The sequence below is a fragment of the Apium graveolens genome, chromosome 7, assembly GCF_009905375.1.
Source record: "Apium graveolens cultivar Ventura chromosome 7, ASM990537v1, whole genome shotgun sequence".
NCBI classification, from domain to species: Eukaryota; Viridiplantae; Streptophyta; class Magnoliopsida; order Apiales; family Apiaceae; genus Apium; species Apium graveolens.
Genome location: NC_133653.1, coordinates 79268553 through 79340641, shown reverse-complemented (window position 1 = coordinate 79340641; position 72089 = coordinate 79268553). Strand labels below are relative to the sequence as shown.

The 72089-nt window shown below is 36.5% G+C and overlaps 2 protein-coding genes and 1 non-coding gene across 4 annotated transcripts; 1 reads left to right on the top strand and 2 right to left on the bottom strand.

Moving 5' to 3' along the window:
* Positions 1-12370: 12370 nt before the first annotated feature.
* On the bottom strand, positions 12371-13125 carry LOC141673777 (secreted RxLR effector protein 161-like). The gene is made up of 2 exons (XM_074480518.1): positions 13122-13125; positions 12371-13023 (listed from the first exon to the last, which is right to left on the bottom strand). The coding sequence occupies exons 1-2, from the start codon at positions 13123-13125 to the stop codon at positions 12371-12373; spliced, it is 657 nt and encodes a 218-aa protein (XP_074336619.1).
* Positions 13126-17316: 4191 nt separating this feature from the next.
* LOC141672272 (protein ALTERED PHOSPHATE STARVATION RESPONSE 1) lies at positions 17317-26423 on the bottom strand. 2 transcript variants are annotated; one of them, XM_074478834.1, is made up of 7 exons: positions 26297-26423; positions 25646-25721; positions 24483-25535; positions 23220-23404; positions 21616-21839; positions 20763-21093; positions 17317-17983 (listed from the first exon to the last, which is right to left on the bottom strand). In XM_074478834.1, the coding sequence occupies exons 3-7, from the start codon at positions 25327-25329 to the stop codon at positions 17573-17575; spliced, it is 1998 nt and encodes a 665-aa protein (XP_074334935.1). In that variant the 5' UTR covers positions 25330-25535; positions 25646-25721; positions 26297-26423; the 3' UTR covers positions 17317-17572. The 2 variants fall into 2 exon arrangements, with proteins under 2 accessions (XP_074334935.1, XP_074334934.1); XM_074478833.1 differs by lacking the exon at positions 26297-26423 and having other exon boundaries at positions 25646-26238.
* A 43512-nt stretch (positions 26424-69935) lies between these two features.
* Positions 69936-70042, top strand: LOC141675899 (small nucleolar RNA R71). Its single transcript, XR_012556526.1, has one exon. It is a non-coding gene; the product is annotated as a small nucleolar RNA R71 (small nucleolar RNA).
* The last annotated feature ends 2047 nt before the right edge of the window (positions 70043-72089 follow it).

The following is a 72089-nucleotide window of genomic DNA, read 5'->3' as shown; positions in this document are numbered from 1 at the left end:
CCGGATCTAGAGGAAGCTGGGGCTCGGACCATCATAGGGTTCCGGTTCTCCTTGACCCTGCTCAACTGCAGCCTTTGCAGCAAGGAACTCCTGGATAAAGCTCTCCCAGGAAGCAAATGGGTCAGTTTTGATATGACGCTCGGCAACCACCCAGGACCTGCGCACCTCGGGAACCCCGGCCTGAGCAACCTCGAAGTCATAAACATCGCTGGCCTTGAACTCAGCAATGATGGACTCCTTGTTCAGATTCTCTTTAGCAGCAAGCTCGGCCTTGAGCCTCTCAACTTCCTGGGCCAGCCCCTCGGCCCGGGTCTCCGAATTCTTCAATTTCTCGTTCAACCCGGCCTCCACAACCTGGAACCCCTCCCGGGCCTCCTCCAGCTCACCCCTCAGGGAATCAGAAAGCATCTTCTCAGCCTTAGTCCGATTGTTAGCCTCCTTGAGCTCAGTGAAGGCAACATCGGAGCAGATGGACATCGCACTCCCAAGCTGAGAAACAAAAAAAAAGAAGAAGAATATTATTACAAGAGAAAACTGGATTGGGGGGCATAATCCGGAACTACGGGCTTAAAAATTCAGAAGTTACCTGCCCCCATTGTCGTGTGACCCTCTTCAAGGCAGCAGCCATATTGTAGCCCTCAACCTCCTCCCAATCTTCCTCTGAGGGGATACTGGACATGAACCCAGCCAGATCGATAAGGCTCTTTGTCCCTATCCGGATAGGGGCCCCATCCGGTCCCTTCCCTTCCGAATCACATATGACCCGGTCAGCAACAACAGCCTTTCCGCGAGGAGGCTTTCCCGGGACGGACTTCCTCTTCTTGGAAGGAGGCTCCTCGTCAGATATGTCCTGGACGTCCGGGTCCTTGCCCAAGGGCGCATTGCCCGGATCTTGAACATTCTGGGGTGCCGAAGACTCGGCTCCACCCTCTGCGTCAGCAGACCCGGATCCAGTCCCAGGAGCCCCTTTTGTTGTCTTATATGCCAGTCCTAATGAGTTAAAAGCTGTTGCATAAGCTGAAGAAGACATTATGGCCCGGGAAGCAGGGTTGTAATGCGGCAAACCTGAAAAATGGAAAAGGAAAACTATAAGCACAGGATTGATAAAAATGCAAGTACTCCCAAATCCGGGAGTAAAATACTGCAGCATGCCCGGATCATGGGAAGACGATTTATGCGAACAGGCGAAAAGTAAAAAACAAAATATACGAGGATCCGGATCATAAGGGAAATCAGAGAGACCCGGATCAAATAACAAACAGTTCCCTAAAACAAGCAAAAAGAAAGAGGAACGTGATCCGGATTCCCGAGTATGGTCAAGAACCCGGATCACTGACAGAACAGATTAAAGAAAAACTTACAGCCAAGTTGGAACAGGAGTTTATGGTTCATAAACGTATCCCGGGTTGGCTGGAACCCGAGACTACCACAAAATTTTCTAATTTGGTCTACAGCCTCCCCCTCTAAGATCTCTGGGTTGAACTTCGTCTTAACCTCCCCAGTTGTGAAATAAGGAAGATACTCCAAATCGTACCCCTTCAACATCAATATCTCCCCATTCCAATGTTTCAAAGAAGTCTGGTGCATAACCGGTTTGGACCTACCCGGACCAAATCCACACTCTGCTGCCCGGAATCTCAGCTCGTAAAAAGGTTTCTGGCTTGACCTAGAAAGATAAAATATCTGGTGGAACAACTTGAAGGTAGGCATGAGCCCGGCCTTGTTACAGCAAGCTATGAACCAAGTCATAGACTTTATTCCATTTGGAGTTATCTGCATGGGGGATATCCTATAGACATACTTACATAGGTGCTTGAGAAAAATATGGCAGCGTGGACTCCACCCGGACCTTAAATGCTCCAGCCAGACCGGGACGTAACCATCCGCAGGATGATGAAAGATCCTCTCATACGGCTCGGGCCACCTCCAAGCGATATCAGGAGTCAACTGAAAAGCAGCCCGAATTGCCTTGTCCATATCACCCGGTTCAGCTTCAGCATAAAAATCCTTCAGCTGGTAATGATCCCGGCTGATCCCAAATGAGGCAAAAGCTGCCTCCAGGGCGCCCTGATCATAAAGGCCCGGGTGGCCATCCTCGTGCCTCTCGTATCTAACTCGGGTATAGTATATGATGTCTTCAAACCCGGGTGGCTTTCTAACAAAGTGATATTTAATATCGGACCAGCGGCCATCCGGGGTGAAAATAACAGAGTTTTCTGGAAGCCTCTTGAACCGGAAGCTCGTAATTGTTCCCACGGACCCGGACCCCTTTCTAACCATCTCGCCCCGGATCTGTTCTCTACTAGACGAATCCGGATCACTCTCCTCGTCAGAAAAGTTGGGATAGCAGTTGTATACTTTCCTAGCTCGCTCTTTGATCTGGACCATATACCTATTAAAATGAAGGTCAGTTAGTCTGGGCCCTATAGATTTTATTTTCTTCCTAAGTGGTCCGGATCAGGTACGTTATTTTATCATAACCTAATGATCCGGACCAGCAATGCAAGTCCAACCCGGAAAAACATCAACGATCCGGATCATGCTGACTACAATCCACAAAAGCAAACCACCATGGACCCGGATCTTGATGGCGAATACCCAGATCCGGATCCATACCAACAAAAAACTTAAGTCATATAATTCTACCCAAAAACCTACCCTCGACCCGGATCCAAACAAAAACCCTAACCCACAAACAGTCATTTTGAGAATCAAATAGCAAAACACAAACACTTTTCATATACATACATATACTTTCCTCCAAGAACACGAAGAACGGCCCCAAAATACCCAGAAAAATCAAACGAAAAAACCTTACAAATCGACAAAAATTGAGCCTAAAACACAGAAATACATACAGATTTACAAACACAAACGAAAATATACAAGCTCCCTACAAAAACGAACCAAAAACGCATAAATACACCAATCAATTCGAAGCATGCGAAAACTATAAGGGAAATATGAAAAATTGAAATTAAAGAACAATGAGAGGGCAGTAGCGGCTTACAGATTTGTCGAGCGAAAGAGCAAGTAGAGGCGGAAAGGCAGCGGAAAAACCAGGCAACAAACACCCCAAAGCTTCAAAGATCTCCAAGCGAATTGAAAAAGAAAGAATGTTGTGACTGTTGGTTTTCTTTTTTGAGGAAAAAATAAAGAAGAAGTGGAAGAAGTGAGAAGCCTTTTATAAGCCAAAGGAGAATAAACAGCCCCTGCCACGTGGCAGGGTATGGTTGGCTGGCAAATCAGTTACAAAACCAAAAAGCAAAAAACCCCTTGGTTTGCCCATGTATTTATATTTTATATACATGAATATTAAAGCACATTTAAACCCCTCAATGATAGTGGGGCGGGTTTCTAGGGAGTAACTGCCCAAAATTCAAATTCGAAGGGGGGGAAATGAGCAAAACCGTTTTCAAATTACATACTTTTCAAATTCCACAGCCCAGGACCCGGATCAATAGCAATAATCCGGATCATTGTCAACCAGATGCATTTTTGAAGCAACCATTCTGCCAGATCCGGATTGGGGGGCAACCAAGAGCATAAATTTTTATGAATTATTCTACTTAATCTGGATTGGTATCCATTAATCCAGATCCGGATTGGGGGGCAACCAGGAGCATAAATTTTTATGAATTATTCTACTTAATCTGGATTGGTATCCATTAATCCAGATCCGGATTGGGGGGCAACCAGGAGCATAAATTTTTATGAATTATTCTACTTAATCCGGATTGGTATCCATTACACCAGATCCGGATTGGGGGCAACCAGGAGCATAAATTTTTCTTAAGCAACTATTCTAACTTAATCTGGATTGATATCCATTACAACAGATCCGGATTGGAGGGCAACCAGGAGCATAAATTTTTCTCCAAGGCAACTACGTAATTCTAATCTACTCCCTCATCCAGAAAATCTGCATAAGGGAGTGGGGGGCAAATGATAGGGTATAAGAGACCCGACTAGGATTCAACTTGGATCTAATGGATACCAGGCTCGATCGATGGACCGAGACCCCCCTCTCCCAGAGCAATCAAATGGAGAGGCCAGACTCAGGCCCATCCCATGACCCGGATCCGTATCCAACCCGGAGCCCAGGCCCGGGCCTATCCTACTCCCCAGGTCCGGATCCGCCTGCATACCCGGATCCGGATCAGGGCCAAAACCACAGCGAGGGAGGTCCCAGCAAGCACATGCACATCCCACAACCCGCCAAGCAAGGGTACGTGGGCACGTGACTATGACAGCTATCAACAACCAACACACCAGACAAGCACGACGCGTGTCAGAGGCCGTTAGGACACTCTGGAGGTGGTCCTCCCCTGGACACGTGTAAGCAATCCACCCAAGCCAGGCGTCCTCTGGTCCCAAGATCCAACGGCCCAGATTTAGAGGTAACTACCCCTAAACCCTACCTTGGGGCTATATATACCCCCAAGGCTGAAGGGTTTGGGGGTTAAAAAATAATTTATCTTGCACTCACACACTCACACACTCAAAAACATATAGCAGCCATCACATAAAAACACACAGACACAGCAGCCTCTAAAATATATAAACATATATCCCTTCATCTTCTCCAAGGCCTGTTCTCATTCTCACACCGGAGGCGCCGTGGGAGCCAAACCCCCCTTCCGGTGTTGTTTTGCAGGCGCCCAACCTGCAGCTACACCTCTGTCACGTACAGAAGGTCCAGGAACGCCGACGGACGGAGCCGCCCGCTCACCGGAGTTATCACCTGCCACCTGAAAAGAAATTGTTAGAAAGTATTGCAACTTAAGAAGCTACTTAAGATGAATCAATTTCTGAGAAAAACATGAAGTATCCATACATAAACAAGTGGAAGCAAAAGATTAGAAATCTAGATGATTATACATGTAGCTCCAAGTTGATACAACTGTGTGATGCAGAATTGACACTTCACGCTAATATCAATTGGCCAAACAATTGATATATCATATATACTTATCAAAAACCTTCAGACCTAATTTAACTATTACACATCCAGGGGCCGAGTTTATAGTGGGCTGGTGGCGTCATTTAACCCTACTATATAAAATTTCTAAATTCTTCATTAGCTTTATACTGTATTGTGACCAAATAGAATACGCATAGAATGCAGAATTGTCCATGTAAACCTGATCTATTGATTTCAATCTTTGGAATAAATAATTCTTGTGTTCATAATGCGTGTACGCTTCTATATCAACTAAAATCTGTAAACCAGCAAGAAATATATACACATATAGTATAACTGTGTCTTAAAAGGAACTATATTGATATTTTAGAGGTAAATGAATACTGGTGAGGCAAAAAATTGTGTTGCTTCTGTTCTTTAGTCTTAGTCTAAAACCTAAAAGTTCAACAGACTGAACAAAGGAACGCGACGCAAGGGTGATTTTTGAATAATCTATTTTTCTTCTGTTTTTACATTGCAAATTTTTTTATTTTACAGCTAAAATACAATTTCTCATATGTTCCAGACTTTGTAATATACTTGTATTTACTTTCTTGCAAGTTCAAATGTACTGATTTGCAGGTAACATTTATACTATTTAGCAAAATAGCATCCTCTTTTACTTGTTTCCTTGTTCCGAATCATGGCTATATAAAGTTTTGGGTTCCGCTGAATGTTGATTTAGGCTCTGCCACTGCCCAGACTTCTTCATTCAGATAAACAACAATCTAATTAATATCAAATTTTATCAATAAGTTATAAGACTACTACTATGTAGAATACTTGCAATATTTTTCAAGTGGCTAAAATCTTGACGTTTAAGGGCTGCAGTTATGACATAAAAGACTATATTCCTGCAAGGATCCAAAGTAAGAGGTCAAACCAAATTTAACCCTATTCCGGTCATTATAGTTTAGTATTAGTATGGATTAAAAACAGTAAGATTAAATCATAATTTAATACTTTAATCATAAATACCTTTTAAAACATAGTTTAATCCATCTACAGTGGATGTATCTGCAGAATCAGCTATCTTGTTAAGCTTCTTTTGCAATACGCGTTCCTTGTCCAATATTCCAACCTTGATCAAGCATAGCCAATTAGAAAAGGCACACATATAAGAACGAATGATGCAAATTCTCAAATTTTAACTATAATTACTGAGAATCTATAATATTAGATTAAATTTGAACCAAACCTGAACCATGAGCACGCTCCCTGGTCCTCCACCCCCACTAACAAATTTGGCAATTGCACCAAGTGCTGCTAAAGCCAAGATGATCAAAGGTGCTTTAGACTTTTTCGGGTTTTGGACTTTGCTGCCTTCTTTAGAGCAATTGCAGTCAGTACAAGAATCCGGAGTCAGAGTTTCATTCTTGTCCTCTTTATGGCAATTACAAATACAAGTAGGAGTTGTGGACATTTTCGGGTTGTGGATTTTGCTGCCTTCTTTAGAGCAATTGCAATTATTGCAAGAATCCGGAGTAAGAGTTTTATTTTCGTCCTCATTATGGCAATTACAGATACAAGTAGGAGTTGGGGGGCTTGAATATGGCTCATAATCAAAATCAGATAAATACGGAGATCTGTGTGAAGACCATCTATATGATGGAGATGAATAGGAAGAAGATTTATACGAAGACGATCCTCCTGAAGAAGACCGCGAAGACGATTCCCCTGAAGATGAAGATGAGGACCTGGACGACGATGACGATGACCCGCCCATTCTACCATATGAAGCTGCAAATGCAGAACTTTGACTACACAAAGCCATCGCCATAGTCATTACAGCAATGACTCCAGATAGTAAAAACCATTTCAAGAACCTAGACAGCATAAGTTGCATATTGACAACATAATTATCTCCGAAAACCTTGAAAATCGATGAACCACTAATACTAGCGCTTACATTCGAGATTTGCATATGACGATAATCTTCTAGTAAATCACCAGAAAAATAAGAGGAAATAGTACTAGTAGACAGTAGTATCATTTTTGCATGGAGAAGTAATTGCATGGCATTTGTGAACAGCACTTGTAGCAGACACTCTTAGCTTTGAAGAAATGTGATTAAAATCAAATGGAAAAGTAACATTAGTAGGGGAGAATACATGTCTCGGAAACAGCGCCGGCACAGAGGGTGAAGCAGCAGAAACCTTGTGCTGCAGATTGAACCTCATGATAGCATGTGATGAGGAGTTGAGATGTGAAATTGTAGCGGCCATGTTCAAAGACCAAACTAGTACTAGTAGTAGTGTATGAAATGACTTCGCTTAGGGTTTACAATATTGTTTATACACATGTTCACCTAATATTGGGGTTTTAATGTGTAAAGGCATTGTGGTAAAAATGGGAATGGGTGAAGATAGCTCCACCTGCAGATTTAACATTAATTAAAAATCGGGATTAATGGAAAATCAGAGTAAAAATCAGATATATTATAATATTAAATTATATTTAGTATATATTATTATCATTATATTATTTATTTATTAACATATATATATTTATTATATCATAATTTCTATACTTATTCATATTTAAATTAATTTATTATTTTAATTTTAATAAATAATTATATATACTCCAATAAAGAAAAATTCGTAAAAATTAATCGGATTTCAAAAATCGAATTGGTCAGATATTTTATAAGAAATTAATTGGGAATTAATCGGTTGAATCATGAATTTATCGGGATTTTTTAAAAAACTGGATAATGGCTGTAACCTAATCCTAATCAATATGATTTCAAAAATAGAATCGAAAAATCATTATACAAAATTGGGGTTATAATCAATGAAATTACCCCAACAAATCTGGGGTAACTAATAAAGAAACTATTAAAAATTAAATATTTTTATTTATCAATTTTTTTTCTCTTTAGTGTTATTAAAGAGATCAATTGATTGTTTATCATAAATAATTTCTTTTTATAAACTTCCTGTGGAACTTGAAATGAAACTGAATAAACAACATAGAAAAGTCTCATTTCTATCCGTTTCTCCATATATGACACAATTTAAATTAAAATGTAAAAAATATACTCCCTAGTATCCGTTGAGTGGGGCATTTTAAAACTACTTTAAAATATAGTTTAATAAATCATTTTAATTTTTTAATGTTTAAAGTTAAATAAAAGAAGAAATTACAAAAATGATTATGAAAGTATATCTTATGATCACCTTAAATAAATGTGTATCCGGTATTGAAAAAAATAGAAAAAATTGAGACTTAGTAAATATTAGAAAAAATTGAGACTTAGTAAATATGGATAACTTGGGGAATTCTACCTACACTAGTGTAATTAAATTAAATGAGAATGTATAATCCTAAAATCATTGTTTGTCATTTTTGTTGTATATGCTTTATGTGTAAATTTTTATTAATTCTTTAATGTGTTTGTTTTGTATGATTTATGTATAGATTTTTCTTAGATATAGAAATCAGTTAAAACTAAAACGGATCACAGATTATGAAATCTTTATTGTTAGTATCCTCAAATATCTTTGGAGTTTTAACAAAACATATATAAAATATATATATATACATATACTATCCTTCGTACTAAAAATATAAATTATAATTGATACATCAAATATAGGAACATCAAAATTTATATAAACACATGGAGTCAAAACATGGTGAGCTATGCCTGAATTGAATTAGTCATGATTTATTTATTCATTTTCCAAACTCACATGTCATGTAAAATATCAATATCAATATAACATGCTAACTATCTATCTATATTACATTAAAAGTTTGGTACTAACTGAAATTATTTAATTACCCTTACTTAATTATTCTAATCTTATTTATTGGGTCAATCAATTCTAATTCTAATTGATATTAAAGTCAACTTCCTCTATTATTTTACTAATTTCAATTCTATTTTATAACGAACTCTATATCATTATAATTTATATTAAATTCAACATCTTCTACCAATTTGTATTTTAATTCATATCGAGTTCTATATTATTCTAATTTGTTACTTCGGGATGAATTAAATTTAAGTAAGCTAAATAAAATTATTAAGATTTAGTTGATATATCATGTGACTCGGGCTAAGATAAAATAATAATACTATCAATCCTCCTAAAAAAATTATACTGATGAACTTGGATAAACAAAATAATATATGTTATTTATCTAGGATAAAAAATACATTATACAATTGATTCAGACTAATACAAAACGAAAATAAAAATAAAATTCGACCAACAAAAATAAAATCATATATACTAATTATTCATTCTAACACCAAATTATCTTATTGATCCAGACTTAAAAAAATTAAAATTAAACTAAAAATAATTAGTGTGATTTGATCGGTGTATTGGACATCGGATTAAAATAAAATAATGTAAATCATTGATCCGAGATAAATCAAATTTATATTAGACTTAGTAAAATTCGTATCCTATTGATGTGATCTAAAAAATCAAATTTTAATTAAAACATAAATATTCTTTTTTTTAAAACATACATAAAATTATCAATAAAATTATATTGTACAATCAGTAATATTGTCTTTTTAAATATTTTTATAGAGTTATAGTTAATCGATTAATTAATCACCATGCTAAAATAAATCATTTAAAAGTTGAGTAATTGGCAGTTTGTAACCCACTTTTATTTTCATTTTTGCGATTTGGGTCTACATTATTTTCTCTGTCAACATGCACCCCATAAAAATTAATTTCGCTTCTATTTGCACCCCAATGATGACTTTCCATCCAAGATAACCGTTAACTTTAACGGAAGCGGGGGTATTTCAGTAAATTACTAATTAAAATAGACGAAAATAAGAGTAATTGACACTTTGTAACCCATTTCTTTCGAAGTTTTTTCAATTCGGGTCTATATTATGTTTCCTTGCAAGTTGCACCTTTAACTTTGAATTTCGCTTTGTTTTACATCCCTGGACCATTTTAATTTTTATATTAGGGGTAAAATCGGAATTTTTTGGTCTACAAGAACAAATCGCCGGATCCTTTAATTTCTCAATCCAAACCTACAAATAAATACATGAATCCATTACAAATAACAAGTAAAAACTACCTGTAATATCAAATTTTATGAAAAATGCCCGGAAATCAAACCACCAATTCGAAATATGAATCCTATTATCGAGTTTAATTTTTATTTTAGCGGATATGAATCGGCATATTAAATATTCGATCTTGGATTCGATCTGATAAAAAAAATCTAATTATAAATGAGGCGAATATTTAATAGGCCGGTCCATATTCGCTAAATAAAAAATTAAACTCGATTCTAGGATTCTTATTTCGAATTGGGGGTTTGATTTTCGGGCATTTTTCTTGAAATTTGATATTACAAATATCTTTTGCTTGTTATTTGCAAATGGGGCTGAGCATTCGGTCGGTTTGGTCCAAAACCACACCGTACCGAATAGACCGAAAAATTGAATTATCATTTCTTTTCTTGGATCGAACCAAACTGAAATTTTATTATGGACCGGACCGGACCAACCAAACCCAAATAATTCGATTCGGCCCGGTTTTGGATCAAACGGACCGAGTTTTTTTAAAAAAAGAAAATTTTATTAAAAATTTCAAACCAAAAAATATGAAATCTAAAATATAATTAAAGTAAGGTGATATGTAGAGTTCTAAGAGTGTACGAGTATAATTACAAATTAAAAACTATGATTATAATTTTTAGATATATGTAAATATATAATATAAAATTATAGTATTTATGATTTGGACTATTCGGTCTATTCGGTCCGGACCGAAATATTTTTTAAAAGAATCGGTCCAAACCGAATTTTATTTCGGTCTATTTGGTCCGGACCGAATAGAACGAATTTCTGAAAAATCAGGACCGAACTGAATTAGTACGGTTCGGTTCGGTTTTTCGGTTCGATTTGCTCAGCCCTATTTACAATCGATTCATGTATTTATTTGTTGGTTTGGACTGGGAAATCTAAGGATCCGGCGATTTGTTCTTGGAAACCAGAAAGTTTTGATTTTAACCCTGATATAAAAGTTAAAAATGGTCCGGGGTGCAAAACAAAGCGAAATTCAAAGTTAAAGGTGCAACTTGCAAGGAAACATTATATAGACCCGAATTGAAAAAACGCCCAAAGAAATGGGTTACAAAGTGCAAAATACTCTTATTTTCTTCTGGTTTAATTAGTAATTTACTGAAATGCCCCCGATTCCGTTAAAGTTAACGGTCAACATGGATGGAAAGTCGTCAATGGGGTGCAAATAGAAGCGAAATTAATTTTATGGGGTGTAAGTTGACAGGAAAAATAATGTAGACCCAAATCGCAAAAATGAAAATAAAAGTAGGTTACAAACTGCCAATTACTCTTTAAAGTTTTAAATGAACAAAATTAAAAATTGAATTCAAAATACCTTTTTTAGAAAAATTATATAATATTAAAAAAAAATTGTGATCCGTGCATCGCACTGGTTTTAAGTTAGTATTTCTAATTTTCAATAAGCTATATATCAAGAACATTTTGTAAAGTATCATGCTAACTATAATAGTTCGGGGTATAAATGTGTAAGTGCTTTCAATATAAAACTACATTCTAATTATATCTAAATATAAAACTGCATTAGTGTCTAAGAAACGGAGCTACACTTACACTTCTAATTGTAATGCAGTTGGCCAAAATAACGAAGTATCAAAATGCATAAAAAAACTGCTAGTTGTTGTAAAATACTAAGTATATTATAACAATAGCTGGATTAAATGAAAGGGTTGAAGAGCTAATAAAAGAAGAATGCAAGCACATGAGAGGAATGTTGCTGCTCGGAGGTGTGTTTTTATTCATCACAAACAAAGCTATTTATAGCCAAAACAAGAGACAAGGAAATTAAATGTAATGTGAAGATTTTCAAGTCTAAGTCTAACCTTACTATTTAATCTTTGACAATAACAATCAATTTACAACACTCCCCTCTGATTGTTATTTTGGAATGGATCATAGACTGCCTCGTTAAAATCTTGTCAAAGAAAAACCCAATGGGATAAAAACTTTGGCGAAGGAAAAAGAGTACAATCTCCCCTTGGAAGAACTAATCATTCTCCAAAATTTTGTTGTAACAAATCCTTGAATCGACGCATTCCAATGTTATGTCGTAACTTTCCAAATGTTGAATTCGGTAATGATTTCGTGAATAAATCAGCAAGGTTGTCACATGATCGAATTTGTTGTATATCAATTTCACCATTCTTTTGAATCTCATGAGTGTAGAAGAATTTTGGTGAAATGTGCTTCGTCCTGTCTCCTTTGATATATCCTTTCTTGAGTTGATCAATGCATGCGGTGTTATCCTCAAACATAATGGTAGGACTTCTAGTGATGTCTGATAATCCACATGATTCCTGAATATTCTTGATGATAGATCGCAACCAAACACATTATCTACTGGCTTCATGAATTGCAATGAGTTCTGAGTGATTTGTTGAGGTTGCCACTGTAGTTTGCTTCGTAGATTTCCAGGAAATAGCTGTACCGTAATATGTAAACACATATCCAGTTTGTGATTTACCAAAATGAGGATCTGACAAATATCCAGCGTCTGCATATCCAATTAACTGAGATGTCGAGTTTTTCGAGAAGAATAATCCAAAGTCTGTTGTTCCACGAAGATAACGGAATATATGTTTGATCCCATTCCAATGTCTGTCCATCGGAGCAGAGCTAAATCTAGCCAATAAATTCACAGCAAATGCAATATCTGGCCTTGTATTATTTGCAAGATACATAAGCGCACCAATCGCGCCTAGATATGGAATTTCAGGACCAAGAACATCTTCATCATCTTCTCGTGGTCGAAATGGATCTTTATCAGGCTCTAAAGATCTAACCACCATTGGAGTAATCAATGGATGAGATTTTTCCATGTAAAATCTGTTCAAAACCTTTTCTGTATATGTGGTTTGGTGGAGGAAAATTCCTGTTGACAAGTGCTCGACTTGTATCCCAAGACAATATTTTGTCTTTCCAAGATCTTTCATTTCAAACTCTATCTTTAGGTATATGACAGCATCATTAACCTCTGTAGATGTTCCTACAAGATTTAAATCATCCACATATACAACAATAATCACAAAACCAGATTGTGATTTTTTGATAAAAACACATGGAGAAATTTGGTTACTAATATACCCATTCTTTTGCAAATAACGACTTAGTCTGTTATACCACATACGACCAGATTGTTTCAGTCCATACAATGATCGTTGAAGTTTAATGGAGTACATATGACGAGGTTTCTTGAAATCATCCATTTTTAACCCTTCTGGGATTTTCATAAAAATTTCACTATCGAGTGAACCATATAGGTATGCAGTAACGAAGTCCATAAGACGTGTTTCTAAATTTTCTTTAGATGCCATACCTAATATAAAACGAAAAGTAATTCCATCCATCACTGGCGAGTATGTCTCTTGATAATCAATGCCATGTCTTTGAGAAAACCCTTGTGCTACAAGTCGGGCTTTATATCTCATAATTTCATTCTTTTCATTTCATTTTCTTATGAATACCCATTTATTCCCAACAGGGTTTACACCAATTGGTGTTTGGACAACAGGTCCAAATACTTCTCTTTTATGCAATGAATTTAATTCTGCTTGGATTGCGTCTTTCCATTTTGGCCAGTCTTTTCTTTGACGGCATTCATCCACACTTTGTGGTTCAGGATCAGAATTTATGTCTACATCCAATGCTGCGGAATACACAAATACATCATCAATTATGGCTTTACTTCGATCCCATAATTTCATATCATGCACATAATTTATTGAAATTTCATGATTGTTTAATCCCGTATTTTCAGAGGATGGAATCTCTTCAGGAGATAATACCACTTCAGGGGTATTTGCTTCTTCTGGAGCATGTGCCACTTCCGGGACAATTTTCTTTATTTTTCTTTTTCGTGGTGTAACATCTTTTGCACCGACCGGTCTACCACGCTTTAGGCGGGGCTTTGACTCTGTAACCAATTCTTTAGTATCAGATTTTTGAATTGGTATATCTATTCTGGCTGGAGTATTTACTGCAGGTATATGAGATTTAGTTATATTTCTAGAATCGTTAAATGCGTCAGGCATTTGGTTTGCAATATTTTGCATATGGATAATTCTTTTAACTTCAAGTTCGCATTGACCGGTACGTGGATCTAGAAAATATAGTCCTGTTGCATTCCATGATAGGTCAGGATTAACTTTATTCGAATATTTATCTCCCCCTAAGGGAGGAAACATAGACTCGTCAAAATGACAATTTGCATATCTTGCGGTAAATAAATCTCCAGTTAGAGGTTCCAGATATCTAATTATAGATGTGGAATCAAAACCAACGTAGATACCTATTCTTCTTTGAGCTCTCATCTTCGATCTTTGTGGTGGAGTAATCGGTACATATACAACACATCCAAAAATTTTGAAGTGAGAAATATTAGGAACTTGACCAAGTACCAGTTGTAGCGGAGAATGTTGGTTGTAGGAAGTTGGTCTAATCCTAATAATATTAGCAGCATGAAGTATTGTGTGACCCCAAATAGATGTAGGTAATTTTGCTTTCAACAACAGCGGTCTTGCAATAAGTTGGAGTCTTTTGATAAAAGACTCGGCTAACCCATTTTGTGTATGTACATGAGGAACTGGGTGTTCAACTGAGATTCCTACAGACATGCAATAGTCAACAAAAGTTGCAGATGTGAATTCGCCGACATTATCTAAACGAATTGACTTGATGAAATGATCTGGGAATTGAGCTCGTAATTTGATTATTTGGGCAAGTAATTTTGCAAAAGCATCATTACGAGTTGAGAGAAGACAAACATGAGACCATCTAGTTGAGGCATCAATTAATACCATGAAGTACCTAAATGGGCCAGATGATGGGTGTATAGGTCCACATATGTCGCCTTGAATCATTTCTAGAAAAGTTAGGCTTTCAAGCTGAACTTTAGTAGGGGATGGTCGAGTGATCAATTTTCCTAAAGAACATGCTGAACATGGGAGGTCATTGTTGGAAAGAACTTTAAAATCTTTAAGAGGATGGCCAGTAGAATTCTCTATAATACGACGCATCATAGAGACGCCAGGATGACCTAATCTTTCATGCCAAAGAGTAAAAGATTTTGGATCTATGAGTTTGGAAGCAATGACATTGTGTGACTCAATAGTTCTAATTTTCATCAGGTATAATCCTGAGGAAAGTGAGTGAAACTTTTCTAAGATTTTCTTGTTGCTAGGATTAGCGGAAGTAATAAGAAGATATTCTCTATCAGCCTCAGAGATAGTTTCGATGTGAAAATCATTGAGTCGAATATCTTTAAAACTAAGAAGATTTCTAGTAGACTTACTAGAATATAATGCATTTGAAATGTGTATGTGGGTACCATTAGGTAGGACGAAACTAGCTTTTCCAAAACCTTCGATTATATTAGATACGCCGGAAATCGTTCCGACTTAAGCTTTGGTTTTGGTTATTTGGGTAAAATACTTTTGGTTCTGTAGAATCGTATGAGTTGTACCACAATCAGCAATCCATATATCTTCAGAATCCATTCTGTATATAATTAAGAAACATAATTTATTTGATAAGAACATAACACACTACATAGTTCAAACAAAATAAAGCACACAATACACACTACTAATCTTCAGCCTCCCATATGGGAGTTTCGTTAGGTTCATTTGGACCATTAATGCTTATTCCTCCAATTGTGATTCTCGAGAAATCATCTATGTTATTGTTGGCAAAATTTGTTTCTACCATTTTCTCTTTTGATTTTTAAGAAGATTGGTATAACTTAACAAGATGATCTGGGGTATGACAATTACGTGTCCAGTGTCCATTCATGCCGCACTTATAGCAAACATTTTCAGTTTTTCCTCCTCTTGATGCCTTTCTTTTACTCTATGATTCAGATTGCCACTTCCGGTGACCAGAGTTATTATATGGACGAAAATGCCCGTGGCTCTGACCTCGTCCACGGTACCGCCCTTGGCCCCGTCCACTCTATACCCTCTTCCACGTACATTCTGCTGGAATGACATGTTATTTACTTCAGGTAATGGGGCAGATCCTGTTGGACGGGATTGATGATTCTTAATCACCAATTCATGATTCTGTTCAGCAACGAGGAGAGTTGATAGAAGATCCCCGAATTTAGTGAATTTGCGCTCCCAGTACATCTCTGCTAAGTTGATATTGTTGGGGTGAAAAGTTGATAGTGTTTTATCGATTTTTCTTTTTTCCGTAACTTTCTCACCGCACATAATAAGCCTAGAACTTATTTTGAACAAAGCAGAGCTATATGCTCGGACACTCTTAATATCCTGAAGTCTTAAATTAGCCCAATCATTTTCAGTTGCAGGTAGATAAACTAGTTTCTAGTGATCGAACCTATCCTTTAGATTTTCCCATAAAATAAAAGGATCCTCGACTTCTAAGTACTCAGATTTTAAATCTTCATGCATGTGGTGTCGGAGAAAAATTATGGAGGTAAAGTTTTCTTCAGCCGTGGATTTATTTTCTGCCTTTATTGTATCGCTTAATTTCTTTGAACCCAAGTGCAACTTTACATATTGTACCCATGATAAATAATTATCGCCAGAAATGTCCAAGGAAACGAACGATAATCTTGTAATATTTGTCATACTAAATCTGAATTAACACGAAAATTATTAAATTTTAATTCATCAATGTAAATATTACATAAAATCCTACTTAATCGGGTACGTTAACAAGTATGCAATAATCAATGTATATATCATTATTATCATTGATAATATAAACAAATCTATATATAAAATGACAAATGGATTTTCACCCGCCATACGGACGTCTGCGTATGCAGGTTATCTCCGACCAATAATAAATTAAAGTGGACAATCCTGCATAAGTTAGTTATGAGCAAAATTATTATCCGATAATTATGCAATTTATAAAATAAGGTTCCCACTATATTTCGGTATTACCCAAAATTAAATGGTACCGTAAAAATTTTTAATAGGCGGTGTTCCGGCCATATATATTTAAATTATTAGTAGAGGGTATAACCACGTCTACTTCGGTCACATATATATATAAATTATATGTAGAGGGTGTAACCACATCTACTCATATATATGTATATTTAAATTAAAATTATACTTTCTCAATTTCGGCAGGACTTCATGCTGATAACGTATTGTAAAATACTAACTATATTATAATAATAACTGGATTAAATGAAAGGGTTGAAAAGCTGATAAAAGAAGAATGCAAGCAGATGAGAGGAATGTTGCTGTTCGGAGGTGTGTATTTATTCATCACAAACAAAGCTATTTATAGCCAAAACAAGAGATAAGGAATTAATGTGAAGATTTCCAAGTCTAAACCTAGCCTTACTATTTAATCTTTGAAAAAAATAATCAATTTACAACACTAGTAGATATATAGGATTTCTAAATTAATCTTCAAGGTAGTAACTTCTTGAATAATATAATAGTATATACACGCCAACTGCATTAAAAGGCCCTCACAATGAGAGATGAAAAATCACACTGGGCTAGACAAATCCGTCAGGTTGACTAGTGGCACAGTGAGTACCCTCGAATGCTCTAGGGTGTGGCACTACGAATAACCTCAAATGCCTGACTATAGGCGCTAGCAAACCCCATCAGTGCCCGAAATACATTAGGAAGGCTAGTTTTGAGGTTATTTAGGGTCATCACTCTAGTAACTTCAACCGAGTTGAGATACTTGGCCTTTTCATCATCCACCAACTTCTTCAAAGCTTCCACTTTTGCCCGCTTAACAACTAATGGATGCTTAGGGCTCAAACCGGAGTGTGAGTTTTCGATATTAAAGCTCCCCTCAAACTTTATCTCCATTTCAACCATTGAATTTAGCTCCCTTTGCAATTTTTTCTGGAGTTTATCAGATCTTCTGAGTAAGCTAAGTTCTTCTTCCTGCTGCAAGACTATGGAGTGAATGGCTGACAAAAAACTCTTGATGGCTTCTTCCGCTGCCTAAAAATAGTGACAACTAAAAGCTTAATAGAAAGTTGACAGGTATATATGACACAACTGTCCATTAGAGAAGTAGGAGAAGGATTTACACAGGTAAAAAAAAGATTATAATCATTCAAGAAGTTTAACAGAAAAAAGAACCAAATATATCCAATTAATGTCTATCATATCACAATTATAAATTAAGCATTTGTTATCATTTATCACCCAATAGGACAATTTAATAATTGCATACTGCAGCAATGTGAAGTCGAGAACAAAAGTAGCTCATCTTATATCAGCAAACAAAAATAGATTGTAGGTTAGGCTAGAAAAGATGAGATTATCATAAAATATTAGTATATATAATAATTGTTTTCCAAGCTTCATGAACAGAGAAATCATTGCTTTATCAAAGGAGATTAGGCTGTCACTTGCCCAAATAATTGTTAAGTCTCGCCATTTGGGTAATAAAGTAGCTTGCACCAGTCGGTCACTTTCACAGTCATCAGCATGTAATATATCCTCTATAAACTGGACTTGGCTGAATTTCCCCCTATATAAAACTGGAGCGTATATTTTGGTAAATTTAAAACTCTAATAGTGCATCTGATTGTCGATCCTTCATCCAGAAAAAAGATAACCAATTTTTCAGGATATTTCATTTAGGGATGATAATGGGTCGGATCGGATCGGGTATCGTAAGATCCAAATCCGATCCGTTATATTTCGGTTCGGTTCGGGTTCGGGTGCGGATATTGAAAATAAAGATCTAGATCCGATCATTCGGGTTTCGGGTCGGTTTCGGGTTTAATTCAGATATTTTAAAAGTAATTAATTAAAAATAAATAAAATTATATTATTGTACAAATATGTTATATAACACATTTTCATTGAGGGTAAGAATACAAAAGTAGTACTTTATCTATTATTAATAAAGGGGTGAGGTCTTATTTTCCTAAACCTAGGTTAAAGCTTCGATTCAATTATGCGTGTTCGTTTGTTTAACTAAAAAATAGTACTCTACATATTTATGTATTTCAATATTAGCGTCAAATATAATAAATTTGATTATCAACAATTATCCAACATATCGCTTATAAACATTAAATTTATTTGTTGATGTATATAAACCATGTATTATTGTTATAAAATTATATAAGATATGAATATGTTATTGGATTTTTTTTGGGTTTCGGGTTCGGATCGGGTTTGGAACAGATTTCGGGTTAGGTATCGGGTTAGGTATAGTTCGGTACAACGAAGATCCAAATCTAGATCCAAACTCTTTCGGGTCTAAAAATATGATCCAGATCCGGATCCAAATCCAAAAAATCGGGTTCGGGTATATCCAAACGGATTGGAACGGGTCGGGTATCCGCTGGGTCGGGTAAAATTGTCATCCCTAATTTCATTGGCATTGAAAAATTATCTACGTTCCTACAAGTTACTATATGATCTAACATTTCTTATCAGGGTGGACTGTCGATTCTACTCCAATTTATTTATCAACCAATAACCAATTCCAGTATTTTCATAATATATTCCAACCTCCCAATTTACCCAAACCTCTTCTTGACTCTCTCATCCTTCTCTAGAAACCTCACTTCTTCACAACCTCCTAAATAATCCAACAATGTAAGAGCAAGTCCAATGCAATGCTATAACTGATGCCATTTCCATAATTTGAAACCAAATGGTAAAAATTTCAACTCCAAAGGAGTTCTATCCTTGGATGCAAATATGCATATATGCATCCTTGGTTCTAAATTTGAAACCAAGGATGCATTTATGCATCTAGCCACATCATCAAACTACTACAAATGAGATGAATGTTGTTGTGCTTTAAATGAAACTTAGGGGAAAGTGACAATTTAGGTAAATTAGGAAAGATTTGGTTTCAAAATGCCTCTACCATTGGAGTTGAAGTTTTATTTTAGCATAAAAAGACACTTTTTGGTGCCAAATTATAGCAATAACTATACCTATTTTGCATCTTGCATTGGACTTGCTCTAATGGAATGGACAGAAAAAGAAAATAAGAGTGATAGAAGAGAGGCTCCATTCTGGAAATCTTAACTTCGGGTATCATAGCTCGATCTCTATTACCTTGTCAAAGTCAAACCAAAGATTTACACTTAAGCTGTACCGAGTATCAAGTACTGAGTTTTAAGTACTTCAAAATCTCACAGAATAATTGTATACTAACAACCTCAAATACGAGTAAACGACTACAACTTGTCTCCTTGGAATTCAGATTTTTCATATAAACCCAATCTAGGTTGTACAAATTACAAAATATCATTGCCAATTAATCTATTCAAAAAACCTCCAGCAAAACTAATAGTAGATTAATTCTACCCCTAACCCTCCCCGAACAGCAGAACCTCCTACTTAGAAAGTAAAACTCTATTCCCCTGACTATCAACAGTCCATATGCATATCATTGGGAAGTCCTGTGTGTTCCATAAAATTCTATTTCGTATGTAACTGCAAAATATATGTCAGCTAAACTAGATAAGGCTGTATGTATATTCCTGTTGACGAAGAGACATTAAATACAATTCGGGATCTACATTGGTACAGAAAATCCCAAATCTTACCAAAGACTCATAGTTGGCCGTCAGGAAGACAGGAACTATTAAAATTAATGACCGAGTACATTAGGAAATCACAAAGAACCTTGTCAGGTAAGTAATGCATAGATTAGAAGTTAATTACCTTGTCAGGTAATTTGTACCGCATGGATTAGAAGTTATATAGCTTAACAATAGTACCTCATGGATTAGCAGTTAAGTACCTTGTCAGGTAATTTGTCAAGGGCAAGATGCCAGTCCTCACAAAGTGTGTGAACTGCAGACGGGCCACAGGACAGATCAGAATTATCCACAAGGCAGTCTGTGAGCTTGATCCACCTGGACAGAGTTCTGACATATTCTCTTTGAAATTTGATGAGTTTGCAAAAGCTGTCGTACCATGAAGTGACCTCAGATTTTAGCTGAGCTGCCGCCTGCTTATGGTAATCAGTAGTTGGATCAACACATTGGTGATTTGTGAGGTGATTCACCTGCTGAGAAATATGGGTCTGAACTTGATGACAATCAAACATTTTCTTCCACATAAGCATCAACCTAAAATTCATTTTATCATCAGACTAAATTGAATAAATTATGTTAGCACAGAAAGAGATAGGACTTTTGCAAAATGTAATGCTTTTGAAGAAAATATTAAAAATGCAGATAATTAAACCATTAATCAGCATGTGAGGAATCTATAAACTCATCCTTATGGATATCAATAGTAGACCAGCAGCTCAGATTTGAAAACTGAAGTTTCAAGTCAACGAAAGTGGTCTGCAAAGTTTAGAGTGAAAAGGTCCCTCTTCTAAAATTACAGACATGGCTTCCAATTTGTTTTATTGAAAAATAAATATTGAAGTTCCAAGGTATTGAGGATCATCTTACCGACAGAATAAATAATTACAAATGTCTAGGAAGTGTTTGGAAAACCACAAGACACCATTTTATAATATGTTACTTATTTTAATAGTGCCCTAGCAGAAATCAATAATCTAAGAGATTGTTCTGGTAGCTAGGCTCAGTGCAATATAGAAAAAACATGAATTGGTTTTAATTTGTAAAAAAAAGAATTACCCAGAAGTTAATGCAGACAGCTGTGGATGAAGCTCCTCAGTTATCAGAACCAGAATGGTTGAGCAAGTCCGGCTGATTGACTGCTGTAGACGTATAATTTCAGACTGTAAGCTCTCAACACTTGCTCGAGCTTTCTCAGTTTTTGTCCATTCCTGATCTTCAATTTGTTGTTTTTGTAATTGCAAGGACTTCTTCTCATGCTCTAGTTTGGCCATCTCTTCCTCCTATTATGTGATATAAGAAACATGTATTACAATTGTATAAGAAAACAAATACTACAAAGAAAAATACCAAACTGCATTGCAAAGTGGTTGTAAATGTGTAATTATCCATGTTAAAAGCTAAACTGATTTTGTGGCAGACAAGCTAAAGGACAAAACATAATTAATGTTACAAACAAAGACACCAAACTGTAGCAAAAGTGGTTGGAATAATTAATCTTATTGCTAATCTGATCTTGCGTAGCTCCAACCACATTGGAGACAGCACTGAATCGACAAAGGAAGACTTTGCAATTGGAGGGTTTTATTATGCAAATTTGTTTTCTTTCTGCAGTATGTTGACATGAACATGATTCAGTTTTTATATCAGCAATAAGTTTGTTGTCCATACTTAAGTTTATCTGCTACCCTGCAGGTAACTGAAGGTTATGCTATAGCAAGGGATTGGTGCCAAAAACTACTCGAAGTTAAAGAGGATTTGACATCGATGAGCTTCACGTACGTCCTCAACTGAGACCAAGCATTTGAAGTGATAAGATGAAATCTACATAAACCCCAAAATTTCTACTTCCTAGGCATTGTAATATTACAAACACTCTAGGCTACATTTTAACAGGCAATTTATCTTAAACATGAGGCAGAAGACTTCTGTAAAGGCCTCTACAAACTCTCCCACCAAATAGGGTTGACTAATATATTAGGTAATCAATGTCCCAAGTAACAACTATTAGTTAGACAGAGTTAAAAAGTTAATAGGGACAAAATGCCTCTTCTAAGAAGTGAAAGATAAAAGGGCCTTTTAGCACAATTCAACGAAAACATGCCCAAGAAAACACACCTGGAATAAAAGTCGCCTCTAGCGCATGAAAATGCAAGAAAAAATATACAAAAGGTAAGAAAAACATAGTTAACGCTTGGTAATGAGATACATGCGTTTCAAAGATCAAGCAAGAAATAAACTAGTTATTAACGTGCTAAGAAGGGCCAATATATGTGCTATATTGGCTTTAACTTTTCATATATTGTGCAGCAGAGAGCCAACACCCAAGTAATGGTAAAGGGTAACGAATATAGTGTTCTGCATGTCACTAGTTCATCTATGTATTAGTGATGTGATACATAATTGGAACTCTAGAATTATGTCCAAACAAATCGACAGAAACGTGATTTGCTCCATGATTCTAGATGTTTTCCATTCATCTTATACAACCATTTTCATTTTTCAAGATCATCTAGCAGCCTCTATTTTAAAGTCATGAATAAAGCAGCATTCATATTTTTACTAGTAAAACAAACTTAAATGGCAGTACACTCTAGGACCAAGACTGAGAATTGAAATTTTAATATACCGAGTCTCCGGATAACCATGACATCGTAACTGACCTTTACTTCCTTGTAGAGCTTATGCTCCTCATCGTACAGCTTTCTTAGGGTAATGCAATGAGCTCCAGGCTTGCAGGCTTCACTGGGATTAGAGAAATCTATAATATCTCTTGTATGATTAAGTGATTTGGATGACCAGCTCCATGTCAATGCACTGAAGACTTTTACAGAATTTGACCTCTTCCCTGTTGGAGAAACCATCAGTATATGAATGAAACTTTAAAATTCAGTAATTGGTCTACGCCAAATTCAGTGAAAACATATGCAATAGTATGATTTAACCTCCAGTATAGGATAATAACAACATCAATAGCCCTTTTCATCTCAACAGAGAGACAGTGTTCATAATTTAATTTAAAATGCATCTGTCAAAGGGGAAAACTTTAGGATGTAAATATACTATCATTAGCACGGCCCTTCAGGATTCCAGGTTGCTTCTTAGGAATGTAAGTGGTCGTTTGATTGACATTCAATTACCCAGAACTTCAAATACCTAGGAAGTGTCATTTGGCATACTAGTTTGGTTAACAAAAACAAAGGAAGTTAAACTTTCTGGGAAGCTTGAATTCCCATCAAATATAGCAAGTTACTCACCAACCTCCCCCTTAGTAACTTGCACTTCGCATAGTCAGTGGCTGCCCATGTCATAACCAAACAAAAATTTCTACTTCTTAGGCATTGTAATTTTCATAGGAACTGCAACTTCCATAGTAAATAACTTCCTATTGCAAACCAAACAAGCACAAAATATTTATACATGTGAAAAGACTTTGAAGTTTTAAAAATGGCAACAGAGTATAAATACAACCATCCACGACGAAGGTAGTATGCTGCATTTAGAAACCAAAGAGGCAAACTGTAATTTTTCTTTTGTTTTTACTCATCCTTAAAGTAATTATCTAGATAGTGGGAACATGGCTAATTATTTTTCTGATCGGTAAGTCAAAATCCGTAGCCATAGTATCTTTTAGCTACTTTCTCTGACTTGCACTTGAACAGATCCACAGTACCATGATATGTAATGAAATGGGAAACCTATACTAGCATCAAAATAACACAATACTAATAGGATGCAATACAATGGTAAGGAACCCAAGACCGCTGCATCTGCACAGATACTGATGTGTTTTTTTCATATACCCCGATGAGAAATACACTTCATGTTTTATTGATTAATTTAAGAGTGTGCACTATTTAAAGAAGATGGAGAAACATCAAAGAAACAAAGAAAAACTCATATTAATAACTGAATCATGTACTTACTCTTGTTTTCCTTGTTCTTCTGCCAAAGAACAGAGTCCACCACCGTAATGTCCATAAGAACACCTATATTTTTCCCGCCAGCGGCCGCTTTCAGAAAGCATTCATCTAGCTCCCTGACAATACTTGCCAAGGTTCTCTTACTCATTGATACCACCATGGCCATATCTGCGGTGTCTTTAGTATGCCAGCTCATCATAGATGAATTATCATCGATAAATTCATCCCGGTGTGGCTTCTCAGAAATAAGATTTACAAGATTGGGACCTCCAGTTTCCTCTTCCAAAGTTTCCTCTTCGAATTCTGTATTGGCCTCAGCCCAGTTTTCCTCTTCTACCTGATCCCCTATTTCACTGTGTTCCATAGCCTCAGCCCAACTTTCTTCTTCAATCTGATCAACTGTTTCACTCTTCTCCTTATAATGCGGGCTAGAATTACCAAAAGGATCCCAGAAATCCCATGATGAACTTGGAAACGGAGGTGGCGGAGGTGTACAACTATTATCTTCATCATATTCTATACTTTCTTCTTGGGAAGCATCCAAAATCTGGTCATTATTAACCTTCCTCAAATCAGGGCTGAAAGTTGGTGGAGGTGGAGGTGAAGGAGGCAACGGAGGAGGAGGTGAAGACAGCGATGCAGCCCCAAATGAGTTCTCATCAAGTTCCAGTGAGTCAGATTCTGTGAACTGGCGAAGGGTTGCACCAGTATTTTTCAGTGCGGTCAGATACTCTAACTGGGCCTCAGCAAATATTCCTCTAAATCTTACCACCTGCTTTATTAATCTTTTCCTCTCTTTGCAGATCCTAACCCTTTCATCTTTATCAATACGCGATGCAGTACAGCCCATTTATTACTTCACTAGTGAAAACTGTATGTTTGTTTTCTGATTCACAGCTTCTTGTATACCTGCTCCGTTCACCTAACCTATAGGACTTCCAGTAACACAAAATTTGAAACCACAACCTCTTTCTAGTCTACTTCACTAAGTTCAGAACTCACAAAATATCAACTGAAAACAAATCTTAACACCCTCACCAACTCAAATTATAAAATCTGCAGAACATATATGAATTAAGTAGCTATTAAATCACATCCTCAAATAAATTTTCAAAACTCCATATCGATTCAAATTTACTTCAATTGCGAGAAATACAAAACAATACCTGCAAGTTCTTGAAACCCGAATTTTAGACTTGCTCAGAATCAAAAGCATGCACTGCACACCTGCATTCTTCAGAGCTGCTTAAACAAAAACACAATAAACAATAATCCCAAACCTAGACCACATAATCCATCACAACTCTTATTATTTTCACCATTTACATTAATCAAGAAAAAAAATTGTAACACCCAAGAACAAAACCCTAATTGTTCAACCTCACTTCACACTCCAAACATTTGGTTTATGCATTTCACTAACAAAATCAACACTACCCAAGAAAAACCCACTTCTTGATTTTCACTGTTTCACCCAAAAAAATAGTTTTTTTTCAAGAAAATATAAAATTATAAATTTTGTGGTAAAATAAAAATAGGGGGATATTGGGTATTGTTCAAACATATAATGTTCCCTTAAAACTGGTCACAAAATCTTGGTCTGACAAATAAAGAATTTTAAAAAAATAAACAGAGATATAGTGACACATATGAAATGCCAAAGAAACTAGTAACAGTGAGAGACAGATGACTGCAGTTTTTAACTTTGTGTTTTAAGTAGTGCACGGCAATAAAAATCACAACAACATCCAATAAATAACAACATAAACAAGAACAAGATATTATTCAAGACAAGTTGAGAAAGATGCAAATCATACTTGTGGTCCGAAAAGTGGAGACATCAATGGGGCACGAGAGAGAGATGGTTGAAGAGAGTGGACTGGGGGATGCAAGAAGGCTCGAAAATCAAAGCAGCAGGCAGCATGGAGAAGCATCCAAAGCACTACTGTATAGGCTGGTGCATTTTAGCAAAAGGCTTCAAATTTTCTTTTAAATTGAGTGCTTCTTTTTACCTTTGTGATTTTTCAAATTTTACTATTATTATTTAATGCCACCGTGTTCCTGAGTTTTTATTAAGAAAATAAGTAACCTCTTTTCCAGAGTTTAAAAAATGGAAGAAAAGTAAAGGAAGGTAAATAAATAAATTAGTTTCATTTACATTAATATTTGTTTTCATGAGTTATTTTTAAAAGGAATTAAAACAACAGATGATAAATGTAAATTTAACAAAAACCAACTTTCATTCTAAAAATAGGATGAAAATATTTTATTTTTTTATTCCTTATTTCCTTCCATTTTAAAAAATTCGGGAGTAAAGCCTAAGTGATAGGGAGGTAATGAAATGAAAGTATTGGAGTGAAAATATGTAACATTTATATTTATTATCATTTACTTTCGTTATGTTTAAAAACTCGAGAGTACAATTAGAAATTAAATTAAAGTAAAACTATTTCACTTATCTTGCACTTACTTTTTATCTTTTTTTAAACTCAGGGTAAGTTTCCTTATCAGATGAACCCGTGTTATATCATTTGAGAAATATTTTATGAAAAAAATTTAGTTTATTAATTTTTATATAGAATAAATTACTAATTTGTATTATATTCAAAAATTAAGGATGAAAAGGAATATAATTGATATTATACCATGTTTTTAATAAATGATAACGAATTAATTAAAGTTTATGATGTTCGAAAGAGAAACGGACACACTTAAAAGAAAAGATTCTTTTAAATTATAATTTGAAGATAAAAAGTCCAAAATATGATTATTGACAAAAATGTTCTTTACTTGCATTTCCATTAACAATAATTTTTTTAAAATGATGATATGTGTATACTTTCAATTTATTGTTGCATGCCTTATAAATTATTTTATTTAAATTATCCTTATTTTTTATATTTTAAAGAATTTATTTAAACATGTTAAATAAAATGTAATATACTCACACCTTAAATTTATAGATTTACATCTTATTACTATAATTTATTTTCAAAAACCTGACCGAAAAATGTGTTTTCAAAATTTTGATATTTCACAATCTATAATCTAAAATTGATATAGCGTTAATTAAAGATGTGAATGGTAAAATCACAAATAAAAAAATACGTTTATAAAATGTCATTTACAGGAATTGTAATCATTGAGACCATTGTACTTGAATTGTGTACGACGGTCAATACCCCACAGATACAGTTAATAAAACTATGTTATACACGTTGACAAGGGTGTGTCCAGAGCCGTCAATTTCGTACACGATACGATAATACAACACGAAAATAACATGAAAATAACGGGTTTGGTTTGACATTTTTGATACACGAACACGAAAGAACACGGACACGAAAGAACACGGACACGAAAGAACACGAACACGAAAGTACACGGATGAATTTAGTGTCGGTTTTGGGTTTACACTTGGGTACACGACACGAAACGAAAGAACACGAAATAAATAAATATTTAAATAAATTTATCAAAATTATATGAATACATGTATCTTACAATAATATTTTACATATAATATTTACAGAATATAGATACAATATAGATTCAAATTTAAATTTCATAAGACTTAACTGCACTTGAGTCTTTATAACTTATTGACTTAAAACTCGACTAGTAAAAATTTAATATTTAAATATATATTTTATTTATCTTTATTTTTATTATTAATTTTAAATTACACGAAACACGACACGAAATGAAGGTACACGAACACGAAACGAATCCTTAACGGTTCGGGTTTGAGTTAGACATTCATGACACGAAATACGAAAGTACACGACCCAAAAGTACATGAAACGAACAAATTGCCAGGTGCATTTTAGAAAATATTTTATAAATAAATTATCTTCAAAAATCAGTTTAGCGGGCGCGGTTAATTTGAAATTTTACTACCTCTAGAAGGTAGACGGAATCATGTATTCATGTGCAGGGGCAGCCGGATGAGGGAGGTGGATTCTTGTCTCCGTTTTTTTGGTATAGAACTAACCAAAAGTCACAAAATCGGTATACTTTGTGTTCAAAATAACAAAAACAAAAAATGCCCCAAAATCGGTATACTTGTCTTCAAAATAACAAAAAAATACCCGTAATACTTGACTCAATTAGTCAAAGAGGTGATAATTATTCTCTGGATTCGAATTCCACGGGAGAAAAATTTATGATTATGTCTCATGAACCAGAGTATGTCGCTTAAGTGTGGTTTATCTTGGTTCACGTGGTTTATGGACTATTTTGTGAGCCCGTGGGGTTTACCCATTACGCACCTGAAAGGTAGCGACTGTGAATTTTCTATGATAAAAAAATGGTATAGTAAGTAATTTTTATTTTTTTTAAGTTATGAACTCCATTTGAAATGAAGTTCACCAAATAAAATATTTTTACCAATGGGGAACACCATTTGAAATGGCATTTGTACCTGTAAATTTTTCTGTCATTTTTCCCTCATTAACAACTCGAAATGGTTCAATTTAGATGTTTCGAGGTCCATTTTGGAAAAGTTAGAAAATGTGATAGGATTATTAATTATTTTCATAAATTTGTGGGGCTTAATAAATTGATTTTCTACTTTAAAACAAGTCAGAGAAAATGAAATTATACTATGTAGAATATTGTCATTTTCAGCTCCGAAAATGGTTGACTAGATAAAATATTGTTGAAACTAGTTCACGAAGGCATGTTGAGGGTCAGAGAAAATGAAATTATAATATGTAGAACATTGTCATTTTCAGCTCCGGAAATGGTTGACTAGATAAAATATTGTTGAAACTAGTTCACGAAGGCCTGTTGAGAAGCATATTAAACAAGTATTTTTTAAAATTAAATTTAAAATGATTGCCCCGTATTAAAATATGTGTGTCCTACTTTCATACAAGCCATAATAAAAAATCATCAATTATACATTCTCTTTTATTTATATAGTCAATTATGATTCTTCACTCAAACCCCTATTTCTCTCTCTCTCTGTATCTTTAAGCTATAATGAACAACATGAATTTAGAGGCTTTCATTTCTAGTTCAAGAAGCTCAACATCTTCAATTAGAAACATGTATGGCTATGATTCCTACATTAATAAACCTAAAAAACAAGTTCGGATACGGGGTATCTTGGTGTAAAATACAAATGTGATTTACCGGCACCTTTGCTAGAAGTTTGGATGGAAGATACAATTGATTCGGGTAGACGATTCTTTGGTTGTAGTCGTTATAGAGTAAGTGTGTTACATTTGTTAGGTAATGAATACAACACAGGGGGGAATGTGTTTTAGATATTTTTAAGGCTTTTTGATTGTTTGTTACTTGGTTAACAAAGCAGATTAGAAATGCGGTAATATTATATTAGCTTAAATAAAACAGTGCATACAATATTTCAAAACTCACTTAATTTTTGTATTAAAATCAAGCCAGTGTTTTGCTACAAATCTTGGGTTCTTTTTAAGTAAAGAATTCAGTTTCTTCCTTAAGATAGTACAAGAAAAACTAGATCTGTTTGATACTATTTAAAAGCAAAGGACCAGTGTTTACTTTATAGATTAGTAAACATAGGTTTACACAGCATGCAATAAGATGTACTAAACCTTACTTTAAGTTATCTCTAAAAATTTCCATTTCTAGCTTAGTGAATCCTTGTATATCCTGTAGATCCGTGACTTTCCTTTGTCAATTAATCTTGGCATTTGATCTTACACTTTTCAAGTTGCTTTTGTAGACTTTTCAATCTAAGTGATTAGGTCGTTTATTAATTGATAATCATGAATATTTAACTTGTCTGCATTCTGTACTTGAGGTTCATTTCGAGATCACCAGTTTATTGTATAGAGAACTGACATCTCGATAAGTATAATGGCTTATCAAGATTTCTTAGTTCTCTATAAGTATCTTTGACTTGTCGAGCTCTCTGAGTTCTCTATAAGTGAACTTGGTTTGTCGAGGTCTTCAATTTTCATATCTTCATTTGGACTTGTCGATATCTCTGAGTTCTCTAATGTAGAAATAACTTGTTGATATCTTAGAGATCTCTATATACATTTTGACTTGTAGATATCTCTGAGATCTCTAATGATAATTTGACTTGTCGATATCTCCAATCTTCATGTCTTCATTTGGCTTGTCGATATCTCTGAGACTTCTCTATAAGCTATTTTGTACTTCTCGATAAGTCATTTTGGAGTTCTCGAATGACTTCTCTTTATGCCTTGATCTGTGACTTGTAGATATCTTGACTTAAATCATTTTTCCTAAAACATATTTATTCAACTCCAAGCTTCTTCACAATTTCTCTAAGGCATGATCTTCTTGATCTTCTTCCAGAGTTTATTTTTAGGCTTGAGACTGTTTACAGAAAAATACTCCAGTCTGATCTTTAACATTTTTACAGACTCAAGTAATACAATAAAAATACAGATTTAGATTATTATACAACTAATTCTTAGGGCTGTCAATTTGACTTAATCTTGTTATGATACAGGAATGTCTTGCACAACAATCTCCCCCAATTTGTGAGAAGATTGTTTATCACGCATTCATGCTTGGTAACAAGACTAACCCCAAGTTACAATGCACAATAAAAGATTACATAAAAACTGACAAGAATACAAGTACAACTTGTATACATTGAGTGATTACATGAGTTTGATAAGTACATTCATTACATGAAATCCCCATAACCTGGCTCCTTTCTAATAAGGTCCTTAAGGTTTACTAGCACTTGAAGTTCCTCAGTGATTTTAGTCCCTCTTAGAGCTTCCACAAGCTTGAGCCATTCATCCAATGAATAACCATTCAAGTAACCAACTCTAAATCTTGAGAATCTGTCAACCTTTATATTTAGAAAGTGTCCATCCTTAGAAAGTCTGCTCATCCCCTTTGCCTTGAGCTCATTTGATCTTTGTTCAAGCCTTGCAAGTTCTTCTGCATACTTTCTATCTTTTTCTTCCTTTTCAGCCTTTACTTTTGCATTTCTTTCATCCCTTTCTCTCACCCATACACATAATACAGCCTTCCAAGCCCTTGTAATAGTGTCCTTATCCTTCATCAAACTGATCACTCTTTTGAATTATGTGGTTGAAAGTGTATCCATTAGGTTACTGCCAAATAGAGTAAAGGTACCATCCTGGTAATATATTATGACTTCTGTGTAGGATACAACCCAGATTTTGACTATTTCTTCAGCTAATTGTTGAAAGTAGTCATCATCTGTAATAACCCCAAATTTTGGAATTTTTGAAACCCTTATGAATAGTGATTTTGCAGATTATGCTGAATGAGAAAACTTTTCATGCCACACTATGTAGGGGTTCTTCTATTGTTATTCTGAGATCTTATTAGTACTTTATATGGGATATAAGTGTATGTAAAGATCGTCAGAATCCAAATCCGAACACTTTGATTTTTCCTGAAAATCCACCAGATACCGAAAGAATTGAGTATAAGGTAACAGGATAAAAAGAATTTAAATTCAAGGATTTTAAGAGAGGATCATAAAAGGATTATAATGTATTGAGAAAGGTTAAGGAAACCCCAGTAATAAGATCCCGGGTATGATCCCTCAAACGATAAACGAAAACGAAAGTTAAGCGAACCGTATAACAGATCAGCGGTCATTAGGCAAACAATTAGGAAGTTAATCAAGGAGGTTAGGGATGATGAGGTCATCCAACCAATAAGGAGAGGGCAAGTAAGAGATGATGACACAATAAGGTGATGCAAGCATGACATAGGGAAGGAGGAGGTGTGGTTGGTTTATAACCACACAAATATAAGGTTAATAAGGTAATTAACCAAAAATCAAAACAAAACCAACCAAGCTAAGCTAAACAAATCACAAACACAAAAATCTCTCTTCCTTCCAAGCTTGCTCTCGGCTTTTCCCCATTTTCAAGAAGAAGAATTTCAAAATTCAAGTTCCAAGCTTCCTTAATTGGTAAGTTAATTATCTAGTACTCCTTATGCATAGATATAGCTATCCCATGAGTTTAAGCTTCAAATTCCTTCACAATCTCTTCCAATAATTCAAGGAAGAAGATGGTGAATAGTAACTTTCAAAAAAATAACTTTAGTTTTCTTGAATTTTATGAAAGTTTAAGGTTATACAAGCAAGGATCAAGGTTCTTTAGGCATTCAAAGCTCTTGTGTTGTGTTAAGAAGCTTCAAGAAGGTATACACTCCAAACCCTAGCTTTAGTTTTGAGTATTTAGGAATGGTTATGATTAATATAGTATATGTAAAGCATGAAGCTTGTTTGTTTAGAGTTTGGGTTGGAGTGGTAGTGAAATGAATGTTGAATCTTGTTGATTTGTTAAAGGAATTAAGTATAGTTTAAATTCATGATGAGAATAACATAAATTGGAAGAACTTGAGGTGTTGGGACTTTCGTAGTGTGTTTTGGAGGGATGTTGGTTGTATGAATGAATTGGGATTGATTGGTGGTCGATTTGAGATGGTATAAAATTGGGAAATCGCGTAAACATAGCCGTCGTAATGTCCGATTTACTTTAGACTGCTTTTGTTCATAACATTAGGATCCGAGAACTCCCTGCTAGTTATTGACCATTGCCATATTTAGATAGTTCATGTTATGAGCTTCGTTTTGATATGTGGTTCGTTTGATTCCGATGTACGGTTTAGGAGAAACGACCGTTTTAAGTAACGGCGTTTCGCGAACGAACCATTACCCATCGCCTTACTTTGAAACATTGGTTAAAGACCCTAAATGACTAATTGGAGTATGAAACATTTATGTAAAGTGTAATAGGCAGTTGGTAAGGCACTCGCGAAAGAATTGCCTTAAAACTCTTAATGGTTAATTTATTAAAAATGGTGGAGCCGAGGGTACTCGAGCGACTTAAGTTAAGCGTTAAGCGCAAAGCGAGCATTCGAGTCTAGAGTGGTTACAGTATAGATTCATAAGTGACTTTGGTTTAATTGCGACTTATATGTTGTTTATAGGTTGCCAGACTCGTCCCAGGCCTTTTATTACCCCCAGTCACTCAGGCAAGTTTTCTACCCGTTATACTGTTGTGGTGATGTATATATGTATATGCATTATCTTGTGATAGATGCATGTTGGTTAATTAGCAAATTTTGCGATATATTGAAGCATGCTGAGATAGTATATATATGCATGTCTGTTTCGTAATCTGGTTATCTATCTGTTAATTTCAATGCTTATAAGTTGCATAATACCTATGCTAGAGATAAGCAGTAGTTGCGTATACCCTTTGGATAGGGGACCCAAAGGTGAACATTTTCTAAAACCGGGAGTCGATGTTCCCGAGTATATTATATATATATTTATATATATATTGATATAGTTTCAAAACTATTAATCGAATAAGGTTTATTCGATAGCTTTATTTTATTTAATGAATATTATTCTGAATATTCATTCGAGGACTTATGACTCCGTTTATTTTTTTAATGAATATTATTTTGAATATTCATTGAGGACTTATGACTCCTCTTATTTATTAAACATTATTCTTTATTTTATTAAAGAATAATGTTACGATAATCAAACTTATTTTCGATTATTCAAATAAAGATAGTACTTTCGTATAAGTATATCTTTGGTTATTTAATATCCATTTCAAGTATAAGTTTTACAACTTCTACCTCAATTATTTGTATAAAGATTATTCTTTATGGGAATATTATTTAAATAATAATATTCAGATATTTTCTAATATATTGGGACTGATTTACTTTATTAAATCATCATTACTCCAAACACTCTTTAAAGTGTTTTCGAGTCTTTAAAATGATTTTTAAAAGTTAGAGCGGATCCCAAAACTCATTTTTATATATTTAAGATCTTCCTTTTTAAAGGGGATTTAAATACTCGCTCAAAACCTGGGGGATCCGGCTCTGTGGTGTATTTTATATTCGCAACAAGGTTGCTGTTTTGATAAATGAATTGATTACTTACCCAACGTTCGGGAAGTAAGTCCAGCTATCGAGTCGGTATAAGCAACATGGGCTCAGTGGGCGTCCATGATAGTGTAAGTGGCTCAGTGGGAGTCCATCAAATGCGTAAGTGGCTGAGTGGCAGTCCAGCATAAGGTCCTATTGCGACCAGGGTGATGACCAGTGGGGAATTCATCCATCTACTAGTAGAAAAGGTTACTTATTGGTATCTTTGCCTGATTAGCAAGATATCGGGTTTATGCCAAAATTCTTTCCTTTCCAAATTTATGGAATATTGCAACTCTGTTCATACTTTACATGACAGAGGTTTTAAGGAAATGTATGGGAGATATATATATGAATATATTTATATATCGGGACTTAATGAAGCATCTCGTAACTTCATTATTTATAATGATATTTCAAGGATTGAATCTATTCAAGTCTTATCTTGTAGTCTTATCTGGGTGATGAACTTTTGAAACTGATTATAACTTGAACGGTGGTAGTTCAAGTAGTATTCGGATATAAGTATATTGGAGTATGTTGTAACTTCATCTTTTAAACTTATATCTAGTAAATGATTATCTTGTGCATGTCAAAGATTTTCGGAAAAACGTTGAGACAAGGTTAGATATATGAGATCACCTTGCAACGACATTTTTATACAGTTATAAACTGGAACTCTGTGTATATTATACACGTCAGAGGATTTCAAAGATTGTGAAAAGTATATATGTACATATACTGAATATTATGCGACTTCATGGCATTAAGATATCAAACTTGGTTCATTTCTTTTGACCAAGACTTTCATGAGTACTATGAGAAGGCTCATATATTGTTAAACATTATACATATTATTTTGGTGGGCTTGCTGCTCACCCTTGCTTTCTTCTTTCATCACACAACAACAGATAGAAAAGATGAACAGGACCAAGCTCCCGATTCGCAAGCGATTAGGAAACGTTCCGCAGTTTCCTATAGGCGTTGATGTCGTTGTAGGTGAGGTAGGAACTACCAATAGGCTAGGCTTTCAACTTTTGATGTACCAGACTTATGTATCTTTATCAATTATAATAATGGCAAAGAAATGTAAATTTATTCAGAAACCCTTTTAAGGTGTATTGGCATATAATTGTGGAATAAAACGACTTGTGATTATTTTTGGATATTCATCTCTGAGACTATAACTTGTGGTGTGTGTGTTTATTGTGGGGTCACAGTACAGAGTAGTTGATTATTTATTAAGATTGGGTGTTATTAAGGGAAATGGAACTCGTGATAACCCGGATCCCCGACCCCGGATTTGGGGGTGTTACATCATCTGTGATGCACCAATTTAATGGCAGAAGGTCAGTTTGATCAAAACAGTTCCAAATAGCCCTCTCAATAACTTGCAATTTTTTTGGTTTTCTTCCAATAGATTTGAAATAAATTTTGGTTGGTGGCTTGAATGAGGGTAGGTTTGTGATTTTCTTCAAGGTGAATTGGCTAGATATGATTGGTATTTTGAGTAGGGTGTTTGTAGTTGGCTTGTGCAAAAACTTGGGCTTAGAGGTCAAAGATAGATGAATGTTTAAGCTTGTAGGTTTGGTGGCTTGAGCATGTTGGATTTGAATTGATTGGACATTTTTCTTTGATCCTGAACTATCATCCTTCTTCTTTCATCACCCTTCTTCTCATCATTTCCCTTCTTCTTAGCATTCCTTTTCTTGTCTCATTCTTTGCTGCCAGTTACCTTAGAGGATTGGCTTGGATTTGATCCAGGAGGTTTTTGATCATCTTTCTCCTGCTCATCATCATCCAAGTTATCCTTATTGATTTGAGTTTTGGGAAAATTGGCTTCAAGATCTCTCAGATAACTCCCCATCAACTTGATCATGTCTTCATCTTCAACAATCTTATATTGATTTGTCTTCAAGTCTGTATCCAAAGTCATAATCAATTTCTTATTTTCCATGACACATTGCTTAGGAATTTTCAAATGTTTGCAATGTTTGGTGGTTGGACAGATGTATACCACTACCTTGCTTGGCTGTAAATATGCTTCTGGAAAAGCAGCTACTTGAGCCTTCTTCAATTCATTTAGCAAGAGAGTGTCTTTTTGAATCACTATATTGACTTTATTTATCAGAATGTCCAACTCAGATGCCCTTCTTGTTATGAGGTAGTTGAGGGACACCTGTATACACCAGTCTACCCTAGAGTCATTAATGTTGATCACAATTCTTTTCTCCTGAAAATTATCCCTTGTCACCAAGATCACTCTTATGAAATTTATTGTCTTGTAGGTCAAGGGTAGTTGAATGTTTGAGCTTGTAGGTTTAGAGATTTGAGTTTGTTGGATTTGGATTAGTAGTACATTCTTCTTTGAGCCTTCACCATTTTCCTTCTTCTTTCTTCTTCTTTCATCTCCCCTTTTCTTGTCTTCTCTCTTCTTATCTTCTGTCTTGCTGCCATTTGCCTTTAAAGGTTGACTTGGATTTGAGTCAGAAGGTTTTTGATCATCTTACTTCTGCTCATCATCATCCAAGTCACCATCTTTCAGATATCTTCCCAGCAACTTGATCATGTCTTCATCTTCAACAGTCTTGTACTGCTTTGTCTTCAAGTCTGTCTCCAAAGTCATTATCAACTTCTTGTTTTCCATGACACGCTGCTTAGGAATTTGGAAATGTTTGCAATATTTGCTGGTTGGACATATGTATGCCACTCCCTTGCTTGGTTGTAGATATGCTTCTGGAAAAGTAGCTACTTGAGCCTTCTTTAATTTATTTAGCAAGAAAATGTCTTCTTGAATCACTCTGTTGACTTTATTGATTAGAATGTCCAATTCAAATACCCTTCTTGTTATGAGATAATAAGGGACACCTGTCTGCCCCAGAGTCATTTATGTTAACAACTATTCTGCTTTCTTGAAATCTATCCACAGTTACCATGATCTCCCTTAGGAAATTTACTGTTTTGTCCAAGGCCTTTTTATATGTGAAGAAGTTGTTGTTCAGAGAAGCCCTGAGAGCCTTTAGCAGTTCATCAAATTCCCTGCCTAGACTAGGTCCTTCAGCTACTTTTATAAGCCTCTTCATTCCAACATCAACTTCTGGGGATTTGCCTTGTGCTTGGACATATGTTCTTAGTAGTCTAGCTTCAATCTTCCCCTTAGTCTTGTTAACAGGAAAGATGAGAGGCGTAGGGATTTCAGGCCTAATAGCTTCTGAAAGTGCAGGAAAATGAATGTTGAGTGCTCCCATGATGGCTCCCAATGAGGCTGAATTCTGTATTTATAGATGCTTATAGGAGTCCACCAAGGTTTGAATATCAACCTGTTGACTTTAGACCATAGTTATGAGTTGTGATACTTGAGTTGCCAATGACTCATTGGCTGACTGCAAGGTGGAGACTTGAGACTGGAGAGCCAGAATGTGTAAGTTGGTGGATGTTGACAGTGGTTGTTGAGAGCTTGAAGATAGAGAAGTGCCAAATGTAGCTTGCACAACTTTCTTGATTCCTTCCATCAAAAGAGCATATGGCTCATATCTGGCCTAATGAAGTTGATCTTGTTTGACCCTGATGTCATTAGTATTGGTGATTTTCTGTTGGACAACTTCATGAAGAGCTATAAATGACTCCCTGAGATTCTTGATGCTCTTGTCTACAGATGATAAATCAAACTTGACCATTTGATCAGCAAATCTAGAGAATTTTTGCTTGATTTCCACCTTAAAAGGAATGATCTCATCTAGCTTGTCCTTGACCAGTTTCCTTGTTCTGTCTTGATGATCAGTCAATTACAGTTTTAGAGCTTTACCAAAGAGGTGAAAAGCTTTAAGTTGAGCTTTGTAGACCTTAGTGACTGCATCATAGACTTCTTGTGGAGTTAGGGATTTGGCATTACTCCCAAAAATGGTCAAGTACTCCTCCCTGAACCTTGTTAACACTTCATCCATCTCTAAACTGAAGTCCTTGTCCATCTAGGCATCATAATTACCACCTTGTTTAGCTTCATTTACAATTTTGGCTTGTTGTTCTTGAACCTCCTCTTCCTGATAGGAAAGCATGATAGCTTGGTAATTTTGGTTAGACATGTCTGAGGTGAGAAGCTGTTGTGAAATTTGAGCAAGTCCAGGCAATTGATCAACTAAATAATCATTAATAGTTGTTGGTTGAGAGTCTGCCTCATATAACCATTGTGAGATCAAATGAGGTTGTGATTGAGAAGGGTTAGAAGTGTATGGTTGGTCATTTGGATTTGAGGTGGAGGGTAGAGACTCAATAGAACCATCTGTGACATATGTCAAAATTTGACTCATAAGTTGAATTGTGGTTATGACGGTTTGGTGTTCTCCACTTTTGGTGGGAACCTCGATTGGAATTGGAGGGGAGTTGACTAGGTTATTATCATGTACTCTATCCTCAAATCCTTGTACTTCTTTCAAAGCACTGTCACTTGAATATGATGTACTTGCCTTCCCCATAGCAAGATCATTGGCAATTAAACTCATAGCTTCAATTGTGAGAGCAATTTCAGCTAGGATTTTGAGGGGAGTTGTTCCTTCAATAGGAACCTCTAATTGAATTGGAGAGGATTTAGATAGCTCCCCTCAGGAGTACTACCCTCAAACCTTATAACCTGTGAAGGTTGATTTGCACATGAAGGTGCATTAGAAACTATCACAGGGTTTTCAGTAAAAACTGATGAAACCCATGTGTTTGTATTGGTGTCATCAAGGTCTACCCCAACATGTAGCCTCTCACCAACTAAATTTGGGTCCTGGATGATGAGCACATTTTTTTGAACTATGTCACATGATGTTGGCAATACTTGAGAATTAGATTCAAGTGTTTGATTAAATGAAGAAGAAATTTTAGAAATCAGATTTTGAATTTCAGAGTTGAGTGTTGGCAGCTCCCCCTGAGCAGAAGAGGGAGCTTCAAAAGATGTGCTCTCTTTGTGTGTGCCATCCTTATTTCTTCTTTCATATACTTGAATTTGTTCAAGTGTTGGTGCAGACTCTTTGCATGATACATTTGGGTGGATGCTTTATTCAATGTAGGCACCATGTTGAAAGGATGCCTTTAGAGTCTATTTAATTCCCTGTTTTATAACTACATCATGTTGGGAGGGTGCAGAGATGGCTTGAGTGGTCAACTATGTTTGTTTTGCCTTCTTTGGTTTTCTGACCAGGTGAGACTCAAGTTTTATATTATTCTCACCACTCTCACTAACTACTTTCAAGGGTGCCTACCTCCTTTTCTTTTTAATCACCTCAGCCTTTTGAGAGGATGAAGTGGTTGGTTTTCTAGCTTCTAGGGGTACAGAAGGAAGGGTCTCAGCTTGGGAAGGCCCATGTTGGTTGACCCGTGTTTGTACTTCCACAAGAACATGAGCCATTGCTGCATTAGATTCAATATTAGACCTCATGTCAGGCATAGGGAAAGAGTAAGTCTTGAATCTCTCCAACATAAATGGAGTGATTCTAAGACGTACAGGTACCTTGTTCTTTGTAATGAGTGAACCAAATAGAATTTTGGACACTTATTTACAATTGCCTATTTTAGTTTTATCTATACCATTAAACATATAAATGTCATGCACTTTATGATTTAAAGCAGACATTATAAATCTTGGAAGAAAAATTTCTTTACCTCTTGCTGTCAAAGGCATTATAAACCTGGTGTTTAGCTCCTCCATGATGAGATGACCAACATTGAGGTGTCTATTGTGGGCCATTGAGAACACCAGCTTCTGGACAAGACATGAGATATTGCCATACCCTATCTTTCTGCAAGTGGAGGCCCTCACAATAGAAACAAACAAAAAGACCATTCCCTCCCCTTGTTCAAGCTAGCCAGATTGATTCTTTCACTGTAGTTAATGAGGTTCATAAACTCAGCTAGCTCATCTTGTGTTGGAATCTTCACTAAATTGTCAATTGGGATGTCCAAAGCTACATTAACATCGTCTTCAGAGAATTCCACATGTTGGCCTCTAATGGAGCAATTAACCATAATAGATACAGCCTGGTTTTCATTCACCACAATCCTTACCACATCCGTGTTCCAGAAATCCCCCAGAACATCCAATTAGAGTACTGGATTTGCTGTTAGAGCACCTACAAAATAAGTTTCAGAAAGAAACTTTACAAAGCTCTTGAAACTGTAAGGAGCTTGATTTGCATCATCAAAGGCAAGATAATTGGTGCCCTCCTTTGGGATGAAAGGTGTAACTGTGTTTGATGCCATTAGAATTGTTTGAATTGGAGTGGGTAAGAAAAAAATAGAGAGAAAGAGCTTGAAGTGAGAGTAAACGGTTTGGATTTGGAAAAATTAGGTCACTTAGAGATCTCGAAGGCGTAAGGATGTGTATGTCGAGATGTCCGGGTATTTATAGTGAAAGGTATATGACTTATCGAGAACTCAAAATAAACGTTTGGGATTTGCTTATCGAGAAGTCATATTTGAAGGAATAGATACATATCGATATGTCATTTTCCTGTCTCTTATCGAGAACTAGAAAATGACTTATCGAGATGTCAAATAAATACCTAGTTTATCCTAAATTGACTGAATTATTTCCAATTTTTATTTGAACAAATCAAAATAAAATCAGAATGAATTTTATCAAAAGTATTTTACCAAGATAATTTATTTAATTAAATTATCTCAGTTTTAAGTTATAGATAAGTATAAGAATTATACTTGTAGATAACACTATGAGTTAAACACTTATAGAGAACTCTACAATGACTTATCAATAAGTCATAATAAAACTTGTCGAGAAGTCTTTCGAGAAATCGGAAAAATGACTTATCGAGAACTCACTCGAGAAGTCTTAAAATGGTATATCGAGAAGTCAATTAGACTTATCGAGAACTCAGTTCTCTATATACTTTTGCTCTTTTTGATTTTGTCTTGTGCGAATTTTACATATAGAAAATGGGAATCAACATTTAGATAGTTTTCTCAGAATTAAAAAATTCCAAGATAAGTTTTGAATTTTGAAAAAAAAATGCATAGATCTCCGAAATATTTATAACTCATATTCCAGTTAATTTTCAATTAAATCAAATTAATTTTGATTTATTATAAATCAATCTGCTACAAAACCTTAGTTGAGCTCTTGCCTTTAGGATGAAGAATTTAGCATTCCAATTTCACCTACAAGTCCAGTGAAAGTTGCTTCATCCAAGGTTTAGTAAAAATGTCAGCTAACTTTTTTTCTGTTGGAACAAAAATAAGCTCAATAATACCATTTGCAGAATGTTCTCTAATAAAAAGGTACCTTACATCAATGTGCTTTGTTCTAGAATGATTAAATGGATTAGCCACAATAGACATAACACTAGTATTGTCACACATAATTGGAATTTTGTGTAACACTAGGACATAATCCATTAGCTAATTTCTAATCCAAAGCACTTGAGCACAGCAACTTTCAACAGCTATATATTCAGTCTCAGCTGTGGAAGTTGACACAGATTGTTGTTTCTTACTATATCAGGATGCAAGTCTTTGTCCAAGAAACTGACAACTTCCACTAGTGCTCTTTCTATCAACCCTGCATCCAAGAAAATCTGTATCTGTGTATCCAATAGCTTCAAAACCTATTCCCCTAGGATACCACAATCCCAAGTTCCCATTTAATTATCTGAAAATTCTCTTCACAGCCATCAAATGCGATTCCTTTGGATTGGCTTGAAATCTTGCACACAGATATGTTACAAACATAATGTCTAGTCTACTAGCAGTTAAATACAACAAAATATTATCCCTCTATAACCTGAAATGTCTACACTTTGGCCCTTTTTATCTTCATCCAACTTTGTAGATGTAGACATATGTGTTGATGCAGGTGAACAATCAATCATACCAAGATTTTTCAATAAATATTTGACATACTTAGTTTGGCTTATGAAGATTCCACCACTTCTTTGACTGACTTGAAGTCCAATAAAGTAACTCAACTCTCCCAGCATGCTCATTCCATATTGACTCTGCATTACCTTTGAGAATCTTTGACATAACTTTTCATTAGTAGAGCCAAAAATGATATCATCCACATAGATCTAAACTAAGATCTTACCACTACCATGTTGCTTGTAGAAGAGAGTCTTGTCAATTATACCTCTAGTAAATCCATGTTTAAGCAAAAATCCTGACAGTGTGTCATACCATGCTCTAGGTGCTTGCTTTAGTCCATATAGAGCCTTGAGTAATTTGTATACATAGTCTGGAAATTATGGATCTTCAAAGCCGTGTGGTTATTACACATAAACTTCTTCTTCCAGCTCACCATTAATGAATGCACTTTTTACATCCATTTGATACACCTTGAAATTTGAGTGTGCAACAAATGCAAGAAAGATCCTTATAACTTCAAGACTTGTAACTGGAGCAAAAGTTTCATCATAATCAATTCCTTCTTCGTGTGAGTATCCTTTTGCAACCAACCTTGATTTGTTTCTTGTTACAATCCCATTTTCATCCATTTTCCAATTAAACTTATGTTCTTTGGTACATGAACCAACTCCCAAACTTTATTTCTCTCAAATTGATTTAGCTCCTCTTGCACAACAGATCTCCAATCAGGATCAAGTAAGGTTTCTTCAGTTTTTTTAGGCTCAACTTGTGACAAAAAGCATGCATATAAACATTCATTAGCTAATGCACTTCTAGTCCTCACTCCAGCATTGGGATCACCAATAATTTCTTCTCTTGTGCGACTCCTATCCCATTTCCTAGTGTGAGTTTGTTGACTTGAATTTTCTGTATTTTCTTCATCATTGGCATTTATGACACTTTATAACGCTCTATTAAGCTTTGAATTGGTGTTATGGTACTCAAGTTGTTGGTGTTTTAATGTGTTTTCTAGTGTTTTTTTGCATTTCAGACATTAATCTAGAATTCAGGTGAATTAGCATTGATTTGATGCTAATTTGGTATTAGGATGGTGTCCAAGGAATAAAGCTCGTGAAAGACCAACTCATTGCAGCAAGAAAAGAAGAAAAAGTAGATTTTCCAGAAGGTGGGCGCGCCCGCACTGTCATAGCGCGCACCCGCGCCCGAAGTAAAGAGACACAGCGCGCCCGCGCTGATCAAGCGCGTGACCACGACGGGTCGGGATTTTAGAATCCTGATTCTTGTGGGATTTTGATTGGAGGAATTCTACTACGCATGGGCTGCTATATATACCTAAATAAAGGTCATTTTTCAAAGGAGACATACCAGAGCACAAGGAGAAGGCGTAAGAAGACCGGTTTAGCACAATTCAACGAAGGTGAAGAAGACCTAGTTTATACTTGTGATTCCTTGTTCTAAGTTATAACTTTTGTTAGATATATTTGATAATGTCATGGCTAATATGATTTATGTTTAGTTTTCAGATCTTACTTAAACATGATAAATCTGTACTTACTGGAAGTCATGACTTAAGGATATCAATACTTATATTATCAGGAGATAATCATCAGAAGATGGATATCAGAACTTAAGTACTGAAGGACGTTCAGATAAGGACATCAGTTGATTAAAGGAAAGAAGATTGAGACAAACATAAGAAGAGATATGCATGAAGAAGGAATTCTATGAAGAATAGAATACTTGGAAGAAAAGATATCTGATTGATATATTTTAGGAAGCAGAATTATATTCCATATCAATTAGCGATTATCTTGTAACTGTGTAGTATATAAACACAGACATAGGGTTTACACTATAAGTGTTATCATATTCGAGAAGATTATTCATTGTAACCCTAGCAGCTCTCGTGATATTTGTTCATCACTGAGAGGTAACCGTTCCATACTGTAACAGAGTTTATTGTTTCAATAAAGTTTGTTTTCTGTTACTTGAGTTATTAAAGTTCGATTTGATTGTACTATACACTATATTGACCCCCTCTACAGTGTGTGTGTGTGACCTAACAAGTGGTATCAGAGCCTATCTGTTAATGCACAAATAGTTTAAGATCCAAACACAATCATGTCTGAAACAGAAACTCCAACTAAGCCCACCAAAACTGAAGAACCTCCTAAGACACAAATTCAAAGCCGATATGAGACCATCAGAGTTCCCATATTGAGACCATCTGAATATGCCATATGGAAGGTGAGGATGACCATGTTTCTGGAAGCAACAGATCCAGAATATCTTGATAGAATCATGGAAGGGCCTCATAAACCAACCAAGCTCGCGGTTGCAGTTGCAGGTGAAGCAGCAAAGACTGTACCAAAGGAGAAGAGTGATTACACTGCTGAAGATATCGCATCAATTGCTAAGGATGCTAAGGTACGACACTTACTACATAGTGCCATTGATAATGTAATGTCAAACAGGGTAATAAACTGCAAGACTGCAAAGGAGATATGGGATGCCCTGGAAACAAGGTGTCAGGGAACTGATACGATTAAGAAGAACATGAAGACAATACTCACTCAAGAGTATGAAAACTTTGACTCAAAGGCTAATGAGTCATTGACTGATTTATATGATAGATTTGTCAAACTCTTGAATGATCTGTCACTGGTTGATAAGGAGTATGATCTTGAAGATTCAAATCTTAAATTCCTGTTAGCTCTTCCTGAATGCTGGGATTTGAAGGCAACAACAATAAGAGACAACTATAATCTTGATGAAACAACTCTTGATGAAATTTATGGAATGCTCAAGACTCATGAACTTGAGATGGAACAAAGAAGCAAGAGGAAAGGTGGAAAGTCAAGGACAGTTGCTCTTAAGGCTGAAGAAGAATCCCCCAAGGCAGCTACCTCAAGGAAAGACAAGGGTAAAGCTCTCTTCACAAAGTCTGATACTGAGTCATCAAGTTCTGAAAGTGATGATGACTCAGAATCTGAAAGCCTGGCTGAGACGGATGCTGATGAAGAGATGATGAAGCTGTGTGCTCTTATGGTGAAAGGGATCACAAAGATTGCATACAGAAAGTTCAGGAAGGGAAAGAAGTTTTCTAGAAAAGGCACAAGTTCTGATAAGAAGAATTTCAGAAAATCTGAGAGCGGAGGAGGAAAGTCTGACAGAGGAGATTATACAAATGTGAAATGCTACAACTGTGGTGAGAAAGGCCACATATCTCCTGATTGCAAGAAAGTGAAGAGTAACAAAGGCAAGGCTCTTGTCACAAAGAAGAAAAGCTGGACATACACCTCAGATTCTGAAAGTGAGGAGAATTATGCCTTAATGGCAAATGCTGATAAGGCAAGTGCTGAAAGCAGTTCTGAAGCTGCTGAATCAAATGTACCTCAAACTACTTATGCCTTTCATACTGATGATATAAATGAGTTGAGAAGATATCTTAAAACCATGTTTGTTAATTATAGAGATCAAACTTTAACATGTGAAAGATTAACTTCTGAAAATCTTGCTTTTAAGAAAAGAAATGATTTCTTATAAAAGGAGTTAGTTATGTTCCATCAAACTCAGAAAGATAGAGATGATGCTCTTTATGTTAGGGATGAAGTGCTAAAAATGAATGAATCTCTAAAAACTGAGTTAGAAAAGGAAAGAGAGGTTATCAGGACTTGGACTAACTTTGGCAGAACAACTCAGAATTCGTTAAGTAGTGAAAACTGGAAAGAGGGCTTAGGTTATGGAGAGGATAAGAATGATAAAGGAACTGAAGGTATTAAGCCTGTAGTTGTTAAACAAAAGCCAAAGTTAAAACCTGTCAAGTTTGTAGCTGTAAGGTCTGATAATGAGAAATCAGAAGTTAAAAAGGAATTAACTTCTGACAAACTAAAACAGGAAAAGATAGCTGAAGTAAACATAGGCTTAATGACTAAGAAGCAGCTTAAGCACAAGCTGAAAGATGTTAAGAATGCAAACAAGGTAAAATCACCTAGAAAAAATAGTAATGGAAAGGAAGGTGTGAATAAAAACAATGATTATAAGCCTTTTCCTGAAGCTCCTAGGAAAACGTGTCATAAATGTGGAAGTTCTAACCATCTGACTTCTTTTTGCAGGAAGAATAAGAACATAAACTCCTTACCTTCAAAGTCAGGAGTTAAGAGTCAGTCTGTTAGATATAAGCCACAAAATCCTTGTTTTCATTGTGGTAGTTTATGGCATTCCATTTATACTTGTAAGGAATATCATAGTCTGTACTATGATTACTATCAAATAAAACCTTCTTTAAAGAAAGTTTCCATTGTTCCTTCTAGTGTAAGTTCTGATTCAAAGTCTGATAGTGTAAATTCTGATAAGAAAAATGTTAACATAAACTCTGATGCTAAATCCGATGCATATGTTAACAAACTTAATAAGGCCAAAGGATCCAAGCAAGTCTGGGTCCTTAAAACTAATCACTAGTGGTCTTTGTGATTGCAGGGCAACAGGAAAAACATCCTAGTTCTGGACAGTGGATGTTCAGGACATATGACTGGAATTAAAGCCCTGCTATCAAACTTTGTGGAGAAAGCTGGCCCAAGTGTTTCTTATGGAGATGGCAATATTGGAAAAACATTGGGATATGGCAATATCAATCTTGGGAATGTCATCATTAAAGAAGTAGCTCTGGTCTCAGGACTTAAACAGAATCTGCTGAGTATAAGTCAAATTTGTGACAGAGGTTATCATGTTGATTTCTTTGAAGAACACTGTGAAGTTGTAAGTAAATTTACAGGCAAAGTTGTTCTGAAAGGATACAGGCGTGGTAACATTTATGAAGCTAAGCTTTGAACAAGTACTGATGGTTCTGCAATTTGTCTGATGAGTAGAGCATCAATTGAAGAAAGCTGGAATTGGCACAAGAAACTCTCTCATTTAAATTTTAACAATATAAATGAACTAGTCAAGAAAGATCTTGTGAGAGGACTGCCAAAGTCAGTATTTGCTCCTGATGGCCTTTGTGATTCTTGTCAGAAGGCTAAACAAAGGAAATCCTCATTCAAGAGCAAGACTGAATCATCAATTCTTGAGCCTTATCACCTACTACATGTTGATCTATTTGGCCCAGTAAATGTCATATCTATTACAAAGAAGAAATATGCTTTGGTCATAGTGGATGAGTTCACCAGATACACATGGGTGTATTTCTTGCACACAAAAAGTGAAACTGCATCTATCTTGATTGATCATGTTAGGCAACTGGATAAATTGGTCAAAGACTCAGTAAAGATAATAAGGAGTGATAATGGTACTGAGTTCAAGAATTTGATAATGGAAGAGTTCTGCAAAAACCATGGAATCAAGCAGGAATTTTCTGATCCTGGAACTCCACAGCAAAATAGAGTTGTTGAAAGGAAGAAAAGAACTCTCATTGAAGCTGCACGTACAATGCTTGATGAAGCAAAGCTTCCAACCTATTTCTGGGCTGAAGCTGTGCAGACTACTTGTTTTACTCAGAATGCAACACTTATCAACAAGCAAGGAAATACACCATATGAGATGGTAAAGAAAAAGAAGCCAAATTTGAAGTATTTTCATGTATTTGGATGCAAGTGTTTTGTTCTTAAGACTCATCCTGAACAGCTATCTAAATTTGATTTAAAAGCTGATGAAGGAATCTTTGTTGGATATCCACTTTCCACAAAAGCCTTCAGAGTCTATAACTTGAGAACAAGAGTGGTCATGGAATCTATCAATGTCTCTTATGATGACAAGAAGATTATTGGACTTGAAGATTTTATTGATCATGATCAGCTGAGATTTGAAAATGAAGACTCAAATTCTGATACTGATAATTCTGACAATCTAAGTTCTGATACTGCAAACTCTGATGGATTAAACTCTGATGTTATTGAAACTGTGGTGACTAAGCCAAAGGAAGATGCACATATGCAGGGGGAGCATACTCAAGATCTTACCACATTTCAAGAAGCATCAGAACATACATCTGGCTCTTCAAGTTCTGATTCGTCAAGTTCTAATTCGTCAAGTTCTGATAAGCCAAGTTCTGATAGTTCTGAAAATCTAAATTCTGAAGAATCCAACTCAGAGAGCATAGTTTCAAGGGGAGCATCAGAAAATGAAAATGAAGATAACATGGATCATGGGGGAGCATCCAGTTCTAGAGAAAACCTTCCATCTGCAAGGAAGTGGACTAAATCACATACACCTGATTTGATAATTGGAAATCCTGATGCAGGTGTCAGAACTAGAACAACTACTTCAAATGAATGTCTTTACAATTCATTTCTTTCTCAGACTGAGCCAAAGAAAGTGGAAGAAGCTCTTCAAGATGCTGATTGGGTGCAAGCAATGCAGGAAGAGTTAAATAAATTTGAAAGAAACAAAGTCTGGACCCTAGTACCAAGACCAAAGAACAGATCTGTTGTTGGTACAAAATGGGTATTCAGAAATAAAACTGATAGTGATGGCATAATTACAAGGAATAAGGCAAGGCTGGTTGCAAAAGGATATTCTCAACAGGAGGGAATTGATTATGATGAAACATTTGCACCAGTTGCTAGATTGGAAGCCATAAGGATATTTTTGGCTTATGTTGCTCACAAAAAGTTTACTGTCTTTCAAATGGATGAAAAAAGTGCTTTTCTCAATGGAGAATTGGAGGAAGAAGTATATGTTGAACAACCTTCAGGCTTTGTAGATTCCAAATATCCAGATTATGTCTACAGGCTTGATAAAGCACTTTATGGACTTAAGCAAGCTCCAAGAGCATGGTATGAGACTTTAGTTCAGTTTCTTATGGAAAGTGGATTTAACAGAGGAACTATAGACAAAACACTGTTCTACCTCAACCATGGAAAGGACTTACTTCTGGTCCAAATATATGTTGATGATATCATTTTTGGTTCTACAAATGACAGACTTTGCAAGAAGTTTGCCAAACTGATGCAGTCAAGGTATCAGATGAGTATGATGGGGGAACTTAGCTATTTTCTGGGCCTTCAAGTCAAGCAGAATGAAGAAGGCACTTTTATTTGTCAAACTAAGTACACCAGAAACTTGTTGAAGAAATTTGGAATGCAAGATTGTTCAAGTGCATCCACTCCCATGGCCACTGCAACAAAACTGGACAAGGATACTGGTAAATCAGTAGATATTACTGATTACAGAGGTATGATTGGCTCTCTACTCTATCTAACTGCTAGTAGACCTGATATCATGTATGCTATCTGTCTTTTTGCAAGATTTCAAGCAGATCCAAGAGAACCTCACTTAACAGCTGTGAAAAGAATATTCAAGTATCTTAAATGAACAGCTGATCTGGGATTGTGGTATCCCAGAGAATCAGATTTTAAACTAATAGGTTACTCAGATGCAGATTTTGCAGGTTGCAAAATTGACAGGAAAAGCACAAGTGGAAGCTGCCAATTTCTTGGAGGCAGATTGGTTTCTTGGTTTAGCAAGAAACAAAAGTCAATTTCCACATCAACTGCAGAAGCAGAGTACATTGCTGCAGGAAGCTGTTGTGCACAGATTCTTTGGATGAAGAATCAGTTACTGGATTATGGGTTAACATATTTTAAAATCCCTATTTACTGTGATAATCAAAGTGCTATTGCTATGACATGTAATCCAGTTCAACACTCAATGACAAAGCACATCAGCATCAGGTACCACTTCATAAGGGAACATGTTGATGAAGGTACAGTGGAATTGCACTTTATTCCAACAGATCAACAACTAGCAGATATCTTCACAAAACCACTTGGTGAAGCTACTTTTACAAGATTGGTAAATGAACTTGGAATGGTTTCAGGTTCTTTTTCTAAATCTGCTTAGTTTTGTTCTGATGCATCAGACTTTATGATCAGTATTTACAGAAATTACTCTCTTTGTGTATTCTGTGCTTAATTGAAAATTGCTTAAGTACTGAATGTTGTCTAATGTGACTTTCTAAACTCTGATAGTGATATGACTGTTTATGTAACTATTCGATCCTATGAGGATACATGTGCTAGATGTTGACCTAGTAGTCTTCAATAAACTAGAAATCCCATGTTAGAAGTAATTATTGTTATGGAAATCTATTGACACAAGCAAATTCTGATATTGAGCTTAGTTAAGTTTACTTTGTCTATCTTATTACTAGGTCAAAAACTAGAATAATGCTTCTCATCTGTTAAGTTCTGATGCGAGTAAATCTGTTGAATGTACTAAGTGCTGATAAACCTCACTTATCAAAAGAAAAAGAAAAAGAATCAAGGATTAAAATTAGGTACTCCTTTGAGATCTAGAGTAAAAATGTGGAAGGGACGACCCAAGTGCATTTCTGGTATTAAGTAAATATGCATCAGAAAAGTAAAATATTTTCTTGGTGACTTTTCACACTCTATGATTACTGGAGAAATACTCTGATAATAGCATAAATTCTGATAAGCAGTCGTGACTCACTTACACTGAGAAGCCACTGTACAATGGAATTTAAAAAGATGCACAAAATTAGCACAAAACAGTTGAGGTGGACTCAAGTACGAACTCATTCAATAGTAGGCTTCAGAATAATGACAGGTTTTTAGTAAAGTTTTAGTTATGCCTTATTTCTATGATGTACTGAAGTGAATCAGACTTTACTCTTTGTCTGATATTTAGCTTAATGCACACACTTAACACTCCATATAAATGATGAAAATTACTGTGGTGATCTATGTTATTTTAGATGAACAGTTTCTGTGTCATATTGCACAATTTTTTAGGACAAGTTCTGATTGAACGTTCTGATGATTAAGTTCTGAAGAATCTATATCAGAATTTGTGTGAGGACTTACAAAGATAGGCATTCATTTTTCGAGTTAAGAAATCATGTTCTGATAACTGTTAAGTTCTGATATAAGTCTAAGTTCTGATATTAAACTTTGATCCTTTACTTGACTTATTTGTGGATAAAATCTAAAAACAGTTTTATTTTAAATCAGAATATGTATGGGTAGAATATTAACAGTCAATCTAATTAGGGTTAGTAAAACATGTACATGCACAGTAATTTTTTACTTGTTACTTGTGTGCATTAAACCCTGACTTACACTTCCAATGACTGTTTTTCGTCTTCCTAGTCTAGGAAGATGAGGTAGAATTAATTCTACATGTCAGCATTAAATGTGTTTGCGTCTCCTGGCATTCTCTTGCCTATATAAACGAACACTTCACATCAGCCTATACATCAATTCTCTCCTCAAACACTTACTCTCTTTTCCCTCATATACACAACATCATGGTTAACTACAATATGTTTTTAAACTATGAGACCTTCAACATGGAGTTAAGCTGTGAAGCATGGCAGCAAGAATGGCACGTCACTGCCATTCCTGATGAGATATGGGACTCAGTTCCCCAGGAGGTACTCACCCACCTCCTGTTCTTCTACATGGACTACCATCGCCATCTGAAGCGATTGGAGGAGGAAAGGCTAGAAGCTCTCTGCCAGCAAGAGCGAATCATCAGACTCGCTATTCTGTTCATCGAGAGTAGGAAGAAGAAATAACTTATTTTCTTCTTCCTGTTTTTCTTCATCGTCAGCCTTGCCCTGCTTCTTGAGCTAGGACAAAGGCCGTTGATGTTAGGTTTAGCAGCTTAGGACAATCTTGTAAAGTTTTGATGTAATTTAAATTTCATGAATGTATTCTCTTAATATATTAATGAAATTTCTATTTTTTTTGCAAGTTCTTGTCTCTGAGATGTTTTGTAATGCATTGATAAATCCTGATAAATATTCATATTCTGATGACCATATCTATTTTGATTTAAATTAAGTTCTGATCTTACAATATCAGTACTTGTTTACTTGATTTATTTTGGTCATTCTCACTCGAATTTTTTTCAGAATATTGGTGTTGCAGTGAAAAATAATTGAATAAGTGGGAACAGTTTAAATTTTGAATTAAAACTGATTTACCTCGACTAATGGAATTACTGGGTAAGTGGAACGGTTTTTCCTTGAAAAACTGCAAGTGGGTAAGTCATGATTACTGTTTTCCCGTGCCCATTAACTATTCATTATTGCCGCATGTCTGACAGGTGTCCAACGGTTATATTTTTTTACCAAGTATAAGTAAGAGAGAAAGAAGATTATAGAATCTTTTATTTACTTTTACACTTTATCTCTCTTTCTTTGCTTTTACTCTCTTTCATCTCCTGACGTTGATTTTTCATACAGACAATTTATCAAACACCTAACAGGCACTCTTAAATCTCAATTATTCTCATGACACCTAAGGATTTGATCATTGATGGGGCCAAATTTGTTCCAAATAACTATGCTGCAATTCTTGATAATGCTGAAGCTCCGTCTGAGTTGCATTTTGGGTATGCATTGACCCAGCCTTCAGTCTTTTCGAGCCAATAAGTTCTGACGTTTTGGCGGACTGGGCATTTTGATAATGGTGGTACACATGGTACTCCCAGTATTGTTTTCGAAGTGGATGATTCTACACATGTGGTAACTCCTGGTACAATTCGCAAGGCCCTACATTTACCAGAAGGATGTACTTTTTCAACCCCAGAGGAATCAGCTCTTCAGGAGTTAATGGCCAGTTTGGGGTATGAGCAGAGTTTGGCTAAGCTTGGGCAGTTAAAACAGGCTCAAATCAGAAAGGAATGGAGCTTCTTCTTTGACTGCATCACTAAAGCTTTTGGGAATAAGTGTTCCAACTTTGATGACATCCCTATAATGAGTCCGCACATCGGGTATGCTATCATTAACCAAACTCATTTTGATTTTGCAACTGCTGTGATAGGTTTTATTGGGGATAGGATGACAGAGGATATGTTGTCTACTTTGCTAGATTCTGTCAGCTTATATATACTCTTTGTTGTATTGATGAACCCCAACCTGCCAGTACCTTAACTCCACCATTTAAAATTGCACAACGAGCCTTTAATGACTTGGTAAATGCTGATCTTAAGAAAAGGGTGGTTAGACCTTTACAGATTCCTCAGTCTGTAAAACAGATCTTGGTAAATGCTGATCCAGAAACCTATAGATCTATTTATTCTGATGTCCAACCTACCACCACATCCCAAACACCACAACAACCATCAGAACATACCACTCATACTACTCAACCATCCCTCAGAACATATCTCAAATCATATCTATCCACTTCATAGATAGCTCAACCCTCATCCTCAGCACCTACTGTGAACCCTTCATCTTCCAAGCCTAAGAGGACAAAGACTGTTCCTCAAACACTGTTAGGGCGAAAACACGCGCTAATTTTCACGCAAGTATACGCGTTCGCAAGTAATATAGAATACTTTCTAGTTCGTTCCCTCAGAGACTCAGACTAAATTATTGTCTAATTAAACTCACTCACCAATGTATGATTACTTCTCAATGTTAAGATACTAACACTTAAAATTGTTGATTAAATATTAACTATAATTAACTACTTAATTAATCACTTAACTAACACTTCAATTTATCAATAATAAAACACTCATGAGATCACAACTTCATTATTACTTCCTTCTATAGCCATTGTTATTACCTTTAGCATGTGACAGTGATGATATTAATCGAATAACACGAAACTGATAAAAGCCAACTTTCATTGTACTAATACCATTCTACCAATTATCCACAATTAAGATAGAAGTTGAATAATCATCAATTATGTTGAGTTCCCATATGTCTACAGAAATTGACAACACAACGATTTAAGCACAAGTTATTCCCTTTTGATTACATAGGGCAAATAAAACTGTTAGAGTTACCCACTAATTATGCACAACGTACATGAACCTATGCTAGCATGGCAAGTTCTAAATCTCAAGATCCACCGTCGCTTCACAAGAGATTAACACCCTATCTTATATGTTCGCAACGCACATAAGACGAATACGCACAACCAATACTAGATATCATGCAATCATCACACACTAAAGTATTAAACAATTAACTAAAGAATTCCATAATAAATCCGTTGCAACCCCATGATCACGATTAGCCCACAATAGCACTTATCGTCATCATGGGTTCATATGAAATCATGATAAACAAACACAAGAAAATAATAACTAAACTAATTATATTAAAACAGAGTACGTCACAAGAGTAAATAAGTTCAAAGCAAGAAAACTAGCATCCAACGTTACAACGAAACAAGAATCACAAGAAGATATGCTTCCTCTTCGTTGCGATGTGCTAAATCGGTCTTCTTCCTTATCTCCTTTCGAAACTTGTGTAAAAACACAATCTTCTTCAATCCACACTTGTGAAAACGTCTCAAATCTACTTATATAATAGTCCCATAAAACTCAGATTACATAGAAGTGGAAACCAAACAGAAGTAGAAGTCCTAAAATAATTTATCTTTTTTCCCGACCCTGCGCGGCCGCTCAGCCTAGCTGAGCGGGCGCTCAGCTTGCTGCGCGGCCGCTCAGCAATGCTGAGCGGGCGCTCAGACCTCTACTGGAAAAATTCTGATTTTGCTCCGTTTCTTCGCCGTAATCTGCCCGTTTCTTTCCTCTCGCAATGGTGAACACATGCCAATGCTTATTCTTGATGATTCCTCCCCCGAAATGCAACTAAAACCCTGAAATGCATAAACACTAGAAAAACGCATCAAATACACAAAATACTTGATTTCAAGACACCAATTTAAGCCATTTTAAGACGCTCTAAGTGGTATAAAATACCACTTATCACACCCCCAAACTTAAATCGATGCTTGTCCTTAAGCGTCACAGACTCAAAAACAAATAAAAACATGCATGAATGCAATCTATATGAAAATGCAGCGATCCCCCTTACTACAATTAATCAACCAAATTGCCACATCCCAACGAATGCAGTTAGACAACTAAAGATCAATAAACTCATGCAAACGGACATACATCCAGAAACGTGGTGTGTGCAAATGCTTAACATATATGCTTTGGAACTAGACCAATTACTATGACTAGACTATCCTCAAGGCAATCCTACGATTATACAAAGAATAAAAAATTCTAGGCACAAAGTGATATACAACACTACAAGAACTCTGGAGCTTACTACGGAATCGTGCTTTTTATTTACAACTCAAATGCTTATTTGACCGTGCAATGAGTGAGGTCCACAAAAGACTTATACAATGGTATCCATGTAACGAGCGTTAGGTTAGCGGATCCCAGACTCTAAAAGCCTTAGGTCACTAGGCACAAAGTCCCCTAAGAACTTAATAACTCGAATACCAAAGATCCCACTCTTGATCAATTATGCAATTTTTTTTTTTAATAACTTCTGAGCAAGTGCGTTTCGCTCCATCTTGCTCAACCCTAGACTACTCGCACCATATGCGAGCCGGCTACTAGCCATTTGACACCTAGCCACAACTAGCAACAACTTCCATATTTTTTTCTCCAAATTTTTTTCTTTTTCATGCCTTTATCACTAAGAACCTATAATCGAATTCTAAGCATAATAAGTAGATTGACCTTGAAAACAACCAAATCATAACAACAATCTAGCCCTTACGCATTCTCTAAGACTTAGTGGACTTACAATTGTTTCTAGCATGCATATCAACCTACATAACTTAATATCACTTTAATGCTATCACTACACTCGCATCAATATCACAATTCAGTCGATAAATCATTGCAAAAGGGATCATGGTAAATGCATGAGCTACATGACATTCATAACAAAAAAAAAACTATATGGCATAAATTATGCAACTATATGAACTAAACTATCATGACTATGCAACTAAATGACACACACACAATATTCCTTAACTACCACCCCCAAACTAAAAATCTTCACTGTCCTCAGTGAAAGTAGTAGAAAGGAACACAGGGTATACCTACTCGGAGTCATCATCATCATCACCCTCAGTGGGTGGAGTATCAGGTGGCGGGTATGCAGAGTTCTCACCAAAAACTGGCCACTGGATATCAGCTCCAAGGCCTCGAAAAGCAGTCCCTAACGCAAGGGTGAGCTCCTGAGCAAACCTGCTCTGCGTCTCATACATGGCATCCATCCGCCGTGAAAGCCTCCTATACTGGGCATCAACCATCCCAGCACCCTCCTGAGCTCTCGAAGAACCAGCCTCATCACGCCCTGGCCTAGCCATAGTAGCACCTCGTGCTGGACGCCCTCCTGGAAGACGATAACCCAGCCCATGCTCCTCAGGCTCACCACCGGTCCAACCCTGCATCCCATTCAGAGTGCCAGAATCAATCGGAGCTGCTGGCAACTGCAACTGCTCATGAGCCGGCCAGTTCACTCCCACTGCTCGGCACAGCTTCGTAACCGTAGATGCATAAGGGATGTTCATATGCTTCGCTCCCCTCAAAAACTTCAGAATTTCTTGGTAGATAAACTCACCAAGGTCCACATAGTATTCCTCATTCAGAATTCCCCAAAACAACTGTGCTCTCTCAACTGTGACCTCGTGTGCATGCGAAGAAGGCAAAATATTAGCACAAATAAATGCATTCCATGCACGGGCATACCTGTTCATGGCGATCGCCGGAAAGTGACGATACTCATTAGTGCCGGTCCTGCAGGTCCAAACTGTGCCCGGTCGACAGAGAGTCGCACAAATCAAATCCAAGTCAAAATCCTCAGCAGTCTTTTCATTCCAGTTCTCCTCCCCGGGCTTCCTCTCTCGCTGTCCAATCACACGGCGAATCGCCGCAGGATGATAATCAACCGTCAGCCCTCGGACCACAGAAAACCCATTCTTTTCGGCCTTCGCGTTCGCGTAGAACTCGCGAACAACGCTCATTGGTACCGCTTCGGGTGACTCACAAAAAGCTATCCACCCTTTCTCTGCAATCATGGGCAGCAACTCACCATCCCTCGCCGATGGTAAAAACCCCCTCTCCTTCAGAATCGGCTTCCCCAACAGCCTAGTGTACTCCTCCTCCGCGGCTCTGTCAGTTAACCGAGGCCTTGCAGCAGTACCCCTCGATGAATCAGCAGTAGGAACTGTGCTGCTGCTGTCAATAGTGCGTGCTCTCTTGGGTGCCATTGATTCGTGAATAAAAGTGTGTAAGAACTGATTTTTGATGTTTGCGAGAGGGTTTAAGTGTAGGAAGTTTTATGGGAGATATGTAGGATAGGTGTATGTATATATAGGGTGTGGATTAGATTAGGGTTTGGAAATTAAGGGGTAACATGATGGGGTAGTGGGAACAAATCGTGGGTTTATGGGCTAAAACTGTTTTTGTGTGTTTTTTTTTTCTGAACTGTAAAAAATAATTCTGGTACTCGACCCCTGAGCGGGCGCTCAGCAAAACTGAGCGGGCGCTCAGGGGGTCACTGGAATTTTTTTTTTCAGCCCCTGTTTTCTAATTTTTTTGTGTTTTTGGATAGGTTATTAACTTCTAAGGGTTCCTGTAACAACAAATCATGGGTTGCCTCCCACGCAGCGCTTCTTTTTCGTCATTAGCTTGACGTTTCGTACCCTTCTCAAGTAGTCAAAAAAATGGCACTAACCACTTCTCGGTTTGCCATGTCCCCATAATAGTGCTTCAACCGCTGACCGTTAACCTTGAATGCTTGGTCCGGATCATTCTCAAAAATTTCCACCGCTCCATGTGGAAACACAGTTTTGACAATAAAAGGTCCAGACCACCTTGATTTCAACTTCCCAGGAAAAAGTCGGAGCCGAGAGTTGAATAAGAGAACTTGTTGCCCTGGCACAAATAATTTGGATGTAGCTTCCTATCGTGCCACCTCTTCACCTTTTCCTTATACATTTTGTTATTTTCGTACGCTTGAAGTCGAAATTCATCAAGTTCATTAAGCTAAAGCATTCTTTTCTTACCAGCTGCATCTAAATCCAGGTTCAACTTCTTCAATGCCCAGTAGGCCTTATGCTCAAGCTCCGCAGGTAGATGACATCCCTTACCGTACACCAACTGAAACGGTGACATCCCAAGTGGAGTTTTGTATGCTGTTCTGTAAGCCCAAACAGCTTCATCGAGTTTTAAAGACCAATCCTTCCTTGACGGACAAACAACCTTCTCTAGAATGCGCTTTATCTCTCTGTTAGACACTTCCACTTGACCATTTGTTTGCGGATGATAGGCAGTAGCTACTCGATGATTCACATTATAACGCTGCATCATAGAAGTGAACTTACGGTTGTAAAAATGCGATCCTTCATCACTTATGATTACCCGAGGTGTCCCAAACCTTGTGAAAATTTGCTTATGAAGAAAATTTAGCACTGCCTTTGCATCATTTGTCGGTAAAGCTTTAACTTCGACCCATTTTGAGACATAATCGACTGCCAGCAAGATGTACTGATTATTGCAAGACGAGATAAAAGGCCCCATGAAATCGATTCCCCACACATCAAAGACCTCGACTTCAAGCATCACATTTAATGGCATCTGTTAGGTCCCAATGTGTTTGTAGAAGGGGAGGGTTGAATACAAATAGTACCAAATAATTGAATAAATGCGGAATAAAAGATGAAACAAAATTCAAGTTAAATAAAAATATTATTAAACTTGAAAGGTGTTACAATAACTGTATCGATTACAAGGTATTAATCTCAAATCAATTATCACAAATCTAGAATAAATTCGACATGAACTTTTTCTATTTTTGCAATAATTAGAATCAAATGCTAAACGCGATTTGAGATTAAGTTCTAGGGATTTTGATCCGCTAGATTGTTACACAAGAACAAGAGAATGATTTCTAGTTGATTGGATTTAACTTTGCAATCTAGAAATTGATCTTGAATTAAGCAGATAAAAAAATTGAATGTTTCAGAGGCGGCTGCTTTTTCTTTCTGTTTGTTCTTGGCTTCTATTTTTTCTGGATGATTGAGTTGCTGCTGCTCTGCTTCTTTTTTAATCAACAGCCGAATAGAATTGAACTGGCATGACAATCCTATAGCTGGCAAGACTTTCGGTAGGACAATGGATTGAACTAGCAAGACAATCTGAATGAACTAGCATGACAATCAGAATGAACTAGCAAGACAATCATCCTCCTAGTGTAACTTTCGGTGAGACTATTGAAAATGGCCTAGCATGACAATCGGTATGACAATCCTGATTGTCATGCTAGTTCATTTTCAATTGTCTTGCTGATTTAATGCAGATTTTAATCCAATTAAAATTCTGAAAATCATTAATATTAATTCAGAATTAATTAATCAATTAATTCAATTAATCAATAAATTAATCTTTGTAGATATAATTTATTTTCTTAATTAAATTATATGACTTAATTAATTAATAGAGAATTAAAACTAATCTTAAGCAGCAACCATTCTTCTGAAAATCTTCTGATAATCACAGTCAATTATGAATCAATTCCACCACTTCAATGTTGACACTCGATGTACTGTCTGGTTCATGAGTGACTAACTTCCGTGATGTTTCTTCATGTCTTGACTTTGATACTCTGATTTTCTTCAGATTAAATCCTTGTAATTATCTGATACCCTGACGAGATCTCTGTCACTTGATTAAATCCACAATCTTGATTTATATCACTGAGGCATGATCAATTTCTTGAACTTCTTCCAGTGAATTAATTCCTCAAGTCTGTAGATGAACCTTGTTTCTGAATCCTTTGACAGATATTAATTTGCGAGATCTCTCTGACGGTAGATCCACTATTTACTTATTACATTCTTATTTGAGTTGAGTTGAATCCTCGAATATACAAATAGGCTATGACATATGACTTACAATCTCCCCCTATTTGTTTGTTAGACAATAACACACAAATACCTAGAGGATAACTCAACTAACAAATAAGAAAAAGATATAAACATACATGCAAAGTAAATAGCAGAAAAGTTCTGGATGAGATTTAACATTTTCCAGATTCCAAGTAGATGTTCCTCTAGACTGAACATATCTTCAAGTAGTTCCATCTTCATTTGTACAACCGCATTTTCTGTTGAGAAGCCCATATCTCTTGCTTCTCCCCCTATGAGAATCAACTGATTAAAGAAGATCACCTTCGTTTTACCACCTCTCCCGTACAATAGGATCCACAGATAAAAACCAATGGTACTCCCCTAACAGCTTCTTCCCTTACTAGGAAATCACCTTGTGTTTACCACCTCTCCCGTACAATAGGATCCGTAGTTACAAACAACAATGGTGTGGTGTAGTGTACATTTTTAGGATCTTTTTCTTCCTCCCTGCTATTTCTCCCCCTTAGTTGAGGAATCCTCCAAACTATTACTTAAGCTTTTATCTCCCCCTAAAAGAAGGAATGTATGCCGTCGTCTGAAGGAGTTCTCATATTTCACTTGGTTGGAAAAGAAATAACAAGTAGTTTCTCTTTCTTCCTCACTGTGAGTGTGTGATTATGTTTTAGTGTACCTCACATGGGTTTCACTCTTCTCTCCACTCGTGTTTACACTCATTCTCACAAGTGTATCACTCTTCTCTCATAGCTCCATAATCCAGCTGTACCTGCAAGGAAAATCACCTTAGCCATCCTTAAGGAGGTCACAGGTGGTGCAATGGGAGTTCACAAATCCCCATCCCTGTTAAACTCGTCAGATGAATCTGAGTCATAATCTACAAGTTTCTAGTTTCCCTTTTAGGGTTGCAGATTTGAATTCTGGGAAGGTAAACAATGATCCAAAGAATTTAGCATAAAGATCAAAGTTCCCTTCTAATGTCTGTGAAGACATTTCCTTGTGACTTATCAGGTAATATCCGAATCATTATCAACAAGTTGCCGATCTGCACCTATGTCAGATCCACTATCCGCAGATGCATCCAGGGGATTTAAGCCTGGGGAGGTAGATACTGACCACTGACATATGGCTTTTGGATCAGTATCCTCTCCTAACACCTGTAAAGGCAATTGGTCCACTAACGAACCTTGAACAATCGAATCTGACCTTAAAATGGTCGAAACTCTTGTTTCCGTCAACTCATCCTTTGTGTGTGTAACCTCTTCTTGTGCATCAAGAATTGTTTATGTTTGAAGTGGTGACACTACATCAGTTACCTTGGCTGACAGGCAAAATTCAATAGACGCACCCTGTTGAGAGAATGAATCTAGTAACTGTTTTTGTGCCTTTTCAGCCATTACATCTTTTTGAGAAGATGTATGGGGGCTAGCAGTTGTCTCGGTTTAAATACTACTCATCTATGTAGGAGACAGAGCTACTGGGTTGACTACAGAACCTTCCTTATGTGGTGCACTAAGGCACTATCTCCCTCACGCTCATTCATACTACATTTAGTGGTAAGAGAGTGTTGGTTGGTTCTGTTTCTGTGTTTGTCTTTACAGTCTGGGATAGACGTTGTGGGTTTTCAACCCCATGACTGTCAATGAAAGAAAGCCATTGGAGACTGAACCTGTAACACAGAATATATGGTAATAGAGAGAAAATGATTTACAATAGTGATTTCAAAAGATTTTACATGACATAAGAAATCACTAATGTAGAAAGAAGTTTGATTTTGTTTTTCAATATGAATGAGTTTTTGATAAAACATTGATCACTTAGGGTAAAGTCTAAGTAATTCTCATTCATGTCAAAAGCTTACAAATATCTGCAACATAATGTTAACAAGATATCATTGACCGATACTTGTCAAGTACTTTAGATACTAATTGTTATGTTGCATAATCAATATACCACTGCACATATAAAACAATATGATTGTGCCTAGTGATAAGATAGTTATTAATATGACGACTCTACTTATTCATATAAAACTGTAACTGCAGTTAGAGTGCCATACCATGTCCTTGACGATTGCTTGAGCAGTATACTAGTTCATACCAACCTGAAGTGAGATTGTGAAGAAGAGATTGCATAGTCCAATAGATCTGCAACTGCAAAGTCCATGAACTGTGGTGCACTGACTTCCTCTTTTGACTCACCAAACAGGAGTACACTTGTACACATCTTACTAGAGTTCAATTCCAAGTGTAATGTGCAGCAGGTGCTTGATATGTCGTAATATTCCCAAGTCTCATCACTGGTGCTATATGTTGGATACTGCTTCCTGATAATAACCTAGCACAATATACAAAATTACAATGATAACATTCCTAGCTTGCAAACAACCATATCCCTCTAATAAACCTTTGCTGTTATCTCCAAAGGTAACCAGGGGGCCAGCTTTCTCAATCCACATTTGATAGCAGGGCTCTATCTCCGGTCATATGTCTTGATGATCCACTGTCAAGAATCCACACTACCGGTTACACCTGTTTAATGCCCTGCACTACAAATGGATTAGACCTTCTTCGGAACCCAAACTTGGTTGGGCCCGGCATACTTGTAGAACTGTCCTTTGTCAGGCAAAACAACATTTTTAATTTTAATTGCCTCAACTTTCTCAATGACTGAACATTTGACCTTGTAAACAACGTTAACAAATTTCTGTTTAAGCTTAGGCACAAATGTCTCCTTTCTAGCCTTAGAAGGACTAGCAGTCTTAGACCTATCATGCTTCTTGTTATTCACATGCTGACGAGGAGTAGTCTTATCATTAGAAATATGCTTACCATTAAAATAAGCATACATCATATTAAAAGCACAAGACATACAATTAGAAACACCACATGCTTTATGAGAGTGATTAATAGTAGGCAATTTATGCATGGCAGACATGGCATTTTTGTTATCTAACTCATGTGTGTCTGAGTTAGTCTCAGTTGCTTTCACAACTTTGACTGGAACTTTCGACACACTTGACTTGGAAACAATCTTCTCATTAGCATGATCCTCAGCACGTATTTCTTCTTGAATAACAGAAGAGGTCGCATCAAATGGTTCAGCAATTGATGCTTTATAGAGGGGTTCATCAACACCCTTAAGCACATGTGGTACTTCCCTCCCTTTAGCACAGACATGAGGAGGGGAGTTTATGCCTAATTCTCCAATAGCAGCATTGTAATCATAACCTATTCCAGATGTTTGATTAATAGCTTGCTTACTGTAGAACTCTTTAGCCTTCGAACAAGAATTGAAGTAGGCTCTAACCTTAGTCTCAAGACCGGTGATCTTGTCTTTGAGAATAGTTTCGAGTTTTCTATAACAGTCAACTCTATTCTCTAGAAAAGATACTTGTTCTTTTAATTTATATTGATTAATGTGCACAAGTCTTAATTCATTGACCTCTTTCTCAAGGTCTGTGATCTGTAAACTTAACAGTTCATTATCACGACGTGCACAATCTAAGTTACCTCTTAGATGATAAACCATTTCAGCATCAGAAAGTTTTACCTCTATTCTTGACGATGAAGCTTTTCCATCAATAGCCATAAGAGCAAGATTTCCTTCATCTTCATCTTCATTGTCAGTATCATCCCAGCTTTTTCCCTTTGCCAGATAAGCCCTTTCAGAGTTCTTTCTTACTTGCTTTGGCTTCCTACATTCTGTGGCAAAGTGTCCCAACTCATTGCAGTTATAGCATCTGATGGTGCTCCGATCAACCATCCATGTTTTGTATCCACCACTGCTGGTGTTAAAGGATGAAGATCCACCTTTCTGGAATTTGTTGTAGTTGGACTTGTACTTAAGCTTGGGATTCCTCTTGAATCTGACATGGGAGAATCTCTTGACAATTTGGGCCATTGATTCATCTTCCAATTGCTCCAGCTCTTCCAAGGAATAAAAATCATCACTTGATTGATTTGTAGTAGGAGGATCATATTCTGCTACTAACTCATTTTCCTCACCCTTGGAAAACTGTACCATTCTTTCTAACTGTTGAGATTGTTGTTGTTGTTGACCTTCAGCTACAAGTGCATTAGATGTGCTGACCATTCTATCCTTCCCGTAGACTTCCTTCTGTTGAATCTGCTCCAACTCATAAGTTTTTAACACTCCATAGAGCCTGTCCAAAGAAAGCTCACTCAGATCTCTAGCTTCTCTAATGGCAGTGATTCTATGTTCAAGATGAGCTGGCAGTGTTAAAAGGAACTTTTTGTTGACCTCCCTGATTGAATAATACTTTCCATTGATGTTCAGGTTGTTGATCAACGCATTGTACCTCTCAAACACTTCAGTAATTCCTTCCCCTGGATTTGATTTGAAATGTTCATATTCAGAGGTTAGGATTTCCAACTTGTTCTCCCTAACTTCCTCTGTGCCTTCATTAATTACCTCAATAGTTTCCCACATGTGTTTAGAATTTTTACAGTTCATCACATGTCTGTTCATCAAGGGATCAAGGGAATCAATTAATATTAATTGAAGGCTGGCATCCAAGGAGGCTTCTTCCTTCTCAGCATGAGTAAAATCTTCGGGCTCTTTTGGATAGGTTCTAGCTTTAGTAGTCACCACACCATCTATTATTACCTCCGGTTCAATAACCATCGGAGTTTTTATACCCTTCTTTAACAAGTTTGAATATTTGGGATTTGCAACTTGTAAAAATAATAGCATCTTCTTCTTCCACATGATATAATTCTCTTTATCAAATTGTGGAATTTTAACGGTTCCAACTTTATGTGAAGTCATTATGAATTTTTGAATAAATAAAAATTCAAGGAGTTGAAAAATCACAAAAGTCTACGATCTTGATTTGTTCGTTAATCAGAAGGCTCTGATACCAATTGTTAGGTCCTAATGTGTTTGTAGAAGGGGGGGTTGAATACAAACAGTACCAAATAATCGAATAAATGCGGAATAAAAAATGAAACAAAATTCAAGTTAAATAAAAATATTATTAAACTTGAAAGGTGTTACAATAACTGTATCGATTACAAGGTATTAATCTCAAATCAATTATCACAAATCTAGAATAAATTCGACATGAACTTTTTCTATTTTTGTAATAATTAGAATCAAATGCTAAACGCGATTTGAGATTAAGTTCTAGGGATTTTGATCCGCTAGATTGTTACACAAGAACAAGAGAATGATTTCTAGTTGATTGGATTTAACTTTGCAATCTAGAAATTGATCTTGAATTAAGCAAATAAAAAAATTGAATGTTTCAGAGGCGGCTGCTTTTTCTTTCTGTTTGTTCTTGGCTTCTATTTTTTCTGGATGATTGAGTTGCTGCTGCTCTGCTTCTTTTTTAATCAACAGCCGAATAGAATTGAACTGGCATGACAATCCTATAGCTGGCAAGACTTTCGGTAGGACAATGGATTGAACTAGCAAGACAATCTGAATGAACTAGCATGACAATCAGAATGAACTAGCAAGACAATCATCCTCCTAGTGTAACTTTCGGTGAGACTATTGAAAATGGCCTAGCATGACAATCGGTATGACAATCCTGATTGTCATGCTAGTTCATTTTCAATTGTCTTGCTGATTTAATGCAGATTTTAATCCAATTAAAATTCTGAAAATCATTAATATTAATTCAGAATTAATTAATCAATTAATTCAATTAATCAATAAATTAATCTTTGCAGATATAATTTATTTTCTTAATTAAATTATATGACTTAATTAATTAATAGAGAATTAAAACTAATCTTAAGCAGCAACCATTCTTCTGAAAATCTTCTGATAATCACAGTCAATAATGAATCAATTCCACCACTTCAATGTTGACACTCGATGTACTGTCTGGTTCATGAGTGACTAACTTCCGTGATGTTTCTTCATGTCTTGACTTTGATACTCTGATTTTCTTCAGATTAAATCCTTGTAATTATCTGATACCCTGACGAGATCTCTGTCACTTGATTAAATCCACAATCTTGATTTATATCACTGAGGCATGATCAATTTCTTGAACTTCTTCCAGTGAATTAATTCCTCAAGTCTGTAGATGAACCTTGTTTCTGAATCCTTTGACAGATATTACTTTGCGAGATCTCTCTGACGGTAGATCCACTATTTACTTATTACATTCTTATTTGAGTTGAGTTGAATCCTCGAATATACAAATAGGCTATGACATATGACTTACAACATCTCATCCTTCCTTGACAAATTTCCCACTCTTTGGAAATGATCACACCTTAAAACAAACTGATGAGCATCCTTGAACAAAGTAGGCCAGAAAAAACCTGCTTGCAGAATACGAGCTGCCGTCTTCTTACCACCATAGTGTCCACCATAAACCGTGGAATGGCAGTCTCGTAATATCCCCTCCGTCTCACAGAACGGGATACATCTCCTGATGATCTGGTCAGCTCCCTGTCTAAACAAATATGGTTCATCCCACATATACCACTTCACCTCATGCAGAAACTTCTTCTTTTGAGCGGATGTCAAATTAGGAGGCATTATATTACTGACGAGATAGTTTACAATATCTGCAAACCATGGTTCTTCCTCCTGAATTGCAAACAACTACTCATCCGGAAAAGATTCATTGATTAACGTCCTATCTTGTGAAGTAGAATCGGGATTCTCCAACCTAGAGAGATGGTCAGCTACTTGATTCTCAGTACCTTTTCTATCTTTGATCTCTAACTCAAATTCCTGAAGTAAAAGCACCCAACGAATGAGTCTCGGCTTCGAATCCTTCTTGGAAACCAGATAGCGAATAGCTGCATGATCAGTGAATACTGTTACTTTCGTACCAAGCAGATAAGATCGAAATTTCTCAAAACCAAAGACTATAGCCAAAAGCTCCTTCTCAGTAGTGGTGTAGTTCAATTGGGCACCATTTAAAGTCTTACTCGCATAGTAGACCACATGGAAGAGATTTTTCTTGCGCTGTCCCAGAACTGCACCTACCGCATAATCACTTGCATCACACATCATCTCAAACGGTTCTGTCCAATCTGGTGCTGTAATAACTGGTGCAGTGATCAAACTCTTCTTGAGAGTCTCGAATGCTGCCAAACATTCATCATCAAATTTGAAAGGCACATCTTTCTCAAGTAAATTGCACAACGGCTTAGATATCTTTGAAAAGTCCTTGATGAATCGCCGATAAAAACCCGCATGACCAAGAAAACTACGGATTCCTTTCACAGAATTAGGTGGGGGGAGATTTTCAATGACTCCCACCTTGGCCTTGTCCACCTCCAGACCCTTGCTAGAGACCTTATGCCCAAGGATAATGCCTTCACGCACCATAAAATGACATTTCTCCCAATTGAGCACCAAATTAGTTTCCACGCATCTTTTGAGTACGGCGCGCAGATTATTCAAACATTCATCATATGAGTGTCCAAAGACGGAGAAGTCATCCATGAACACTTCGACGTTATTTCCAATCATGTCAGAGAATATAGCCATTATACATCTCTGAAAGGTGGCCGGGGCGCCACATAACCCAAACGAAACTCTGCGAAAAGCAAACGTGCCAAATGGACAAGTGAAGGTAGTCTTTTCCTGATCCTCTGGTGCAATACAAATCTGATTATACCCGGAATAACCATCCAGAAGACAAAAATACTCATGACCCGCCAATCTGTCAAGCATCTGATCAATAAATGGAAGAGGGAAGTGATCCTTCCTTGTGGCTTTGTTCAATTTTCTATAATCCATGCATACTCTCCATCCTGTAACTGTTCGAGTAGGGATGAGCTCATTCTTTTCATTTGCGACCACAGTGATACCTCCCTTCTTAGGTACACATTGTACGGGGCTCACCCACGAGCTGTCAGAAATAGGATAAATGATGCCTGCATCTAGCCATTTCAGAATTTCTTTCTTCACCACCTCCTTCATGATGGGATTCAGTCTTCGCTGCTGTTCCACAGTTGGCTTACTACCTTCATCTAGCAGAATTTTATGCATACAATATGAAGGACTTATCCCCTTGATGTCTGCTATGGTCCATCCTATAGCCGATTTGAATTCTCTCAAAATTCTTAAGAGCTTGTCTTCCTCACTACCTGAAAGGTCAGATGAAATAATAATAGGTAACGTAGATGAATCACCTAAAAAAGCATACCTCAAGTGCTCAGGTAATGGCTTGAGCTCCAAGGTAGGTGCTTCCTCTATTGATGGTTTGAGCTTCCCTTCAGCGTTCTTAAGGTCAGAAGTACCAAGAGATTCAAATGGTATGTCCAGCTTTCGCTTCCAGGGAGAAGCGTTCAGATATTGTAATTGCTCGTTGCTATCTTCATCATTGCTGTCAAAATCCCCCACTAAGGCCTTTTCCAATGCATCAGACATTAGCATGTGATCGAGTTCCGAAGTAACCGCAGAATCAATCACATCCAATTTTAAGCACTCCTCATCTTCTGTAGGGAATTTTATTGCCTTGAATACGTTGAAGGTCACATCCTGATCTTGGACCCGCATAGTAAGTTCCCCTTTTTGCACATCTATCAAGGTACGGCCAGTAGCCAAGAAAGGCCTTCCCAAGATTATGGGAATCTTCTTATCTTCCTCAAAATCCAGAATAACAAAATCTGCTGGAAAGAAGAGCTTATCCACCTTGACGAGCACATCCTCAACTATGCCCCTTGGGTAAGTAATGGAACGGTCAGCCAATTGTAGCGACATGTATGTGGGTTTTGGATCAGGCAGATCCAGCTTTTTAAATATCGACAACGGCATCAGATTAATGCTTGCTCCCAAATTACAAAGGCACTTGTCAAAAGTCAGATTGCCAATGGTGCAAGGAATGGTGAAGCTTCATGGATCTTTCAGTTTTGGTGGTAACTTTTGCTGCAGAACAGCGCTGCATTCTTCCGTGAGAGCAACGGTTTCAAGGTCATCCAGTTTCACCTTCCTTGAAAGAATAGTCTTCATAAACTTCGCATAACTGGGCATTTATTCCAGAGCCTCAGCGAAAGGTATATTGATGTGAAGTTTCTTGAACACCTCCAAAAACTTCCCGAACTGTCTATCCAGCTTTTGTTGCTGCAATCTCTTAGGAAAAGGTGGTGGAGGATAGAGCTGTTTCTCCCCTGTATTAGCCTCAGGCAGAGTGTGTTCAACAGTAGTCTTCCTTGGTTCCGCCGCTTTCTCCTTTTGCTTAGATTCTTCACCTCTAATTTCAGCTTCTACTTCTTTTGCCTTTTCAGCATCAGCTACTTTTCCAGACCTTAAGGTAATAACCTTGACTTGCTCTTTAGCTTCCTTCATGCCTGGTACTTCCGTGTCACTGGGAAGAGTGCCAGGTTGACGATTGAGCACTGCATTGGCTAATTGACTGATTTGATTTTCCAAGGTCTTGATAGAAACTGCCTGACTCTTGCACAACAGCTTAAGTTCCTCAAAATCAGCACTAGTAGGTGCAGCTGCACTTCCCTGTTGAGGATATGATTGCCTTGTAGCATACTGCTGTGGTTGCTGGAATCCAGGTGGGTTAAACTATTTACTCACTCCTTGCTGATATGGTGGCTGAATAGCATTCTGATTATTCCCCCAGCTGAAATTTGGATGATTTCTGTTGTTAGGATGATAGGTCGCTGGCACAGGCTGCTGTTGTCGCTGATAATTATTCACATACTGAACAGATTCGTTGACAAGAGAACACTGATCTGTAGCATGAGAACCTGCACAAAGCTCACAAACCATAGCTATTTGATTAACTCCATACGTAGCCAGATAATCAACCTTCATTGATAGCGCTTGGAGCTGGGCTGCAATAGCGGTGGCTGCATCAACTTCCAGAATACCTGCTACCTTGCCTGACGTCATCCTCTGAGTTGGGTTTTGATGCTCATTTGCAGCCATCGTCTCTATAAGATTATACGCCTCAGTATAGCTTTTAGCCCATAAGGCGCCTCCAGCTGCTGCATCGAGCATGGGCCGAGATTGAGCCCCCAAACCATTATAGAAACCAGTGATCACCATCCAATCCGGCATTCCATGATGTGAACATTTTCTCAACATTTCCTTGTAGCGTTCCCAAGCCTCGCACATAGATTCTGTAGGTTGCTGCGCAAACTGAGTAAGAGCACTCCTCATAGCAGCAGTCTTTGCCATCGGATAAAACTTCACCAGAAACTTTTGCACAAGATCTTGCCATGTAGTGATGGACCCAGCTGGTTCAGAATGTAACCAGTCTTTAGCCTTGTCCCTCAGTGAGAATGGGAAAAGCCTCAACTTGATAGCCTCATCAGTCACGCCATTATACTTAAAAGTGCTGCAGATCTCGACAAAATTCCTTATGTGCATGTTGGGGTCTTCAGTTGCCGCTCCTCCAAAAGAAACAGAATTCTGCACCATCTGAATAGTACCCGGCATGATTTCAAAGGTGTTAGCTTGAATAGACGGATGAAGGATGCTTGACTGAATGTCATCAATTTTAGGCCGAGAAAAATCTATAAGAGCTGGATCAGCTTGAACAATACGATCTCCCATGTTTACTGGTTCTTTCTGCTCAGTTCCTGAATCCGAATCCTAAAAATCTAACTTCTCCGGAATATCAAGAACTTCGTCTGTCTCCTCAGCTGTATCTAAAGTCATCTTGCGAGCACGAGAACGAGTTTGCATAAACGCTTGCTAAAGTACCTGAAACACAACCGGAAAAAATAAGTAACTACTACGTCCTAATCACTGAGTCCTAATGACCAATGATGGTAAGTACATAAACTAAACAAATACGCCGAGTCCCCGGCAGCGGCGCCAAAAACTTGTTAGGGCGAAAACACGTGCTAATATTCACGCAAGTATACGCGTTCGCAAGTAATATATAATACTTTCTAGTTCGTTCCCTCAGAGACTCAGACTAAATTATTGTCTAATTAAACTCACTCACCAATGTATGATTACTTCTCAATGTTAAGATACTAACACTTAAAATTGTTGATTAAATATTAACTATAATTAACTACTTAATTAATCACTTAACTAACACTTCAATTTATCAATAATAAAACACTCATGAGATCACAACTTCATTATTACTTCCTTCTATAGCCATTGTTATTACCTTTAGCATGTGACAGTGATGATATTAATCGAATAACACGAAACTGATAAAAGCCAACTTTCATTGTACTAATACCATTCTACCAAGCATCCACAATTAAGATAGAAGTTGAATAGTCATCAATTATGTTGAGTTCCCATATGTCTACAGAAATTGACAACACAACGATTTAAGCACAAGTTATTCCCTTTTGATTACATGGGGCAAATAAAACTGTTAGAGTTACCCACTAATCATGCACAACGTACATGAACCTATGCTAGCATGGCAAGTTCTAAATCTCAAGATCCACCGTCGCTTCACAAGAGATTAATACCCTATCTTATATGTTCGCGATGCACATAAGACGAATACGCACAACCAATACTAGATATCATGCAATCATCACATACTAAAGTATTAAACAATTAACTAAAGAATTCCATAATAAATCCGTTGCAACCCCATGATCACGATTAGCCCACAATAGCACTTATCGTCATCATGGGTTCATATGAAATCATGATAAACAAACACAAAAAAATAATAACTAAACTAATTATATTAAAACAGATACGTCACAAGAGTAGATAAGTTCAAAGCAAGAAAACTAGCATCCAACGTTACAACGAAACAAGAATCACAAGAAGATATGCTTCCTCTTCGTTGCGATGTGCTAAATCGGTCTTCTTCCTTATCTCCTTTCGCTCCTTGCGTAAAAACACAATCTTCTTCAATCCACACTTGTGAAAACGTCTCAAATCTACTTATATAATAGTCCCATAAAACTCAGATTACATAGAAGTGGAAACCAAACAGAAGTAGAAGTCCTAAAATAATTTATCTTTTTTCCCGACCCTGCGCGGTCGCTCAGCCTAGCTGAGCGGGCGTTCAGCTTGCTGCGCGGCCGCTCAGCAATGCTGAGCGGGCGCTCAGACCTCTACTGGAAAAATTCTGATTTTGTTCCATTTCTTCGCCGTAATCTGCCCATTTCTTTCCTCTCGCAATGGTGAACACATGCCAAGGCTTATTCTTGATGATTCCTCCCCCGAAATGCAACTAAAACCCTGAAATGTATAAACACTAGAAAAACGCATCAAATAC

What these genes read in the sequence shown, in the direction of transcription:
- LOC141672272 (XM_074478834.1), bottom strand. Translation starts at nt 25,329, where the DNA reads ATGGGCTGTACTGCATCGCGTATTGATAAAGATGAAAGGGTTAGGATC. An exon ending in AGCTCTACAAGGAAGTAAAG is followed by an intron (nt 21,840 to 23,219) that starts GTCAGTTACGAT and finishes ATCACATAATAG; the next exon opens with GAGGAAGAGATGGCCAAACT. An exon ending in TTGACAAATTACCTGACAAG is followed by an intron (nt 17,984 to 20,762) that starts GTACTTAACTGC and finishes CACTATTTTTAG; the next exon opens with GCAGCGGAAGAAGCCATCAA.